Source organism: Chlorocebus sabaeus, chromosome 4, assembly GCF_047675955.1.
Source record: "Chlorocebus sabaeus isolate Y175 chromosome 4, mChlSab1.0.hap1, whole genome shotgun sequence".
Classification (NCBI taxonomy): Eukaryota; Metazoa; Chordata; class Mammalia; order Primates; family Cercopithecidae; genus Chlorocebus; species Chlorocebus sabaeus.
Window position 1 is genome coordinate 82107085 of NC_132907.1, and position 72089 is coordinate 82179173.

At 34.2% G+C, this 72089-nt stretch overlaps 1 non-coding gene across 1 annotated transcript; it reads left to right on the top strand.

Annotated features, from left to right (window-relative positions):
- The first annotated feature begins 36680 nt into the window (after positions 1-36680).
- LOC119620837 (U6 spliceosomal RNA) lies at positions 36681-36785 on the top strand. The gene has a single exon (XR_012092872.1). It is a non-coding gene; the product is annotated as a U6 spliceosomal RNA (small nuclear RNA).
- Positions 36786-72089: the final 35304 nt, after the last annotated feature.

The window sequence follows — 72089 nt, forward strand, 5'->3', positions numbered from 1 at the left end:
TCTGTCTTTTTTTACACTAACCTTAAGCGACCCAGAATAAATTACTTTCCTTCAATCATACCAATGAGTTTTTATTTTTCCTTCTCCACTATACCAATTTTATAATTGTAATGTTTACAACTGACATGAATAAGAAGAAAGTTCTAACCCCTAATTAAGATCAAATTGTCTTATTGTCACCCGGCCAATTAGAGAAACAGTTAAGATCATTCACATACCGAAAGGTAAAGCATCTAAAAAAAGTTATAATATTAGACCACAAGTATCATTATCTTATACAACACACAGAAAATAATCATATGTGTTTTATAGATGATACTTTAGGACATTAAAGCAATTGAAAATGAAGCAAACTTTACTTTTCATTTTTCTAACCATCTTCACAAAATTCTGAATACTTAAATTAGGTGAGAATTTTAACACAAAATTATTACTTGACTGTTTTCAAGAGGAATTATCTTGCTTTAAGTAAGTGAGAAAAAATAAATCACACTAACAATCAGGAAGATCAGGTTATGGTTTTATTTGAATATAAAATGATCTTTGTAGAACCTAACCTGAACTGCTAAAGAATTATGAAAGTGGTAATATTTCATTCTTCTGCATCCATTTAGTTGACTCAATCTTTGTAGAAAATATTATGTTAAATATCTGTAAATGAAAAAATCTCATTAGTTACCATTATTTTCAAGGGCTAGAGCACTATTTTATTTGCGTTAAAATAATAGAAACAACTTTTAATTCTGTACTAAATCTTATTCTCTAACTAATAATTCTATTTTCCACCAGATAATACATCAATCACATGAATATATTCCTCCCAACAATAATGTGATTCAAAAATTTAATTTCAGAATTATTTAAACATTTGTATAATATTGAGGACAATTCACTTGTCAATAGGGTTCTTAAGTACTATTATATTCAAATATTACATAGCTATAATTAAGTGATTAAGAAACACCACTTTAATAGTGAGATAATAACCAGAAATAAATGACTTAAAAGTGATTTCTTTAAAAATATACGTTCCTAATATTTTAACTGGTTTTATACACAAGACACTTTGACTAAGCCCTTTCTCTCCCTAACAGTCTTCCCCTAGCCTCTAATAAATCTTAATTAGTTTATGTCTAATTATAAAAAGAAGATCTCACATTGTTTAATTCCTTGCTCTCTTTCCTCTATCATTACCAAATTGTGATGACCAGGTTTCTGGAACCTGATATCGCTGTTCCTGACCTTTCTCTTCTGTAAGCACAATAGGAAGCAAAGTGAGCACTCAGTAAATGTTAAGGTTTTTTCTCATCTGACAAAACCCTTGATTAGCATAACTCAATTTTAGCCTGAGGACTGACTTTTCATTTCTCATTTTAATACACTGCAACACTAAGTATTCCCTGGAAAAAAAAAAAAAAAAAAAAATTCCCCAACTTTGTCTTTTCTTCTTTTTCTGCCTGAAGATAAAATTTCTTTCTTGAACCCCAGGCTGTGGAAGGCCTACGCATAAACAGACTTCTAGCCATCCCCTGCCTGGTGGTTAGGGATTCAGAGAATCCACCACACCGTATTCCCTTTTACTATCTCCTGCTTTCTATAATAAAAATGTATCACTACTATTGAGGAACATTACATTAATCACTTTCCTGAATTATGAACACATATTTTAAAACCCTTGTTTTCTAAGTATTTTCTTTTTTGCTCACTTCACATCAATTTCTTCAGTCCTTTCTGTAACTCAACAGCCATGTTTCTCTATTGGATTGCAAAATATGATTCACCTGATCTGATCATATATGTCAGTATTTAAATTCATTTTAGGGGTAACTTCTTATTTTTAAATAGCATTAGTGAGATACTTTTCATCCATATAAACTGCACGTTTAAATGTTAAGGATCGTTTCAGTATATTCACAGATAAGGAAAAATACTGCCACAGTTAATGTTAGAATATTTTCCTCATTGCAAAAAGAAACCTTGTGAATTTCAGCTACTATCCCCTATCCCCACATATATGCCCCACTCCTTAGCAATTACTAATCTACTTTCTGTCTCTATATAGTTTCCTGTTCTAAGCATTGCACTGGAATGAAATATGTGGTCTTTTTTGACTAGCTTATTTAGCATAGCATTTTCAAGGTTTATCCATGTTGTTGTAGATATTAATACTTCATTCCTTTGCATGACCAAATAATATCACATTGCATGTGGCAATCAAAATGAGAGACTCAGGCATCACTCTCAACTCATTGAGTTTTCTTGAGCCAGCCTGAGGACACACCCAGGAAAAACATAAGTTACAGACACATCTATGGCTGTGTTTTTCCAAAGAGACTCTCAGGAGGTTTAGTAATATATTTACACATTTTCCTTAAAAAAGCAGAAAGAACACATCTGGAGGCATCACATTACCTGACTTCAAACTATATTATATGGCTGTAGTCTCCAAAACAGGATGGTACTGGTATAAAAAATAGGCACGTAGGCCGGGCGCAGTGACTCAGTCCTGTAATCCCAGCACCTTGGGAGGCCGAGGTGGGGGGATCACGATGTCAGGAGTTGGAGACCAACCTGATCAACATAGTGAAACCCTGTCTCTACTAAAAATACAAAAATTAGCCCAGCGTGGTGGTGGCCGTCTGTAATCCCAGCTACTCAGGAGGCTGAAGCGGGAGAATTGCTTGAACCCGGGAGACAGAGGTTGCAGTGAGCCATGATCATGCCATTGCACTTGAGCCTGGGCAACAGAGCAAGACTCCGTCTCAAAAAAAAAAAAAAAAAAAAAAAAGGCACATAGGCCAATGAAAGTGAGTAAGTGAATAGAGAACCCGGAAATTAAGCCAAATGCTTAACAGCAAACTGATCTTTGACCAAGCAAACAAAAACATCAAGTGGGGAAAGGACATTATTCAACAAATGGTGCTGGGATAATTGGTAAGCCACATATAAAAAAAAGAAACTAGATCTTCATCTCTCACCTTATACAAAAATCAACTCAAGATGGATCAAAGACTTAAATCTAAGATCTGATATCATAAAAATTATAGAAGACAGCATCGAAAAAACCCTTCTAAACACTGGCTTAGGAAAAGACTTCATGACCAAGAACCTAAAATCAAATGCAACAAAAGCAAAGATAAATAGATAGGACTTAATTAAACTAAGAAACTGCTGCACAGCAAAATAAATAGTCAGCAATGTAAAAAGACAACCCACAGAATGGGAGAAAATCTTCATTAACTATGCATCCGACAAAGGACTGATACCCAGAATCTACAAGGAACTCAAACAAATGAGCAAGGAGAAAATAAATAATCCCATCAGAAAGTCAGCTAAGAGCATGAATAGACAATTCTCAAGAGAAGATACAGAAATGGCCAAAAAAAAAAATGAAAAAAAAAATGCCATTATCACTAATTATCAAGAAAATGCAAATCAAAACCACAATGCAATACCATCTTACACCTTCAAGAATGGCCATAATTTAAAAATACAAAAATAATAGATGTTGGTGTGGATATGGTTGAAACGGGAACACTTCTACACTGCTGGTAGGAATGTAAACTAGTATAGCCACTATGGAAAACAGTGTGGAGATTCCTTAAAGAGCTACAAGTAGATCTAACATTTGATCCAGCAATCCCACTAGTGGGTATCTACCCAGAGGACAAGCAGTCATTATATGAAAAAAGACACTTGCACATGTATGTTTATAGCAGCACAATTTGCAATTGCAAAAATATGGAACCAGCCCAAATGCCCATCAATCAATGAACGGATAAAGAAAATGTGCGCGCTCTCTCTCTCTCTCTCTCTCTCTCTATATATATATATATATACACACACACACACCATGGAATAATACTCAGCCATAAAAAGGAATGAAATAATGGCATTCTTAGTGACCTGGATGGAGTTGGAGAGCATTATTCTAGGTGAAGTAACTCAGGAATGGAAAACCAAACATAGTATATTCTCACTTATAAGTGGGAGCTAAGCTATGATGATGCAAAGGCGTAAGAATGATACGAAGATTTTTCTGGGCTTGGGAGAAAGGTTGGGATGGGGGTGAGGGATAAAATAGTACACATTGGGTTCAGTGTACACTACTTGGGTAACAGGTGCACCAAAATCCCAGAAATTACCACTAAACTACTTACCCATGTAAACACACACCGCCTGCTCCCCAAAAATCTATTGAGATAAAAATAAAAAATAAATAAAATTTTAAAAATGATAGAGCAGCAGTGAGATGAGTGATTACACACTTCTGAGACTTTAGTTAATGCCCAGTAAATCTACATTTTACATAAGAGATGGAGAACATTTGAAGAAAAAGAGACTAGAAAAACCAGAGGCCTCTGGGAGAGTGAAGAAATGATCAGTCTCATTTTATCTTTGTTTCTTCCTGGGAAGATAAGCTAGTAATTGAGGCCTAAGCTCTGATTTTATCTTATCTTGCCCAAATTCCTTTCTAAGAGGCCTGGGAAGTCATGCCCTACAAACCGTAACTTCTCATCGCATTGGTTTTATTTAACCCTATATATTGTGACTTACTTTCCAATCTGACTCTAGCATAACATTACTTGACAAAGAAGAAAATCAAGCTATTTTACCCCAAAACATGTTTCTTTGCCATATTTTGAAATGGCCCTGCAAAGCTATCGTTTTGGGGGGTCAATTTGCATCTATAAAGAATCTCTATTAACATAACTAGATCTATTTCTTACAAGACCTCCCAATCCTGAAGAGATTAACTGAGAGCCTAGCACCTTTTCAAAGTCTCAACAGGAAATATTTGTCATCTATTGTCTCTAAGGGCAGCCACTATGAGACTTCAAAAGAACCTTGGTCTCCACAATCTTTTTCTTACCCTCAACATTTCCTTTCTATTGATCCCAGGTCTTTAGATAAACTAATTGCCCACCAGAAAATGTTTAAATTTACCTATAACCTGGAAGCCCCTGGACCAAACCAATGTACTTCTCAAATGTATTTGACTGATGTCATATGCCTCCCTAAAATGTATAAAACCAAGCTGCACCCCAACCACTTTGGGCACGTGCTCTCAGGACCACCTGAGGGCTGTGTCATGGGCCACGGTCATTCATATTTGGCTCAGAATAAATATCTTCAAATATTTTCGAGTTTGACTCTTTTCATTGACATAAACATTATCAGTGTGGAGTCTTCCCAAAGGGCTGGTTTCTATTTAGCACTTAGGGATGAAAGCCTAATGATGATTAGTGAGGGAGGAGGTATAATAAGGTGAACTTCCCATCTCATTATAGTAGTGAACTCAGCGTCCAATTTTTCTTGGGGTCCCCTTGGTCAAAACGGGGTCCATTCAGTCAGTTGTAGGCTTAGAACTTAATTAATATTTCTCACAGGTATATTCATATTTTGCTTATCCATTCATCACTTGATGGACACGGGTTATTTCCCCACCTAGCTTTTATGAAAAATGCTGTTAAAAACATTCATGTGTAAGTTGTTGCAAGGACATACGTTTTCAATTATTTGGGGTATTTACCTTGAAGCCTACTTGCTGTTTTATGTAGCAACTCTACGTTTAATTGTTTGAGACTGACAGACTGTGTTACAAAATGGCTGCAATCCTTAATTGACTAAGGATTTCAATTGCTGCATTTCCTTACCAATACTTATTGTCTGGCTTTTTAAATTCTAACCATCCAAGCGGGTGTTAAGTGTTATCTCATAGTGGTTTTAATCTGTATTTCCCTGATCAATGATGATGAACATCTTTACATAGCTTTATCGCTCATTCAGATATCTTATTTGGGGGAATGTCAGTTCAGATATTTTGTGAATTTTTTCTTTGAGTTGTTTTGATACGGCTCCGATGAGTGGAGGAACACCAGGGTAAAAATCATTAAGTTTGTTACCATTAAGTCTGATATTATTAGCTATGGGCTTTTTATAGATGTCCTTTGTATTAGTCCATTTTTATATTGCTGGTAAAGACATATCCGAGACTGGGCAATTTACAAAAGAAAGAAATTTGATGGACTTAAGTTCCACGTGGATGGAGAGTCCTCACAATCATGGCTGAAGGCAAGGAGGAGAAAGTCATGTCTTACATGGATGGCAGCAGGCAAAGAGAGAGCTTATACAGGGAAACTCCCCCTTATAAAACCATCAAATCTTGTGAGACTTATTCACTGTCATAAGAACAGCACAGGAAACACCTACTTCCATAATTCAATTATCTCCAAATGGGTCCCTCCCACAACAGGTGGGAATTTAAGGTGAGATTTGAGTGAGGACACAGCCAAACCATATCATCCTTTATCAGGTTGAAAAAGTTCTATTTCAATTTTCCTAATTGTTTATATCATGAGAGGATGTTGTGTTTCATTAAATTCTTTTTCTGCATCTAATTAAATGATCATATGATTTATTTTTACTCTATTGATATTGTTACCAGGAAGAGCAGATGTCCAAGTTCTTGTCTAACTTGGAAGAACAATTTTGACCAAGAGTCAGTACAAACATAGCAGAGAACTTTATTGAAATGAAATACAGTATAAAGAGCTTATTGCAGGAAAGAAAAATTTAATAAAGAGGGATGCCCCAGTAGAGTAGTGGGTTGATCATGCAGGGAAAAGAGCTCTGAAGATTCTGTGCAATCTCCACCTCTGCCTCAAGTCTCTGCCTTTTTTCTTTGTCTAGTGTTCCCACTCCTGCCTTAAGTCCCACCTTACTCCCCACCCACAGGCTTGTAGGATCCTCCCTTACTGTTGGTTAATGTGCATACTTGGGCTGGTGATATGGCTTGACTCTGTGTCCCCACCCAAATCTCATCTCAAATTGTAATCTCTATAATTCCCATGTGTCAAGGGAGGGACCAGGTGAAAGGTGACTGGATCATGGGAGTGGTTTTACATGCTGTTCTCATGATAATGAATGAGCTCTTGTAAGATCTAATAGTTTTATAAGGCAACTTTCCCTGTTCTTGCTTGCTCTTTCTCACCTGCCACCATGTAAGATGTGCCTGCTTCCCCTTCTGCCATGATTGTAAGATTCCTGATGCCTGCCCAGCCATGCAGAACTGTCAGTCAATTAAACCTCTTTTCTTTATAAGTTACCCAGTCTCGGGTATATCTTTACAGCAGTGTGAGAACAGACTAATACAGCTAGTGATTCAATACAAATCCTGTCTGACAGCAGCCCTGATAATTACCACCACCCAAGGAAGGTTGTATAGTGGTCAAATCTTTATCTATTGTGCTTGCATATCTCTTTGGAATTTTCTCATTTGCCCTAATCTGTACTTATGGAGCCAGGTTGCTCTTAGGATTGTACATGTAGCTAGTGATATTCTGACATTTTAATGGCAGAGTGAATGATAATTGTGGCACCTTAAGAGGTGTTCTGCGATGTTTCTTTCTGCCTAAGTGCTTCCTCTTCTTCCTAACCATATTTGACTTAGATCCACCCACTCTAGCATTAGAGATGCTATTAACATGCAAATTTTGATTGGCCCCTCCAGGGAGTGGGGAGTGAACCTTCCCAGGCTTTTCCTTTCTCAGGAGCTTCCCCCATGTTCATATCTAGCTATCTACCTACTCTAAGAAATGATGTTTTACATTAGTTGAATTTCACATGTTGAATTAACCTTGCATCTCTGGAAACATCCCATTTGGTCATGGTACCTAATTATTTTTATATGCTGCTGTATTTGATTTAGTTTTATTTCACTGAGGATTTTAGAAAACGTATTCATCAGAGATATTGGTCTGTATGTTTCTTTTCTTGTGATATCTTTGTTTGATTTTGGTATCAGGATAAACTAACCTCATAAAAATAATTGGAAAGGGTTCATCCTCCTCTATCTTTTGAAAGAGTTTGTAGGGAATTTGTATTTATTTTTAATGTTTGGTGGGATCCAGTAGAGAACTTCTGGGACTGACTTGTCGTTTGTGGTATTTTGAGAATTAATTCTTCAAACACTTTGCATGTTATAGTTCTGCTCATACTATGTTTCCTTTTGAGTAAGTTTTAGTCGTTTGTACCCTTTTAGGAGTTTGCCCATTTCATTTAAGTTATCTAATTTGTGACTATATGGTTGTTCATAGTCACATTTCTATAATCTTTTTTCTTTCTGTAAGTTTGGTAGTAATGTGCCTGCTCTCATTTCTGATTCTAGTAAATTAAGTATTCTCTCTCTTTTCTTTAATTTTATTAATCTAGCTAGTAATTTGACAATTTTGTTGTTTAGAGAAACATTTTTGGCTCTGTTGATTTTCTGTTATTCTTTATTCTCTATTTTATTAATTTATGCTCTATTTTTTATTGTCTTTTATTTTCATTTTATTTTATTAGGTAAATTTATGTTTATAATCCTGGTAGATTGACAATTTTATTGTTCTGAAATATACCTTCTTGTAGTTAGTAACATTTTTGTTGTTCTAAAGTCTATTTTCTCTAATATCAGTATCTAGCTTATTTTGATTCCTAGTTTCATGATATCTCATTTTCTATACTTTTATCCTAGTTGTATCTTTGAATTTGATTCTGTCAAATTAAGTCTTTTTCTTTTTCTTGACTAATCTGGCTAAAGATTTGATGATTTTTTTGTTCTCTTCAGAGAAAATTTTAGCTTTATTGATTATTTCAATTTTTATTTTCATTTTATTAATATCTGCATCTGTGTCTCTTGGATATTTTACATGTCTTGGATATTTTAATGCAATCTTATAATCTCTACCTTTTGATTAGGTTGTATCATTCATTCACATTTGTTGTTATTATTATTGACATACCTGGATTTGTCTGTCATTTTGCGTTTTGTTTACCTATATATCTCATGCATTTTTTGTTCCTCTATCCTTCTTTCCCTGACTCATCTTTCATTAAATGGATATCTAAGCATTTTAATTTATTTATATTTTCACTATATTTTTGAGTTAAAAGTTTGAAGTTACTCTATAGTTTACATTTTTTAACCTAATTTATCAGAATCAACATTAAATTATTACTTAACTACCTATAATGATATAGCTTTGTTCTACCTTCTCTGTGATGTTATTAGTATATATATTACACTTAAATGTTTTTAACTTTTTATTTTTTTATTTTTGAGGGTCCAAAATAGGTGTATATATTTTGGGTTGCATGAGATATTTTGATACAGGCATACAATGCATAATAATCACATCAGGGTAAATGAGGTATCTATCACCTGAAGCGTTTGTCCTTTGTATTACAATAATCCAATTATATCCTTGTAGTTATTTTTAAATGTACAATTAATTTTCAACTATAATCTTCCTGTTGTGCTAGCAAATGCTAGGTCTAATTTATTTTTTCTAACCACTTTTTTGTACTCATTAATCATTCCCAACTCCTTCCCCACTGTTCCCCAGTACTTTCTCAGCCTCTAGTAACCATCCTTCTACTGTCTATATCCATGAGTTCAATTATTTTGATCTTTAGCCCCTACAAATAACTGTGAATATGTGAATTTTTTCCTTCTATGTCTGGCTTCAACATTTCTCTATTTGTAGTCACAACTATACATTTTATATATAATATTTTCTCCTTGCTTCTCTTAACTAATTTAAAGGGCAATTGCATATGCTTTAAAAATTTTTAAATTACATATGCAATTGTTTTTTAAATTGATTATGAGAAACAAGGGGAAAAATACGTATTCATACTGATATATAATCATGTAATTACTCTTATTGATGTAAAGTCAAATAAATAACTGAAGTTAAATGCTCTTAGGCTGATGAACTTTTTTAGCAGTTCTTTTAAGGTGGGTCTTCTACCAAAAAAAGGCTCTTAGCTGATGTTTATCGTGAAAAGTTTTTATTTTACATTTCTTTTTGAAAAGTGAACTTTGATGGATATATGATCCTTGGTTGAAAGTTTTTTTTACTTTGTTTTTGTTTTTGATTTTTGAACACTTTGAAAATATGATTCTGAACTGAATTGTTTATACTGAGATGTTGGAATGAGTCTGTTGTCTGGGGTATACACCCTGGCTCTTGCTCTTGTTGGAGAAAAATTCAGAAGATAGACACATATGAGTAGTGGGTTTAGGAGTGGAAAGTTTAACAGAAAAAGAAGAAAGGGGAGATAAAAACTTCTTCATACTGAGAAACCGGGTTGCCCAAAAGAGGGTGTCCTGTTTGCAGTGAATGCAATCATTTTGTACAGAAGCTTGAGGAGGCAGTGATTGATTTATCTAGGGCTCAGGGGATGGGTTTGACCAGGTGTGCCATTCACATAGCCCAGGAAAAGACTGGCCCTGCCATCCTAGTCTTTTATTATGCAAATGTGGCTTCCACCTGGCCGTGACCTTGATACTTGTACATGTGGTTTTACCTGGAGGCTGCCATGATGCCCACATAGGGGGCGACAAGGGAAAGAGGGAGGAGAGGCCATACTGAATGTACATGGCTTCCAGGTACAGCTGCTGTCATTTACATATAAAAGCTCCTAGTTTGCATATCTATGCCTGACTTCTCAGGCTGCTTTCTGTTAGAGAATAAATAGTTTGGAGGCTGCTTTTTATTAAAGGAAAATTCCACTGAGAACTTTCCCCTTTCTAACTGCCTAAAAATGATTTCATAATAACTCCTGTATTAATGTCAGCTATAAAAATTATTTGAGCTCTTTCTTATTACAACTGTAAGAATTATACTCTCAATTATACTTACAATAATGAGATATTGAATCAGCTTCGTTGTCTGGGGTGCATACCCTTACGGTTGTAAGAATTGTAAAAAATTGTCTAAGATTGAGGTACTGGCAGATTCAGTGCCAAACTTCCAACCTTCCAAAGGCCCCATCACTCAATACCATCACCTCAGGGTTAGGATTTCAACACACAAAGTTTTGAGAATCACAAGCATTCAGTATATTGCAAGCTCCTTTGTAAGTAATGTATCACTTTTCCTGTTTTTAATATTTTCTCCTTGTATTTGACTTTCAACATTTTTACTGTACAATCTGCAAGATTGTACAAGGCAACGTACAAGACAATCTGCTTGTGATTGTCTTTACATAGATCCTACTAGGAGTTTGTTGAGTGTCTAGGTGTATAACTTACTGTTATCCAATAAACTTGGAATATTTTCAGATATTACTTCTTTGAATGTTTTTCTGTTTTTTTCATTCTCCTTTCTTTCTCTGGAAGTCCCACTACACTTCTGATGGTGCGCTCAACCATGTCCATATTTATCTCAGTTTCTTTTATTTTCTTGATTCATTTTTCTCTTTATTCTTCACTTAGCGTAATCGCCATTGCAATGCCTTTGAGTTTTTATTCATTCTTTACAAGTTGAAATATCTTTTTGAATTGTTTTGGAAAATTATTCATTTCAGTTATTGTACTTTTTAACTGTAAAATTTATTTTTACTTCTGTTTTACAACATTTATCTCTTTATTAATATTATCAATTTGATGAATCATTGTAATCAGAACTTTCTTTAATCATAGTTTTCTTTTTCAATTTTGTGAACATGATTATAATAGCCACTTTAAAGTCTTTTTCTGATAAATATGACCTCTGTTCACCTTCATAGGCTGTCTCTGTTGTTTGATTTTTTTCTAGTGAATAAGTCATGCTTTCCAGTGTTTTTGCATGCCTCAAAATTTCTGTTGGAAACTGGCTATCTTTGATAATATAGCAACTCTGGTTACTTCTGCTTTCACTCAATGTATGTTATCATTATTGGCTTGTTGATGTGTTTAGTGACTGTCCTAATTATTTTGGTGAAGTCTATTTTTCCCTCAAATTGTTAAGCTTTTAATGTTACTCCTCAGGGAACCTCAGCTTTGGGAACACTTGCAGTCACCTTTCATGACAGTGGCTTTTGTAAGACTTCCTTCCTCTTTCTCTGACACATCCAACTATTAAACTTTAGTAATTGCCAACTGATTGCTCCATTGTTTTCAAAAATGTCCTGGGGCACAAATTGCTCTACAAAGTGATCCACTGAGAGTCTGACTCCTTTGAAAAAAAACATTCTGAGGTCAGTGTTTGACATTTTTTTCTGACATCAGGAGGGCTCCTCCATGGTGTCTTATTTCTCTTCTGTAATCTAACCAGCCTACAGTTCAGCCTCTATCTGGAACCTCTTCCTATTTATCTTATCCCACAAATATCACTACTTTTGAGAGTACATTAAGGTTGAACTTCCCCAAGATTTGTTGGAAATAAAATCAGTTCTTTGGCGAAAAGATTAAGAACTAACTGTTTTATGGTTTACTTCTCCCCTCAGGCAAAATCTCTAAATAACAGACAATGGCAAGTTGCTCTCTGAGGGATATTCTTGGTTTAGTGAAAGGTGGGTAAGAGCCTGAGGTCTTCTTGTCTTGTCTCTCCCTGTATGGAGCCACTGCTTCAAACTGGGGATACAGACATTAGGGCCCCAGTATTCTCAGTACTATTAATGTCTGTAAAGTAACGAAAGTTTCCTAAAAAGGGCTCAGTTTTCTAAGTAATTTGTATGCTACACCAAAATAAGTTTATAAAGCTCATGACCTATCATGACCTTCTTATGAAAGAGTCTTATAATACTCATGATCCAGGAAAGAAAATCAGACCAATATTTGACATTTTGTATTCTTTATTACAGAAAGATGCAGAGGTTAGAGGCATTGACCAGCCCCTCCAGCCATGCAGTTGAAAATTTGCATATAAATTTTGAGCCGCCAAAAACATAAGTACTAATAGCCTACTGTTGACCAAAAACTTTACTGATAAAATTGATTAACACATATTTTGTATGTTATCTGTATTATATATTGTATTCCCATAATACAGTACGCTAGATTTTTCAAATGTTAAGAAAATCAAAAGAGAAAATATATTTACTATTCAGCAAGTGGAAGTGACCCATTATCAAGGTCTTCACCCTCATCATCTTCACATTGAGTAGGCTGAGAAGGCAGAAGAAAAGGAGAGTTTGTCTTGCTGTCTCAGTGGCGTCAGAGGCAGAAAAAAATCTACATATAAATGGACACACAACCTCATATTCCTCATCTATACAGTGGACTGAATCAGGGTCTCCTATATCTGGTTTTGCACCCTCTTGGAGGCTCAATTAAAAATACAACATATTAGGTGGAATAGCTGCCAATAACAGATCAAGATGGCTGGTGCATTTATAACAGAACTTCAGAACGAAGGCACTGAGAGCTGATGGAGGAAAGACACAGAAGCTGGGCTGAAGTCAGAGGAAGGTGGGAACCCTGCACAGGGCTATCCACATCCTGACTCCTTTCTTGCTTCCCAGTGACTCTTGGCGAACCCATGAGGTGAACTGGCAAGGAGCTCCTGACTGGCTTCTGACACTAGCCTCTGGAATCCTGGCTGGAGGAGACCCCTCAACCACCACAGACACTCAAGTTGGCCGGGAGAGGTCCTTAGGGAAGTGGTGGTGGTAGCACACCAACTGAAGCAAAGCAAAAAGTGTTTGGTGTGGGAGTCTCTATAGCAGAGCACCACCAGGGAAGCCTATCTCCCTAGCCTTGACTTGCTCCCATAGGAGACTTTAGCCCTAGGGGAACTGTCAGACCTCAACTCTGCAGAGCAGTCTTGACCACCAAACAGGGCTGGTCTGATCTGAGCACCCCTTGGTCTGCTGGTCTCTCCTGGGGCCCTAACTTGATTCTGCTTGCTTGCAGGGTAGTCTCAGATGCCCTGGGGGACTGAATCGTAACTCCTACACTGGCAGACGTGCCTGACCAGCATAGAGCTCCAGCAGTGCAGTCCCCATGGCCCTACATTAGCCCATCCACTTCCTCCTCCCACTGTAGCTTCACTCAGGCCTACAGCAACCTCCCACATCTTTTTGCCAGCACCTGGGTGTGTGGGCAGGCTTTGCCTTCCTTGCCCCACCAGCACACGCGTGTGTGGGCACTCTGTCCTGCCACTGCTGGAGAGGTTGTAGGGAAAGAGGAATGTTTACATACTGTTTGTGGGAGTGTCAATCAGTTCAACCACTGTGGAAAACAGTGTGGCAATTCCTGAAAGACCTAAAAACAGAACGACCATTCAACCTAGCAATGTCATTCCTTAGTAGGACCCAAACAAATATAAATCATTCTATCATAAAGACACATGCATGCATATGTTCATTGCAGCACTATTCACAATAGCAAAGACATGGAATCAATCTAAATGTCCATCAATGGTAGACTGGATAAATAAAATGTGGTACATATACACCATGGAATACTATGCAGCCATAAAAAAGAACATGATTATGTCCTTTGCAGGAACATGGATGGAGCCGGAGGCCATCATTCTTGGCAAACTAACATAGGAACAGAAAACCAAATATTGCATGTTCTCACTTATAAGTGGGGGCTAAATGATGAGAACACAGGGACACATAGAGAGAAGCAACACACAGTGGGGCCTATTGGAGGGTGGAGGATGGAGGGTGGGAGGAGGATGGAGGGTGGGAGGAGGGGGAGGATCAGGAAAAATAACTAATGGATGCTAATCTTAATACCTGAGTGATGAAATAATTTGTACAACAAACCCCTATTACATGAGTTTACCTATGTAAAAACCTGCACATGTACCCCTGAACCTAAAATGAAAGTTAAATAAATAGACACACATAATTGACATCCATGTTGTCAAGAGTCAATGTATATGTGTACATATATATGTAAAAGTGTATTTTTATTCAGCATATATATTTTAGTATAGCACTTTCTAACTCACTTTGTAAACAAATGTTGCTATTAAAAATTATAAAAGTGGCCATGTGTGGAGTCTCACCCCTGTAATCCTAGCACTTTGGGAGGCCAAGGTGAGAGGATCACTTAAGGACAGGAATTTGAGACCAACCTGGTCAACACAGCTAAACCCTGTCTCTACTAAAAAATAAAATAAATAAGAAACACTTTATCCAGTCATGGTGGCATGTTCTTGCAACCCTGGTTACTTAGGAGGCTGAGGTGGGAGGATTTTTTGCTTAAATCCAGGAGTTCAAGGCTGTAGTGAGCCAAGATTGCACCACTGGACTCCAGCCTGGGTGACAGAGGGACCCTGTCTCAAAAAAAAAAAAAAAAAAAACTGAGAAAGGCATTATTTTAATTTAATTTGGATTTTTAAAATTTTATTTTATTATTAATTGCAAATTTATTGCTATTTATGGGACACAGTGTGATGTTTCAATATATGTGTATATTATTTAATAATCAAATCAGGATAATTAGCATATCCATCACCTCAAACACCTGTCTTTTTGGTGAGAACATTCCAAATTCTCTCTTCTAGATCTTTTCAAATATACAATGTATTATTGTTAATTATAATCACTCTACTGTGCAATAGAATAGTGGAACGTATTCCTCCTACCTAACTGTAACTTTGTACCATTGACCAACCTCTCAGCATAACCTCACCCTCCCACACCCTTCCCAGCCCATTTCCAGAAGATCAGCTTTTTCAGATTCTAACTATGAGTGGTATTTGTCCTTCTGCGCTTGGTTTATTTCACTTACCATAATGTCCTCTCTAGGTTCATTCAGGTCATACAAATAACAGGATTTTATTCTTTCTTATGACTGAATAGTATTACATTGTGTATACATACCACGTTTCTTTTTACCTATTCATCCACTGACTATTGTGAATAGAACTGCAATAACATGGGAGTGGAGATATTTCTTTGACATACCTATTTCATTTCCTTTGGATATATGTGCAGTAGTGGGGATTTTTTAATCCTCTGGTAATTTTATTTTTCTTTCTTTTAGGAAACCTCATACTATTGTTCATAATGCAAGGAGATTTTACATTGTTCGTAACGCAGGGAGATTTTTAAAAACCACATAGTCAAGTATACAAAGCAGCAAAATTTAGAGCAAATAATATTTTACATGAAAATATTAATTTCACTTCTATTAAAGTCACAAAAGTATATAGATACTTTTATAACTTATATTTAGATTAAGAGATATCGGTATGAACCAATGTGAGTTTTGAAATGGAGAGATGAGGAGGATAGATTGATATACATATGCATACACATAAATATAGAAATCAACATAGATATGCTGCATATAGATATTAGTATATATATATGTGTTTCCTAACTTGGTCCACTGGGAGAAAGCTTAGATGAAACCCTAGAACTTAAAGTATAATTAAAAAAAAAAAAAAGAAAAAAGAAACCAGAGAGATGACACACAGATATTGATCTCTAACTACCAATCATCTCCAGTGAAATAACCATGTTTATGTGAGATGTTAACACTAAGGGAAATCGGATCACGGATACACAGAGAATCTCTTTACTATCTTTGATACTTTTGTGTAAATCTAAAATTATCTCCAAAGAAACATAATTTTTAACATATATCAAATATATACAATACAAGGCAATGTACTCTTATTTTTATACCAGTAAGTGTATAGTGTTTATGAAAAACCAGACTAAGTAATTAAATGTATCAATTTACCATACTCTCACAACAATTCAGTGGACTAGATATTCTTTCACAGATGAAATTTAGGCCCAGAAAGAAAATGAATTTCCCAAGATGCCTTCCCTAAGCTGAACAGCAAAACTTTTCAGCTTTGCTGGTTCCACAGTTCCTTCTTTCAAGTGTCACATTTTTCTTCTGAAGTGACAGGTCTGAGCAATTTGATACAGGGAGGCACATAAAAGTTGAAATGTGAGATAAAATTTAGAGGTATTCTTCCCAAACATTCGTTTTAAAGAATTAGAATTGTTAACTCAGAAGCTATTTCACTTACACAAATGTAATGGGAAATTAGAAATGTCTGTCTGTGGATAAGAGTATGTCCAGCAAAGCCTGTGTCCATTAACATCAGCTAGAAAAGCTGGATAAATTATAAAAATATGGAATCTGTCTGAAGAGGTTCAAATTTTGGCTCTGATAGCAAATATGTCACCTTGAGAATTCACTTAATTATTCTGTGTCTCAGTAACTTGATCTGCAGGTCATAGCACTACCTCAAATGCATGGATTGTGTAGCACATACTGAGTGATCAGTGCTAAGACAGTGGAAAAGGGTAGGGTAAAAACCAGAGAGTGGGCTGGGTCAGGGCGGAGCAGATATTTTATTTAAGGTGTTCTAGAAAGGTCCTGTACACAACCGTCATAGGAACAGAGATCTGCATAATGTGAGGAACTGAGTAATGTGACTCTCTTGAGAAAGAGTGGTTGAGGCAGAGAGAAGGTGCCCCAGGCAAGAGTAACCTTCAGATTCCAGAGTTTGGAGATCAGAAAACGAGGAAGAGATTGGTGGGAGGTATGTACAGAAAGGCGCAGGTTGAATTACAAACCTAAACTACTCTATTACTCAAAAATTTCTATAAAATTACCTGAGACACTACTACCCATAGAACTTTCCTCTACCTTGAAATTTCATACTGCATATGGTCTACGTGCACTACACAAGTTAACATTTAAATATATGGGATTCTGTACAGATCTTATGTGAATGCTGATTTTTCACTTGCAGCTGGATTGTAAATTTCTTCATGGCAGTTGCAGAGCATGTGTGTGTTGTGTGCACACATACACTCAGACACATGCACAAATATGGGCATTTTATATTAAATCCCCTAAGGCATCTATAAAATTATCAAGATTGTATAATATGATCAATGAATTCTAATGAACACATTACTTTAGAGTGGGAACTATGGATTTAATTATAACTCTATTATTACACATTCTATAAACTTCATATGTATTAACTGGAAGTGAAATTAAATTTGTAATATACCTTATAGGTGTGAGTAGAATTGCACACTCATTATCTGTTGTGATCTAGTTTATAGTCATAAAAGATTATCAAAGGTCATTTTAATCTCACTTGATAAACAGGTTAACATCCATTCTGAGAACCCAAATACCTTACCAAAAGTTCCACAGTTTTTAAGTAGTGGGGAACAGACTTGAATTAAGTTTATCAGCCCCCAGATATAGTTTATTTTTCTGTAACTTTGTTATATACCAAATATTACAAAGTAAGATTAATACTATAAACATTAAAGGCAATATTATTATAGTTTCTAAAAAAGGCAAGAACCACAATTCTATTAATTGAGTTGGAGTCATGCCCCTGATACATAATACTCTTGGAGCCATGTTTGCCTGGCAGTAAAGAAGACCACAATTAACAGACTGTATTTCTAAAATATTATTGCTACACCAAGTGATAGCTTTCAAAGGAACTACATTTCTAACAGCAGCAATTGCATGCAGTGCTCTTTGGAGAATGAAAGATTCACCCTAATACCTTGCCCATGAGTGACTGGAATGCCAATGAAACCATTCTGAAAACTTAATATTAAATATTGAAATTATTGAATTATTTGCAGGGAGAAAAACCAAGCAGAATGCAAAGCTGAGGAATGTATGAGAATTCAAAAAGAATTTTTGGCTCATCTGCAAAACTAGAAGACGAATCTCTGACAGATCATGCACTATATTAATACACAGGGAGTAAATTCTCACTTCTCCAATTACTTGTCTATGCATTTTTCCCACCTCCCATTTTCTGTAGCAAAATCTGAATCCAAATTTGGATTCTTTTAGCCTCTCAGAGTACTTCTTGGCCTCATCATATCAATAAATAGAAAGAAAATGTAAAATACGTTAAACATTATCCAAAAAATGAAGCAGTAGGCAGATCTGCTGCCAAAATCTTATAAAGTGATTTCCAAAGACAAACAATTAAATGCATCTTCCTCTTTATGTACTTATTCACCTTCATTAGCCTGATGATTGGAATACTTACAGCATGAAAGCACAAACCATGTGTGGTGCTCGTAATTAGGTTCCTGACTGGTATATCAGATGCAAATTGGGAACACAGGACTTCAGTTTTGTTGCAACATGTGCCCTGGAGTCATTCAAAAATGTTGGCATTGCCAATGCAGGCATTTGATAACTGACAGATGAGGCATAATCAAATCCGTGCATGTTACCTTTCCTTTAACCACAATGCATCTCATGCAGAACAACTCATAAATAGAACCCAAAGCAAAATTACGTGGCTAAATTCTTTAATTACTAAACTACATGTTATACAACATATATAGATGTATTAGGCATATTAAATATTATACTTAGTCTTAGTATTTATACATGAACTATATGACATTACATTACAAAAATTTAGAGTTAGAAGGAATCCAGACAATAACTAAGACCATGACAAATAAGACAATTTTTAAGTTAATTAAAATACAATTTTGTGATTTTTAGAGCAAATAACGGTACCTTTTAGTGAAAGAACCAGCACCATACTTTAGGAGGGCTGACCAATTTCATTACACTTGTCTCATCAGACCATTATTATCAGACCCTTTCCTTAGCTCTGATATTCTTTTTGTATATTACATTAATGTACAAGTTTCAATACCTCCCTCACATTTGGAAAACTTTAATTTTATTATCTGGTCCTACTCTTGGAAAGATTTGAAACAGAAATATTCTTACATGCTCATAATTTAAAAATCTAACATAAAAACATGAAAAATTTAGGGACTTTTTAATGGATTTTACTAATGTAAGTAGACACTGTGAGCTCACATTCATCTGGATATTATTTTTTGTGAGAAAGATTTTAAAAAGTAGTACTCTTCTGCTCACTTCAAATGACAAGTTCTAACACTCCTATTCATAACTCAATACATACTAAGTCCTTGAATAATATTTTCACTTATAAAAGTTATACGACATTATTCTAGATGAAAAATAAATGTGTAACCTCTGGGCTAATATTTAATGATATACATTAGTGGATTCTCTCATCTCTGTTTTCCATATTATTTAATTATTTAAAAAATTACCTGTTTTCACCATTATTTAAGATTATGAGACCGACGCACTGTCGACTGCGCTAAGTGGGCTCCCGACACCGTTATTTCTCATTGAAGAAATAGATTCTCAGAGGCAAGAATATAGAAAAGAAAATTTCTCTGGGCTCATTCAAGGATTTTCCTGTTAACTTTTTCTTTAAAAATTTCCCTACACCCTATACAGTACCATTTATATTGACTCTGTCACGATTTTAGCATATTGTGTCAAAAAAAAAAAAAAAAAAGAACTAAGCAGTAATGATCATTCATGTGAAAGTGTTTGTATGGACCTGTTTTCTTTCTAAAAGATATTTTACTTTGGTAAGAACATTTAACAAGAGATATACCCTGTTAAATTTTTAATTATATAACACATTACTGATGACTATAAGTACCATATTATACAGCAGGTCTTTAGAGCGTATTCATCTTGCTTAACTGAAACTTCATACCCCTTGTTTATTAACTCCCCATTTCTTCCTCTCCTCCACCTCCTGACAACCACTATTCCACATTTGGACTTTATGAGTTTGGCTGCTATAGTACTTCATGTATATGAACTCATGCAGTATTTGTCTTTCTGTGACTGGCTTCTTTCAATTAATATAATGTCCTCAAGGTTAACCCACAGCATTATTCATAATCGCCAAAAAGTGGAAACAATCCAAATGTTCATGAACTGATGAAAGGATAAACAAGATGTGATGTATCCACATCTTGGATACATCATAAGATATTCAGTCATAACAAGGAGTGAAGTGCTGACACATGCTATAACATGGATGAACCTTGAACATATCATGCTAAGCAAAACAAGTCAGTCATAAAAGAACATGCATTATATTATTTCACTCATACGAAATGTTCATAACAGAAAAGTCTATGTATATAGAAAGGAGACTGGTGATTGCTTAGGGCTAGATGGGTCGACCACAAAGGGAAAGCAACTGCTAGAGGGTACAGAATTTCTTTAGGGGCAGTGAAAATGTTTGAAAATTAGATTATGCTGGGTTACTATCATTGAATTATATCCTTTAAATGGGCAGATTGTATGATATGTCAATTATATCTTAATAAAGCTGTTTTTAAAAATACTTAGTATTTTGAAACCATTTAAAAATCTACTCTCAATGCCCACTTTTCACAGCATACATGTGAAAAAAACCTGATAATCTTCCCACCTACATAAAATAAATGATAAGAAGGGAAGTCCAAAATATATATAACAACATCAAACCTCAAGATTTGGGGTGGATCAAATAAGACACTGCTGCAAGCTTCTAGCAAACATTCAGTAAATGAAAGGGTATGTTATTATTTGGACAAATTGTACCATCAAAATTTGAAGTTAAGTTGGAAAATTTTCAAAGCAAAATTTGGTACTTTTTATTGTCGTATTTTTACTTGTCTATGTTGTGTTTCACTTAAGGAATGCAGAGTCTATACAGGAAAGGTAGGGGGTTGAATGAAAAAATCTTCAGGCATCTATATGTGTATCTATATCCTCAAGGATACTTGATATTATCCCATTAGAAGTTAGACATTCCTTTTTTTTAACAGTCATACCAAATGTTTCATTTGACTAAAAATTCTTTATAAATTTTACTCTTTCTTCAAAGTTTTATCTGCTGCAAAAAGTTACTTAACCATTCCCACCTTCATTTCTCTCTTTTACCAAGTCTGATACCATACATTTTCTATGCATGGACTTAGGAGACTCCCTGCAAAATCCATTTTCATTTGAATAAAAATATTTCTCATTTTAAAAATTGAATGGCTGGTGACACCTTTCGTAACTTTATATCCTCCAGTGTGCCTTCCACAGTACTGTGCATGCAAGGAATGCCATAAAAGTTTCTTGACTAATTCACAGATACACAGTATAAGTCCATATCAAAAATCTTCACTTTGCATCTAAAACTTGACTCTCCTCAGAACGTGTGACATGAATTTAGACTTCTTAACCTCCACTCTTATTTCAATTAATATATGGGAACTGATTTATAATAAATAATGGCCATATTTACCCAGTATGACTGAGATCTGAGATACAAATATTTTTACTTAAAAGGAAACAAATCATATTGCTACCTTTAATTTTTAATAAGGAAATAAATCCCTTTGGGGCAATAAAAAGCAATACCCTGATTATGTATTACATTACCGTTCCTAGTACACAGTGCCAGAACTAGCTGGATTCATTTTCCAACGGTAAGAAAGACTAAATGCATTCAAGCTCGAAGCAACAATGGCAATTCAAATTAGTAGAATGAAATGGGAAGATATAAGCTGGAAAACAAGGCAAAGGTGAAACTTATTACAAACTAAATAAACATTGGTTAAATGTCTATTTTCTTATTAGAAGTCAAAAATGTTCATTGTTTGGCAGTTCTGAAGAAGAAAGTGTGAAAATAATTGGGTTCCTGACCCAGACAGATTTTTGTTCCTGGTTAACAGATGTCTATGTTACAAATCAAGCTAACCTAACAAATTCACCTGTGAGTTTTCTCATTAGAAAGGTGACAACAATTGGTTCATCATAATAAGAACTCACAGAAATTTTGATAAACCACATATGCCCTTATTGGCAAACAAACCCAATTTGTATGCTACCACCAAAGTTTAAATATGCAGTTGTTACGTGCACAAATTGAAGCAAATTTTATTACTTGGAAAGAAATGTAAGAAAAATAAATGAAAATACTGCTTAGACATTATCGTTTGGTATATACAATGGTAAAACTGGAAGACATGTAAGATTATATAAGCATATCTCCAATATACTTTGGAATTCTTACTGGATTGGTGGTTATGAAGTGTTTCCCTGACTATTTCCAAAACTAGAACACTCAAGGCTGTTAATATTTCTACATATAATATGAGAATATAAGTCAAAATAAATATTTATTGAATTCAAGCTTGTAAAACATATTAAACTGGCAATTTTTGCTATAGTCTGATAAAATTTTGGTAGTTTTATAAGCTAGATTATGCTTCTTAAAATATATTTGGTGAAATACTGTTCTTTCTTAATCTTTTTCAATCTCTCCAGCAAGATACTTTTGTAAAATAACAGAAAAAATCACAACAATATCAAATTGCTGTACAATTTCTAAACTATTACTCTTGACTTCTGTATACCTGTCTAGTTTGGACCATTAATGAATATGTTAAGGACCAGGAGTAGTGCGTGGTCTACACCTTGAACAGAATAAGATAGATATCATTATGAGAAAACTAGATGTTTCAATTTATGATTATCATTGTACACATTGACACATTCTAGATTTTTTTCTGCTTATTTTGTTTTGTTGTGATTAGTATTTCAGTTAGATAATAGCAAGAGAAATTTACTTTTAAAAGATCTCCCAATGGCTGTGTGTTCAGCTTTTTGAGAAAATCCATTTGGTTTTCCTAGCTAGAATTAATGGAGCCTTCTACAAGGTTGATAAAGAAGTGGAAAAATGTGGCAAATGTCGATGACTTGAAAGGATCATGAAGGGAATGTCAGCATGAGTCCTAGGTTTCAGGTCTGCGCACTTGTGTTGATGGTTTTACCATTTTTCTGAATAAGAAGCATTAGAAGTAAAGTCGTTAGAACACATGGAGACACTTGGTGGTTTTCAAATCTTGTAGTTGTAATCAATCTGTCAGCTTTCCCTAGACAACCAGCTGGATGGGACTATGTTTCTTTTAAAGGAGGTACTTACAGTTGGCCATCATACTAATAGTAAGTGCCTGATGCAGAAAGACTGTTTCATAAATATCTGTAAAATGAATTAAGTGATGACAAAATTTCTATTAAAGATGTGAATGTCTTCAACTTAAATTATCCATGGTTTCAAGATATTATAAAATATGTAAGCTATTCCATTTTTTCAAGTTACTGCTAATAGAGGAATACTCTTTGGATGAAACTCCATGGTTGTGGTTTGCATAGTATGAAGACATAATAAATATCCACTGGACTAATGAGATGATTTTTTTGTGCCCAGAGGATGATGGGCACAGTGTATTGCAAAATGAACACTTACATATCAAATCCTTTTTCTAATTTTTCACTTATTTATTCTATATAAATATTTATAAATGAACAGAACTATAAATTTACATTTTAATTTCATATAATAAAGGTAAAGCTAGCATGTATTTACTATTCCCATCTTAAGTGTAAATGTCTCTAAAGTTTCTATTTTAAGTACTGATAAGGTACAATTTTTAAAACTAAAACCATGGCTTCTACACAAATGTAAAAGAACATGTGTCAAAATTGTATTTAATTCATTAATTAGTGACAAAACCTGCCAAATGGTAAGTTAGGATCATAAGTAAATTCATATATATATATGAATCATATATATATATTCATATATATATATATATATATATATATATATAATGAAGTAAGCCTAAAATGAATTTACACATAGAAACAAAGCTAGTCAATGCCCTCCAAGCAGAAAATTGTTACTTTGGGGATGGCCTTTTCTACAGACAGTAATCTATGAGTGCACATGTAATTTCAATCTCTGAGCTCTAATCAGTTAGTGGAAAACAAGACAAATTTAGGTGAATTCTTCTTAATAATAAAATAGTCCGTGGATAAGCCAATGAAATTGGAAGGACTTTGATATAGTTTGGCTTTGTGTCCCCACCCAAATCTCATGTCAAATTGTAATTCTCAGTGTTGGGGGAGGGAACTACTGGGAGGTTATTTGATCATGGGGGCAGATTTCCTCCTTGCTGTTCTCATGATAGTGGGTTCTCACGAGATCTGGTTGTTTAAAAGTGTGGAGTACTTCCCCCATCACTGTCTGTGTCCCACTGGCCATGTGAAGACAGTGACTGTTTCTCCTTCGCCTTCTGCCATAATTGTAAGTTTCCTAAGACCTTGGCAGCCATGCTTCCTGTACAGCCTGTGGAACTGTGAGTCAAACCTTTTTCTTCATAAATTATCCAGTCTCACGTATGTCTTTATAGCAGTGTGAGAATGAACTAATACACACTTACAGCCACCTTTGGCTTTATGTCTAAAGATTTGAATAATTTTCATACATGGGCACATTGCCTGCTGTAGGATTTTGAGAGAAACTTACTAATGGAGTTTCATTCTGTTACTAGTTAGCTAAGATTTTAAAATCAATTTAAATGGCATTTCATTCTGTTCCACATAGCCAAATTTTCTTAAATATGAATTCATGAAATACTTTTTTATGGCTCTGCAGAAAAAATCATTTTATTTTTCTGCTTTAGCCTGATGCTATTTTGACTATCTAACACTGAAACAAACTTGCACGGCTATAATAAACCACAATAATCATTGTATTGGGTTAAATGTTATATTAAGTTCAATCATAATTTACTGACATTTTTTGTAGCTTTATTGAGGTATATTTGACAAAAAAATGTGTAAATTAAGGTATACAACTTGATAGATTTATATACTTATATATTGTGAAATGATCATCACAATCAAAATAACTAGCATTTCCATCATCTCACTTAGTTAGAATTTTCATATAAATAAGTAAAGATGATGCTACCTTATGGGGCTCATCTTAATTGAATTTTAATTGTATGGTTTTGATATTGATAATACACTAGCTATAGAAATTGAGTTAGGGAGGATTATTGCTTTTTCTAATTTCTATAAGAGACTTTTAATGATATATTATGCTTTCTTCATGTTTTGGTTAAACTTTCCTGTAAATTATCTAGGTCTCCTGTCTTAAGAGTGATGAGACTTGAGTAGCAATCAAATTTCTTATGTTTAGTGGTCTAATCATTTTGTTTTAATTCTGGGCAATTTGAGTAATTTTTAATTATAATATTTTAGAAATTTTCTCATTTTTAAAATTTAAATTGTAATGCATGTAGCTGCTCATATCATTATTTCCCCTCCTGTGTGTATCAGTCTTCCTGTCACTTCATTGTGTTATTTTTCTCTCTCATTTTAATATGTTACATCTTCTTAAAGTTGGTCTCTTGCATTATTCTTTTCATGTTTTTAGAGGTTTACAATTTTCTATATTATTTCCTCTGTTCCTTTCTTTCTTCTTCTTCTTCTTTTTTTTTTTTTTTTTTTTTTTTTTTTTTTTTGAGACAGGGTCTTGCTCTGCCATCCAGGCTGGAGTGCAGTGACATGATCATGGCTCACCACAGCCTCAATCTCCCAGACTCAAATGATCCTCCCAACTCAGCCCCCTGGAGTAGCTGTTACAAGTGCACACCGCCACACCTGGCTAATTTTATTTTTTTCTGGAGAGAAGGGGTCTCACTGCGTTTCCCAACCTGGTCTATTGTATTAATTTCTCCTCTTTATTATACCCATTCTTCTACTTTTTTTTTTTTAGTTGTATTATGATTTATTTTCCCTAATTCCAGATACTTATTTTCAAACTTTTTTCTTTTTTTTTTTCTTTTTTTTTTTTTGCTTGTATTTTAAAGAGTTCACTTAGCACTTAGGTTTAAATGTTATTTTAATGTTGATGAAAAATTTTATCAGTTTTTACAAGTTTTAGCAAAAGGTATTCAACTTTAATAGCAGAAAAATGTCAATTAGAATCACAATGAGATATCACTATATACCAGAATAGATAAAGTCATCCAGACTGACACTACCAAGTGTTGACAGGGATGTGATGCTTTTGGAACTCATACACATTGCTTGTAGAAATGCAAAATGGTACAGTAACTGGTGATGAGTATGGCATTACATTATAAAGTTAGATTTATTACTATATAATCCAGAAATTCTACTTCCAGGTATTTACCCAAGAGAATTGAAAATATACATTCAAACAAAAACAAGTACATAAATGTTCATAGTAGCATTATTCATATTAGCCCCACTGGAAACAACACAGTGGCCATCACTATTAAATGAATAAACAAAGTGTGATAAATTCGTACTATGTAAAACTCAGCAATAAAAGACAAGAAATATTAATATAGACAATAACACAGATTCATCTCAAAAACATTACGTTAAGAGAAATAAGTCAATCATAAAAGACTCCATACTATGTAAGTCCATTTATATGAAATTCTACAATATGTAAAACTATGACCAACAGCAAACCAAAGAATGCCTAGAGTGAGGGTGAAGAAAGATTATGGAATATACACAGGTATGAGGAAGCATTTTGGGGTGAGGAATTGTTCTACTTCGATCATGGTGGCTAAATGATTTCGCACAATTACCAAAATTCACAAATCTGGACACTTAAAATTAATATAAATATTACCTTGATAAACAAAAGAGAGCAAACAAGTTCCAACTAGTTGTGAACAATGTACAGCCAAAATTTAGAGTACTTGTTTATAGAAAGTTCAATGTGATAAAACACTTATACTGGTTTACAAAATAGATATCGAAGGCTCAGACTTTTTAAGCATCAGATTGATGACAAATAAAGAGGGAAAACACATAATGCCATGCTCAAGTATCCTTTTTATATTCAACATCAGCATTATCATAAGATTTTGTAATTTAGTATTCTGTACATATGAGCAAGCATTTACAAATTTTGGCAATTATAGTTTTTTGTGAGAGTTAAACAAATTTTGCTTTCTGACAGTATGAATGTAATTATGAATGATGTGTGCACCACATCCAAATGCAAGTAGATCTCTGACTTTAGAACACCGTTTGTTTCAACATTCGTATTCATAATGTCACCAGAAAATTAATCGTTTCTCTTCAGTGTTGACATTTTAAATTTATTATAGAATAATACTCAGAAATTTTTATATTTAACCTTCAGGAGGATAAATTTCAACAGTTTTACTTTGATTTCATAAACTGGATGGAAAAAGTTAAACATTAGACTGAACTGGTTTCCTGTTTGAAGCAGTTGATTAGTGATCTACACCTGGCATCAATCAACTGTCAAGTTTTTTCTCTTCACATAAATTGCTATCACTTTATCTACAAGAAAAAAAGAATGAAGGAAATGATCAAAAGTACAAGTGTGGTTTGATCTAAGTAAAAAGCTATCCATCGTAGAGCAATAGATGAATCCAGTTTCTATAACCATACATTTTATTCTTAATTGACATACAACCGTCCTATTTGTGGGGTACAGAGTGACATTTCAATACATGTATACAATGTATAATGATCAAATCAGTGTAATTATTGTACCCATCACCTCAAGCATTTATTATTTCTTTGTTTTGGGAACAATAAAAATCCTCTCTTCTAGCTATTTGAAAACATACAACAAATTATTAATTATACTTACCCTACAATGGTATAGAACACTAGAAATTATTTCTCTTATTTAGCTATAATTGTATACCTGTTAAGCCAACTCTCTCTATCCCCCAGTCCCCTTTCCAGCCTCTGGTAACCACTGGCCTACGTTCTACTCCTGTGAGATTAACTTATTTAGATTCTACACATAAGTAAGAAAATGCAGTATTTGTCTTTTCTGTGCCTGGCTTATTCCATTTAACATGTCCTCCAGGCTCACCTATGTTACCAAAAAGACAGAATTTCATTATTTTCTTATGACTTAAGAATTTCCATCGTGCTTGTATACTAAATTTTCTTTACCCATTCATTTCTTGATGGACACTTAGGTTGCTGTCAAATCCTGGCTGTTGGGAATAGTGCTGCAATAAACATGAGCCCACACATATCTGTTTGATGTACTTATTTCATTTGTGTTGGATATATACTCAGTAGTGAGATTGCTGAACCACATGGTAGTTTTCTTTTTAACATTTTGAGGACCCTCCACATGGTTTTCATAATAACTGTACTAATTTATATTCTTACCAACAATGTGTAAGAGTTCCTTTTTCTCCACACCATCACTAGCATGTGTAACTTTTTAATCTTTTTGGTAATAGTCATTCTACCTGGGGTGAGATGATCTTATTGTCATTTTTATTTGCATTTCCTTGATGATTAGTGAAGCTGAGCATTTCCTTATATGCTCAATGGTCATTTCTAAATCTTCTGTTAATGCCTAGTGTTTCATTATTGGAACACTAAGCTAGTGGGAGTTATTTATATCCTACTGCTCAAGGTCATCGCCAAGGTCTAATTTTTCACACACAAAAAAAATTGTAACTTCTGGCATTAATGGGTTAAGAAATCTCTATTCAGATCAATTGCCCAATGTTTAATCAAATTATTTTGTTTTTGCTGCTGAGTAGTTTGAGTCCCTTGTATGCTCGGAATATGAATCCATGTTGGATCAGAAGTTTGTAAATGTTTTCTCTCATTTTGCAGGTTATCTTTATATTCTGTTGTTTCCTTCTCTGTGTGAAAGCTTTTTAGTTTTATACATCCCCATTTGTCTATTTTTTTCTTTTGTTGTCTGGGCTTTCAAGATCTTATCCATAAAATACTTGCTCAGACCAATGTCCCGAAGCATGTCCCCTACTTTCTCCTCTTAGTTTCATAGCTACATATTCAAATGTAAATAATTCAGTTTTAATTATTTACATTTAAATATTCTGGGTTCATTTTTATATACAGGGAGGGAAGGTGTTTAGTTGAATTATTTTGCATATAAATATCCAATTTTCCCACCACCATTTATTGAAGAGACAGCCTTTTTCCCAGTGTACGTTTTTTGAGTATTCATTGAAAATCAGCTGGTTCCACATATATGGATTTGTTTCTGGGCTCTTCATTCTGTTCCATCTGTCTATGTGTCTGTGTTTATGTCAGTCCCATACTCTTTCAGTTCAAATAGCTTTGTAGTATATTTTGAAGTCACGTTGTGTGATCCCTCCTTCCAGCTTTGTATTTTTTTGGGGGGGAGGGGGCGGGGCTTAAGATTGCTTTGGCTATTTGGAGACTTACGTGATTCCATAAAAATTTTAGGATTCTTTTTCTATTTCTGTGAAAAAATGGCATTGGTGATTTGAAAGGGGTAGTTTTCAAATAGATAACTTTGGGTAGTATGCTTATTTTAACAAATTAATTCTTCCAATCTATGGATATAGGATGCCTTCCCAATTTTGGTTTTCATCACTGTTTTGTAGTTTTCATGGTAGTGATCTTTTACCTTTTTGGTTAAATTTCCTGTTAGGAGGCTTTTTGTAGTTATTGTGAATGGGATTGCTTCTTTTCATTTCATTTTCAGATAATTTGTAATTAGTATACAGAAATACTACTTATTTTTGTAAGCTGATTTTTTATCCTGCCAGTTTACTGAATTTATCAATTGTAAGAGTTTTCTGCTAGAATCTTTAGGATTTTCTATAAATAAATCATGTCATTTGCAAGCAGGAACAATTTAACTTCCTCCTTTCCAATTTGGATGCCCTTTATTTTGTTCTCTTGCCTAGTTGCTCCGGCTAGGACTTCCAGTACTACATGGAATGGGTGGTAAAAAATAGGCATCCTCTTCTTATTCCAGTTCTTAGAGTCTTTCAGCCTGTTCACATTCAGTGTAATATTAGCTGTGAGTTTTTCATACATGGCCTTTACTGTGTTAAGGAAGATTTCTTCTATACCTAATTTGTTGAGAGGGTTTATCATGGAAAGATGTTAAATGTTATTAAACACTTTTTCTGTGTCTGTTAAGATGATCATAATGGTTTTGTCTTTCATTCTGCTGATGTAATGTAGCTCATTTTTTAAAATTTTCATATTATGAACCATCCTTGACTCCCTAGGATATGTCCCTATTTATCACAGTGTATAAATTTTTTATTGTGCTGTTGGATTTAGTTTGCTAGTATTTTGTGGAGGATTTTTGCATTTATGCTCATGAGGAATTTTTGCCTGCAGGTGTCTTCCTCTCTTGTGTGCTTCTCTGGTTGTGTCATCAGAATAATGCTGGCTTCATAGAATAAACTCAGAATTTTCTCCCATTTAACTTTTTGAAATAGTTTAAAAATAATTGATTTTAGTTCTTAGTTAAAAGCTTAGTAAAGTTCAGCAATGAACCCATCCGTTTCTTGGCTTTTTTTGATGGGAGACCTTATATTACCAATTCAATCTTTTACTCATTACTGCTCCGTTCAGATATTTTCTTTCTTCTGAGCTCAATTTTGGTAGGTTGTATGTATCTAGAAACTTATCTATTTCCTGTTGGTTTTCTTATTTGTTTGCACATAGTTGTTCATAATAGTTACCAATGATCCTTTGTATTTCTGTGGTATCGGATGTAATGTCTCCATTTTTTCTGTTTTTATTTATTTAGCTCCTCTTTTTTGTAGTTAGCTTACCTGGTATGATTTGGATCTGTGATCCCACTAAATCTCTTGTCCAGTTGTAATTTCCAGTGTTAGAGGTGGGGCCTGCTTGAAGGTGATTGGATCATGGAGGTGGATTTCTCATGAATGCTTTAGCAACATCCCTTTTGGCACTGTCCTCACGATAGTGAGTTCTCATGAGATCTGGCCATTTAAAAGTGCATGCCACCTCACTCTCTCTTTCTTGTTCCTGTTGCCACCATGTGTGTGCCAGCTTCCCTTTTGCCCTCTGCCATTATTGCAAGTTTCCTGCAGCTTCTTGAGCACGCAGGCAGATAGCAGCATCAAGTCTCAGCCTACAAAACTATAAGGCAATTAAACCTCTTTTCAGTATAAATTACCCAGTCTGAGGTATGTCACTCTGCCAATGCAAGAATGAACTATTATGCTAGATAACGGTTTGCCAATTGTATTTATCTTTCCAAGGAACCAACTTTTCATTTTATTGATCTTTTGTATTTTTTCTAGTCTCTATTTGGGAGATATCTGCCTTATCTTTATTATTTATTTCCTTCTAGTAATGTTGAATTTAGTTCATTCTAGGTAATTGAGGTATATTGTTATCTTATTTGAAATCTTTCTATTTTCTGTTGTAGGTGTTCATTGGTATAAATTTCCCTCTTAGTACTGCTTTTTTTATATCCCATAAGATTTTGTATGTTGTCTTTCTATTTTAATGTGTTTCAATTTTTTTAAATTTTCTTTTTAATTTTTTTTATTGACCCATTTGTCATTTAGGAGCATGTTGTTTAGTTTCTATTTACACACTTTCTTAGGTTTCTCTTGTTACTAATTTCTACTTTTATTCCATTCTGGCCAGAAAAGATACCTGATACGATTTCAGATTTTCCAAATTATTTGAAAGTTGGATAACGGCATAATATATCATCTATCCTGGAGAATGTTACATGTGCTGATGGGAAGAATGTACATTCTGCAGCTATTGAAAGAAATGTTTGGTCCATTTGGTCTATAGTGTAGTTTCAACAGATGTTTCCATATTGACTTTCTGTCTAAATGAACTGACCAATGCTATGAATAAAGTGTTGAAATCCCCAAATATTTCTGTGCTACAATCTATCACTCTTATCAGATATAATAATATTTGCTTTTTTTGTTGTGTGTTCCAGTGTTGGGTGCATATATATTTACAAGTATTACGTATTCATGCTAAAGTCATCTCTTTAATGACCTTCTTTGTCTTTTTTAATGCTTTTTGACTTAAGGCCTATTTTATCTAATAGCTACTCCTATTCATTTTGCCTTTCCATTGGCATGAAATATTGCATTTGTCCATTGTCACACTGCTATAAAGAAATACCCTTTATAAAGAAAAGAGGTTGAATTTGCTCACAGTTCCATATGCTGTGCAGGGAGCATTGTTGGGGAGGCCTCGGGAGACTTAGAATCATGGCAGTAGGCAAAGAGGAAGGAGGCACATCTTACTTGGCCAGAACAGGAAGAAGAGAAGAAAGGAGGACATGCTACACACTTTTAAACACCCAGGTCTCATAAGAACTCATTATCATGAGAACAGTAAGGGGAAAATATGCCCCCATAACCCAATCACGTCTCATAAAGCCCCTCCTCCAACACTGGGGTTTAAAATTTGACATGAGATTTGGGCAAGGACTAATTCAAACCATATCAAGTATCTTTTTTATCCCATTACTTTCAGCCTATGCATGTCTTTAAAGATGGAGTGAGTTTCTGGTAGGCAGCATAGAGTTGGGTCTTGCTTTTCTTAATCCATTCTACTGGTTTATATCTTATATTTAGGGAATTTAATCCATTTACATTCAAGACTATTATTAATAGCTGTGGACTTATTCCTGTCATTTTGTTAATTGTTTTCTGACTTTTTGTATATTCTTTGTTATTTTCTTCCTCTCTTCTTGTTCATCTTTTCAGTTCTGTGATTTTGTGTTATGATGGTAAGGTTTGATTCTCATCTCTTTCTCATTTCTATTTCTGCTCTATCAGTGCATTTTATACTTTTCTGTGTTTTTATGATGATAGTTACTGCCCATTTACTTCCAGATGTAAGACTTTAAGCATACCTTCTGCCAGCCTAGTGGTAATAAATTTCCTCAGCTTTTGCTTTTCTGGGAAAGCCTTTATTTCTTCATTTCTGAAGAACAACTTTGTAGGGTCTAGTATTTTTGAATGGCAGAATTTTGCTTTTCTTTTCATATTATGAATATATAATTTCATTTTCCCCTGGCCTATAAGTGTTTCCCTGTGAAACATTCCACTAATGAGGATTCCCTTTTATCTCTTGTTGCTTATCTCCTGCTACTTAAAGATTCTTTCTTTGTCTTTGACTTTTGACATTTTGACAATAATGTGTGTTAGAGGGTGCATTTAGGTTGAATCTGTTTAGAAATCTTTCATCTACCTTGATCTGAATGTCCATCTTTCTCCCAAGATATGGGAATTTTACAGCTATTATTTTATTACATAGGTTTTTCTATGCCTTTTCCCATGTCTTCTTTTTCTGGAATATCCATAATATGAATATTTCTTATCATAATGGTGTCCCATACATCCTATAGGCTTTCTTTACCATTTTTTCTTTTTAGTTTTAGTTTAGTTTTGCTTTTTAGCTTTTTCTTTTTAGTTTTCTTTTTAGTTTAGTTTTGTTTTAACTGACTTGGTTATTTCATAAGACATGCCTTCAAGTTTAGAATGTCTTTCTTCTGCTTGACCTACTTTATTGTTGATGCTTTTGATCTTTTTTTATTTCATTCATTAAATTTTTCAGCTCCAAGATTTCTGTGTGATTTTTTTTATGATATTTACCTTTTTGTTGAATTTCTCATTCATAACATAAATTGTTATCCTCATTTTGTTGGATTTTCTCTATTGTCTTGTATCTGCCTGAATTTCCTTAGTATCATTATTTTGAATTCCTTTGCAGACATTTCATTTACTTCCTTTCCTTTGGGGTTGTTTACTGGAGAATTATTGTTTTCTTTTGGAGGTGTCATACCTTCTTGCTTTTTATATTTCTGTGTTCCTATGTTGATATCTGTACACCTTGCGATACAATTGCCTTTTCAATTTTACAGAATACTTTTCATAAGTGAAGACTTTTTCTGTAGATGTGACTATTGCTGCAGTTGGGTAGGGTGCTTAGTAGGTGTAGTAGTGTAGTCTCTGTGATTTTATTGGTTGTAATCCAGTCAGCAGTGTCATCAGGTTTCTCAGTGACCTAGACTGTGAGCATTTGTGAAGGCATTAGTGTGTCCTTGCTGAGTTGGGGTCATCATCAGCACTAGTCACCAACAGGGATAGTCATTAGTTTCTAGAGGAACAGTTTACATGTAGCATTCCACAGCTCTCTCAATAGCAAGAGAATGGTCACTGCCACCAGCAGCCACCTGGTGGGCCTGTCATCAGACCCAAGGGAGCATGTACACCACCTTCAGCAGCTTTGGTTTTGCCAGTCACAGGGTTAGGGCTACCAGTGGCAGTGAACACCTATGGGTCTCTCCTCAGTCTCTGAGGGAGCACACACAGTGCTTAGCTACTGTACCAATTGAGACATTGTGGTTGACACTACTAGTGGGTGTTGGCTCCCCAGGTAAGTAGGCAGGCATGGTACTTCTCCTTGGGGCAAATGATGCTGCATGGGCTCAGGTGACAGGGTCACAGTTGCTGGGTCAAGCTGGAGTCATGGTATTACATCCATTTTTGTAGGCATAATGGGATAATAGTAGGACTCCAGGGATGTGGAGATGCAGGGGCTAATGAGCCCTAGGAGAGAATGCTCTTCAGCAGTGACTCTGCTTTCAAAATGATGTACCATAGCAGATTAGATCCTAAGGAATGAGACAGAAGAGCATGAGTTCCCTCTCTGGAGCAATACAGCCATCTGAACTCTAGGCAGCTCCTTATCCTGAATTTAGGTCCTGTGAGGACTATGAGTCTCTCAAGTAGCTAGTATTGGAGGCATTCAGAGTGGTAACCAGGACAGGTCTTGTGCTTACCTTTTTCCCACAATGGGTAGCTCTTCCTGGCTCTGGGACAATCCTGGCTGGGTGCTTCACTTCCCTCTCTATGCTGTTATCCTGAGTTAGTGTACCCCAGAGAATCTTGTCACTTTCTTGCTGAATTCTTGTATTCTGGAATTTACTCTGCTTTTAGCTACTCTACTTGAAGTGCAGTTATGTACTTCCTGTTTTTGGTCCTTTTTGGAGTAAAAGAGAAGCATTGAATAACTCTACTCAGGCATCTTGAGCTTCACACTTTTTAATCTGCAGTTATTATTATTGTGCTTTAAATATTGCATAATCTCTACTGTAATTTCTTCTTTAACACATACAATTTGTGGAAGTTTTTTCAAAATGATTTTAATTTACTCATCAATGAAATTTTTGTTTACTATGGTTTTGCAAACATTTTATTGGTACTTTCAAATTCATTGATCCAGTGGCATATTTAATATTAAATAAATTAATTGAAATGTTAATACTTCTATTATAGCACATGAGTTTTGTGTGCTTACAAATGAATTTTAAATTATTATGTAGAATGATATAATTATAAATGTGAAAAGGGATCATAAGGATGCCATACACAGTAGCACTTCTTTTTCCCTCTACTATAATTTTAGCCAGTTAAGAGTTAATCACTATAGACAGGCAAGTAGAGACAAAAAAACTAGTTTACAATTGTTCAATTGACCGTAAGAAATGTGACTTAGTTGTCCTTGGCAATGACTTATTAGTATATGACTCCTGAATTAGGCAGACTTACACAGTTAGAATTACTGGCAATGCTGCTTTAACTGTGGGGGCTTCGTTCAACCAATATGGCATAAAGGAGGGAAATGGAGCAGGGTGTAGAATCGGTGAATGCAGATCGATCCTTAAGAAGTGAAGCATGCTCGGTTTTCCCTCCCAACCTCTTAAACTTATATGTCTCCCTGCCTCAGAAAATGAAAATATATGAAAGAGCGATATAGTAGCCAAAGAAATCCTGTCTAGCAAATGCAATGGAGATTGCTTATTTTAACTATGTTCAAATAATACAGTTACAATAATTCAAATGATTTAACATAATATTCAAAATATCATGTAATCTAATTTGTTTTTCATTTACTATTACAAAATTTTCGGAAAGAAATGAGATAGTGCACTATTATTGTGACTTGAAATATGTTGAATTTTGCTTTATATCTTTTGCATTCTAACTGCACATACATATGAATTCATGACTGCTATAGCTTCTTGTTGGATTTTCACATTTATTTTTGTGAAGCATCCAGAACAGGATTTCATATTGCATTCAGTTCTCACATTTTTTAATCTTTTAATATAAACTAGATATTCAGTCTGTCTTTGCCTTTTATAAAGAATGTAATCCATTATTTTACACGATATTTGTCTTCATTTTTATAATACTTTTTAAAAAGGTTTAGAATTCCAGGTTAGCCAATATTTTCTTTTATTTCTTTAAATGTATTTTCTCCTGGCTTTAATCATGTTTGAGAAGTCAGCAATCAATCTTATTTTTAATCCTCGAAGTTAATGAATAAGCTTTATCTTGGATAATTTTTGAGTTTTCCATTTCTTTTAGGTTTCTATCTTCTAAAATATATGTATGATGCTTGCTTCCTTTAACAGCACATGTATTAAATTGGACTGATAAAGAGACAAATAGTGTGGCCCCTATGCAAGGATAACATACAAATTTGTAAACAGTTCCATATTTTTGCTATTAGAAAACATTATAAGCAACTATAAACCAACAAACCAGAATACCTAGAAAAAAATGAATAAATTCCTGGACACATAAAACCTACAAATATTGAATAACAGAGAAATAGAAAACCTGGACAGACCAATATCACGTAATAGAATTGAGTTAAAAATTTAAAAATCTCCCATCAAAGAAAAACCCAAGACCTGATGTCTTCACTGCTGAATTCTACCAAACATTTAAAGAAGAACGAATGTCCATTCTTCTCAAACTATTCCGAAAAAATGAAATGGGAGAAAATTCTTTCAAACTCATTCTTTAAGACGTGCATTACCCTGACACCAAAACATGCAGCAAAGCAAATAACACAGCACATCAAAAATATTATTTACCCATAATCAAGTAGGACTTATTCCAGCATTCCAAAGATGCAAATCAATAAATGAGATGCATTTCATCAACAGAATGAAGAAAAAAAAATTGTAATCTCAATAGATGTAGGAAAAGTGTTTGATAAAATGTAACATCCTTTTATTAGAAAAATTTTCAACAAATTAGATATAGAAGGAATTTACCTCAACACAACAACAGCCATATATGGCAAACCAAGTTAACATTATACTGAATGGGAAACAGCTGAAAGCTTTTCTTCTAAATTCTGAAACATGACAGGGATGTCCACTGCTACTATTTGACATACTACTGGAAGTCCTAGCTATAGAAATTAGGTAAGAGAAATAAATAAAGGATATTTATATTGGAAAGGGGGAGGTGAAATTGTCTCTAGATGCAGAGAGCATGATTGTATATACAGAAAAGCCTAATGACACCATCAAAAAAGTGTTAGAATTATAAATAAAGCCAATAAACTCACGGGATATAAAATCAACATATGGAAATCATTAGCCTTTTTATATGCCAATACGAACAACCTGAATAAGAAATCAAGAAAGCAACCCCATTTATAATAGCTAAAAAATACAAAATATCCTGGAATAATTTAACCAATGAGAACATCTCTACAATGAAAACTGTAAAACAATAAAACAAATTGAAGAAAACACAAATAAATATTAACATATTTCACGTTTATGTATTAGGAGAAATAATATTGTTAAAATGTCCATATGATCCAAAGTTACCTATAGATTCAATGCAAACCCTATCAAATTACCAAAGCTAATTTTATATATACAGAAAAAAAAAAATCTTAAAATTTGTATGGAACAACAAAAATCCCACAAATAACTAAAGCCATCCTGATCAAAAAGCACAAAGTTGGGGCATCAAACTACCTGACTTCAAAATATACTACAAAACTATTTCAACTAAAACATCATGGTATTGGCATAAAAACAGACACATAAACCAATGGAGCAGAATAGAGAATCCAGAAATAAATCCCCACATTCACAGACAACAGCATTTCAAAAAAGGCACCAAGAACATGCATAAAGAAAGGTTAGTTTTTTCAATAAGTGGTTCTGGGGGAAACTGGATATCCACATAACAGAGAATGAAACTAGACCCTTATCTCTCACCAGTGACAAAAGCTAACTTAGAATTGATTAAATTCTATATCCACATAACAGAGAATGAAACTAGACCCTTATCTCTCACCAGTGACAAAAACTAACTTAGAATTGATTAAATTCCTAAATGTAAGACTCTGAACTATAAAACTGCCAGAAGAAAACCTAGAGGAAAGACTTCATGGCATTGGTCTTGGCAAGGAATTTTTAAATAAGAACTCAAAAGCACAGGCAACAAAATAAAAAATAGATGAATGAAAATACATTAAACAAAAATATTTCTGCACAGCAAAGGAATCAAGCGACAGAGTGAAGAGACAACCTACAGAATAAAAAAAATGTGCAAACTACACATCTGACAAGAGGTTAATATTCAGAATATGTAAGGAACTCAAACAATTCAATATAAAAAATATAATCTAATTTGAAAATAGGTAAATGATCTGAATAGATATTTCTCAGAAGAAGACATACAACTGGCCAAGAGGTATATGAAAAAAATGCTTAGTATCAGTAATCATTAGGAAAATATAAATCAAAACCTCAGTGAAATATCATCTCATCCCGGGTAGAAAGGCTATTATCAAAAAGAAACATGGTAACAAATGCTGGTGGAGATATGGATTAAAGGAAACCTACCCACTATTGGTGGGAATGCAAATTTATACAGCCATTATGGAACACAGTATAGATGTTTTCCAAAAAGTAAAAATATTACTACCATAACATCCAGTAATCCCACTACTGGGTATATATCCAAAAGAACTGATAACAGTTTTTCAAAGAGATATGTACACTCTTATGTTATTGCAATACTATTCAAAACACCCAAGATATGGAATTAACCTAAGTGTCCATGAATGGATGAATGAATAAAGAAAATGTGGTATATTTACACAGTGAAATACGTCGAGCTGTAAAAAAGAATGAAATCTTGTCATTTTCAACAGTTTAGATTAGTCTGGAGGACATTATGTTAAGTGAAATAAACCAAGCACAGAAGGACAAATACCGCATTACCTCACTCATATGTGCAATCTAAAAAAGTTTATTTCGTAAAACTAAAGAGTAGAATAGTGGTTATCAGAGACTTGGGAGAGTAGGGAGGATGAAGAATGGGGAGAGATTACTCAATGGGTACGAAGTTACAGTTAGGAAGAACAAGCTGTGTATTACATTGCACAGTAGGATAACTGTAGTTAATGATGATATATTGTATATTCCAAAATCACTAGAAGAGATTATTTTGAATATTATCACCACAAACAAATGATAAATCTTTGAGCTGATGGATATGCTAATTACCATAATTTGATCATTGCACATTGTATACATGTATTGAAACACCACACTGTGCCAACAAAATACATGCAATTGTTATTTGTCAGTTATAAATAAAAATATATGTATGATGGTTGTGTTTGTATCCATCCTTCATGTGTTACATAGTGTTTCCTGTAAGTGTATTCTGATTATATTTTCAATTTTGGAAAAATAATCAATATTGTCTTTCAAAACATTTTCCATCTCAAATCATCTTTCTTATCTTTCCTTTTGGTATGGTAGTTATAGCTACATATATATATTGTGTTTCATCTTTACATATATATCTGCTATCTTTTCCTCTCAAAATTCAACAGGAAAAAACCAAATGGTCCAATTAGAAAATGGACACAAGTTATAAACATATTTTACAAAACAGGATATGCATATGGCAAATAACCACATGAAAAAATACCCAGTGTCATTAGAGATTAGAGAAATACTAATTAAAATCACAATTTGATACACCACATACATATTTGTTTGACTATAATAAAAAATTTATTACAACAAATACCTGCAAAGATGTGTACAATTGGATTATTCCTACATTTCTTGTGGGAATATGAAATGGTACAGCTCCATGTAGAAAATAGTTTTTTCAGTTTCTTAACTAACTCAACATCTAATGACCATGTGACCAAGCAATTAAATGGGTAAATTTTCGGCACTTTATCCAGAGAAATTAAAACTTACATTCACACAAAATTCTGTATCTGAGTATTTATAGTAGCTTTATCCATAATAACCAAATTCTGAAAATAACCTAGATATCTTTCAATGTGTTACAAATAGTGGAACATCCATAACATGGTGTAATAAACAAAGCAATACAAATGAACAAACTACTGATAAATGCAACCAACCTGCATGTATCTCCAACGAATTATGGTGAAAGAAGCCAATACCAAAATGTACCTACTGTATGATTCCATTTATGTCATATTCTTGAATAACAAATTATGGAAATAAAAAACAGATAAGTTGTTGTCAGGCTAAGTTGTAGGTAGGAACAAGAGGGACATGTTTATGGTTATTTCAGGGCAAATAAGAAATACTTGTGATGTAAATATTTTGTTTGTGATATTGTCCTATAGGTTCACAAGATGTTACTTCTGGGGAAACTGAGTGAAATGTGTGTAGAATGTCTCTGTTTTATTTCTTACTGTAAAATGTAAATCTATGTCTCAAAATAAAACATTTAATTTAAAAATATTAAAGACATATTAACTTATAGAAGTTACCTTTCTATAAAGAAAGATTATTATTTTTCCTTCTGACATCATGTGCTTATTTTCCATCTGCATATCCTGTTTTGTAAAATATGTTTATATCTTTTACCCATTTTCTAATTGGAACATTTGTCTTTTTTCCTGTGGTTTTGATCAGAGATTGAGCTGATTGGTATCTGGAATTTAATTTGTGTAAAGGTGTTCTACCTTTGGTATTTCTTCCTTTATGAGGTAAACCTACACAATTTCCAACTAAAAATCTGGCATGTGTACCCGATACGTCCTTTATTTGCTTGCCCTGACCTTACAGATTTTTCTTCCCAAATACATGATACTCTCAAGAACTATGCTCAGGTTCTCGGTCTTTCAGTTACTGCTAGGGATCCATAAATGTTTCAAGAAGCAAATCAGAGCCAAATTTGAGGCTCAAACTCTGTGCACTCCAAGGTTATAGCTCCTCAAGCCCTAGATAACTTAAAATTTTACACAGCTTCCACACCCACCCAACTTTGCTTCTTGTTCTCCTTTGGAAATTGTTCTGATCCAAAGTATTCCGTCATAGCTACAAATAGAAGTACAAAATGTTTCTCAAGTAATGAGCCAAAGCAAGTCAATATAAGCAAGTGTTACCAGCATCCTGGAAGCAAGAGAACTGGAATAGTTGCTAACAGCCCAAGTGAGCAGCACACACCAACATTCTGAATTATTAATTTTGGAATTGTTTTATCTGTTCATATCTCTTACAACTTACTTAATATCTCTAATTTTTTTCTTTTTATACTTCATTTTTTTGTGTGTGTGATTTCTTCACATCGGTTTTCCAGTTCACTGAGTGTCTATTTAACAGTGTTTATTAGTTGATTCATATAATATATTTATTTCAAATATTAAATTCTCACATTCAGGGATTACTGTATGACTATTTTTCAGTTTCTTTCCTTTTAATAGTATTTTCTTATACAAATAACATTTAAAACTATTTCAATGTTTTTCATATTATTTCATCTTATTTTTGAGGCATGAAATATCCAAGGCTGTTGTTTTCTATATGTCATAGCTGTGGATTCTTTCAGATGCTTTATACTTTCAGCAAAAGTATCCATGGTAATTGCACTTGTCTCTCTCGTGGTGTAATCACTATGAATTAGATTTGCAATGAACTCTGACCAAGTGCACAAGCTTACCAAGCTGATTTTTGTTTTTGTTCAGTAATTGTTATATTTTGTTTTGGATAGAAAATGGGATTCAATTTAAAAAAAATCTTTAGTAACTTAGCAGTAATATTTCAACACACAACAATCAGTTAGGAAAAGTTATTTCTTACTTTAAATATTATGCTGTCATTTCCAGGATTTTCGTATAATTATTTTCAAGTTTTCTTTCTTTTATTTTATAAATAAACTCATCTTATACAAATGATGATTTAATTATTTCAAAGACTTTTATATTGCACTCTTATATCTTTTTTCTTGGATATGAAATTCCCTTTTTTGATGTATACAAGGCTAACTGTGCTTTAAGTGCTGGTAAATTCTTCAATGATCTAGTAGTGACATTTCAATAAATATTAAAATATATAATTGTTGGGCAACAAACAGTATATATGCATCTATTAATTTATTTTTAACATGTATACAGTAAAATTACCCTTTCTAGTGTATATTCTGTAGGTTTAGACAAAACTATAGTTGTATACTCACCACCACAATTAGAATACAAACGTTTCATTATCTCCAAAGTTCCTTTTCTTCCACTTTCATCCTCTGGATACCAAATCTGTTCTCTGCACCAATTAGTTTGCTTTTCCAGAATGCTATGTTATTGTAATAACTCTACATGACTTTTAAAAGATGATTTTTTGAAAATAAGTACTTTTTTCTTTGAAAATTAAAGAAAAATTCCTCCTCAACGCCTTCAAATTAATCAATACATTATTTTTTATTAACAAATGAAATTACAGAATTCCAAATGATAGAACCATTTGGAAGGGTGCTTGTAAAAAAATTTTTTGTAGTTTTCAACATGAAATAGCTTCAAATAATAACTAAATGAAACCTCATCAAAATAGCTCTCTTGATCACCTGCTTAAGAAATCTCTTCCCCAGTTGTTTCAAGTCTGTAGAAATGAATAACACTGCCTTACTGCCCCCTAGTGTTTGAAGTTTATGGATACCCCAGCAGAGTTAAGGAAACATGATTGCTGTTATAGTTTGCCAGGTGTTCTGCCACACTCTTTTATTTTACATCTGGGATGATCGGTAGTGATAAAACGCATAAAATCTCATGACAATAAATATTGAGGCATATGTTACATAAAACAAAAATCACTAGTATAATATCCAAGTCAGGTGGAAATATGCTTTGCTAATTCCAGCTTATTTCCTAGGTGGAGAAATCATTAGAAGAGCGGAAAAGGATAACACACACCACTAACCTCCAGTATTGTCCAAAGTTTTCAAGGCATGATTATAGAGCTGTAATCAATTCATAGTATAAGAAGGATAACTAACATTACAAGCAGCATTCTAGACCAGCTGGACAAGAGATTTTCTGTGTTAGTTCGGATCTTCTGTGAAGCACACACCAAAATAGGATTTAAGGTGCAAGAAATTTACCAGAGAAATGTGCAAAGTGACTGGAATGGTGTCTGACATGTTTTAAGTTCTATATATGTAGTTGCTGTATTAAAATATTCCATCAATGAATATCTAAGTGACTTCCAAAGTTTCTCTACCATTAGTAGGTTTGTGAGATTTAGCAAATAACTTACAGGATTCTTGTTAAATTAGAACTTCAGATTAACAATAACTCAAACAAATTTACAAGAAAAAACAAACAACCCCATCAAAAAGTGGGCAAAGGATATGAACAGACACTTTTCAAAAGAAGACATTTATGCAGCCAACAGACACATGAAAAAATGCTCATTATCACGTGCCATCAGAGAAAAGCAAATCAAAACCACAATGAGATACCATCTCACACCAGTTAGAACGGCAATCACTAAAAAGTCAGGAAACAACAGGTGCTGGAGAGGATGTGGAGAAATAGGAACATTTTTACACTGTTGGGGGACTGTAAACTAGTTCAATCATTGTGGAAGACAGTGTGGCGATTCCTCAAGGATCTAGAACTAGAAATACCATTTGACCCAGCCATCCCATTACTGGGTATATACCCAAAGGATTATAAATCATGCTGCTATAAAGACACATGCACACATATGTTTATTGTGGCACTATTCACAATAGCAAAGACTTGGAATCAACCCAAATGTCCATCAATGACGGACTAGATTAAGAAAATGTGGCACATATACGCCATGGAATACTAGGCAGCCATAAAAAAGGATGAGTTCGTGTCCTTTGTAGGGACATGGATGCAGCTGGAAACCATCATTCTCAGCAAACTATCACAAGAATGGAAAACCAAACACTGCATGTTCTCACTCATAGTTGGGAACTGAACAATGAGATCACTTGGACCCAGGAAGGGGAATATCACACACCGGGGCCTGTTGTGGGGTGGGGTGAGGGGGGGAGGGATAGCATTAGGAGATATAACCAATGTAAATGACGAGTTAATGGGTGCAGCACACCAACTTGGCACATATATACATATGTAACAAACTTGTATGTTTTGCACATGTACCCTAGAACATAAAGTATAATAAAAATAAATAAATAAATAAAAACATACTTCTAAATTGAAAACAAAAGAACTTCAGAATAACAAAGAATAAATTTTAGTAAAAGTATGTCCCATCCAATTTTTTTTTCTGAAATTAAAAGAACGTACAAATATGTTAATGGTGTTTTGCTAGTCATAAATGAATGCAATTATGTTCAAGAACAAGATACCTTTGAGTCAATGACAGGTTTGATTCCAAGGTATAATCGGAGATTTTTTTTATCAGTCATATCACCATACATAGTTTCACTGTGTGTGTGTGTGTGTGTGTGTGTGTGTGTGTGTGTGTGTGTGTGTGTTTTAGACGAATCAAAGTAAAAATGCTTTAAGTGATGAAATGCAGATACACTACTGGGTATAAGATACCAAACAATACTTATATCTCATAAAAACAAACCAACACATTTTGTCCCTAGTATTTAATTTGTTTCTAATTTTCATACAAATGTAAAACTGAAAATTTACAGTTAACTGCTGTAATCTCAATAACTTGCAATGAAATGTGTTTAAAAGGTTGAAACATTGACAGGTGCTTATGATTTAATATGATAATTTGCCTAGATCCTCAAGCGTTTCATTATATATTAAAAACCTAAGTGCTGATCAGAACAGGCTTTGATATCATTTGAAACTGAACTTCTAACTTTAGCTTTGAATCTTGAAAGAGCCTTGTAGGTTTCAATGCACAAAGAGAGTAATTAGACATATTGAGAGGTGAGAATCTTTGCAAAAGCCTCACTTTTGAAAACCCAGAAATATTTTAAGGAGTGCCATTGGGATTTCTTTCAAAATGTATATGATAATTCATCTGCAAGGTGTTGAAAATGAAAGGTTTACCAAAAGTTGATGTTATCTCTATATCCTGTAGCCTGGATCAGTGATATCAAGGCACACAATCAGCTTCTATCTGCTTGTTTTCATTTGTGTATTTGGTTGCATGCAGAGTATTTATTAAATTTAATCTTAATACTACAGATCCGCCATTACCCTTGACTTGTCACCCTACAATTCAACATAGTAAATGTTTTCACATAGTTGGATAAAATGTTAAGTAGGCATGGTTATTATATATATATATGTAATTATATATAATTATTATTATATGGTCAATAACTTTGTGTATCTTTGTTAATACAATCATTATATGTATACAATTGTATACAATTGTGCTACATATATGTGGAGTTACATAGATTTCACTTGTCCATTCAACTGGAGAATTGATAATTTTTTCTTGCTAGGTAAAAATAGCAGGATATTTTGTTGAAGGGACAATGCACTCTCATACATTATGTTTATGTACTTTATCCTTGAAATCCCCAAAAGCAATGTCTGGATTTGGTTTATCATTAGAATTCCAAGGTCTATGTACTTCACATTATTTTACGTAAATTAAAGAAATAGAATAAACTCAGTGAATTTAAGATTATAAATTTCTACTGAATGATTTTAACTATCCCATGATTGTATTTGAATGAATGGCTTAGTATATGTTAACATATAACTAAAATATGTATATAATAAATATAAATTTTTACTTCTGGTGTTTTATATTTTGCCCAACATTCTTATTGCTTTGATAACTATTTGATATTCAAAACTTCTTTCTACATGGTTCCACTGCCCATGCACTGGATCAATTAAAATATGGATCTTGTCAAATATGATAGATGCTAAATCCCCAAATACCTCAGTAGTCAATGTTTTATCAGTTTTGATCAAGAATTGTGTTTTTTCTGGGAATCTTTCATGATAGACATTTTCTACTTTGGCTGCACTTTGGAATCATTTGGGGACCTCCTGATGTTCAGCTGCAGACACCCTAGTCCAGTCAATTTCATCAGAATTAAATCTCCTTTGGTGATTTCTGGAGTTTTAACCTGAAGGAATTGTATAAACAATAGCTTCAAAGTATTTACCCAATTAAATTATTCTTCCATTCCCATTCATCCATACATTCACAAGTATGTATTGTAGGTCTATTGTTAACTAATTATTGAAATAGACATTGGATATCCAGTAATCAGCGTAGCAACAGAAGTTCCTGTCTTTATCTTGTCTAGCAGTGATAATATATATTTGACAAGCAAACAAGCTAATAATTGTAAAATGGGAGGGAAGTAAACAGAGCTCAGAGACAGAAAAGAATGGCAGGGCTATATTGGTAAGGTGTAGGATCAAATGCTACTCTAGAGATCCCTAGATAACACTATTTTATTAAGAATGTCTGTATGTGTGAATATATGTGTATATATATTAAGAATGTGTGTGTGTTTCACAAAATAGCAGCAAACAGCTCCATCATCCCTAAGGCATTTACTCATCCACATTTTCTGAAACATATGTCAGAACCTCCTAATACTAGCCTGTACCTTTTATCTTTTATATATACCACCCAAAAGCTGCAAACACTCCTCCCACTTTGATCCCATTAGCTAAGATTTATCTCATGGCCACACCTAGATACAGAGAGTTTCTAAAATGCTATTTTTGACTTTCTTTTCTCTGACTTATTATTATTATTATTTTAGATGAAGTCTCACTCTGTCTTGCCCAGGCTGGAGTGCAATGTTGCTATCTTTGCTCACTGCAACCTCCGCCTCCCAGGTTCAAGCAATTCACCTGTCTCAGCCTCCCAAGTGGCTGGGACTACAGGCATATGCCACCACACCTGGTTAATGTTGTATTGTTAGTAGAGATGGGGTTTCACCATGTTGGCCAGGCTGATCTCGAACTTGTGACCTCAGGTGATCCCCCTGCCTCGGCCTCCCAGAGTGCTGGGATTACAGGCATGAGTCACCACACCCGACCCTCTGCCTTATTTAAATGGACATTAGAAGAAAGTTGAAAGGAATGCTGAACCCTCATCTACCAATCATGCACTGAGATATACCTCAGATATTTCTAGAAGGTCTCCCTAAGGAAGTGTTTGTGATAAAACCAAATGAATGAGAAAGAGCCATACACTCGAAAAGGTAGAGGCCAGAGGGCCAATGTCCTAAAGTTAGAACAAGCTTCCTGTGTTAAGACCTAGGTAATTAAAGAATACTCGTTACATGAATAGGTGGTGAAAAATAAAGTTGCAGAAGAAAATAGGAATGGAGTATATACATTTGTGCATGCCAAGTGATATATTTTGCATTTTATTCTAAATTCAGTGGAAAGCCATTTGAATAGCTTACATTTTCAAGAGATGACTCTTGTTATTTTGAGGATTTGGGAGGTGTGAGGAACAATAAAGGAATAAACACAGAAAGTTGCATAAATACTGAAGGCAAGATATGACACTGGTTTAGATTAAGTTGTAGCAGCAGAGAAGGTAATAAATGAAAATATTCTAGGTATAATTTCGAGAAAAGTTATTTGATCTGCTTGGTGGCTGTAATGTGGATGCTAATAGAAAGAGAAGAAATGAGGAAGGGTGAAGTTTCTAGATCAAGCCACATGGTAGATGGTGGTGCCGTTTACTGAAATGGTGACAAATGAGGGAAACCCTGATTTGGGAGAAAATATCAAGGCTGTTATCAGAAATGTTAATCTGTAATACCTGTGATCTCCTTAAATTCAAATGTCAAATAGGGCATTAGCTATATAACTCCAGATTTTGGAATGAAAATCTGCAGTATAAATAGAAATTAAGATCTATTGAATATTTTCTGGATAATTAAAGCCTTGGGAATGCAAAGTCCTGTGAAAGTGCAGAGAGGGTTGAGCCACAGACTAAGGTGAGCTCAGAGGAACACAAAACTCACAGGAGAGAGGGGCAAGGAGGATGAACTAGCAGGGACTTGGATTCTCCTTCTTTTTTAAGGTTGAATAATCCACTGAGTGTTACTCACAGTAACCAAGATATGAAGACAATCTGTCCATCAACAGATGAACGGATTAAAAATGTGGTATCCATATGACATACCAGGTATATGTACCTGTTCTTTATGTACATAGGATGGGAACTTCATGAGAATTAGAGTTGTGCTTTGGAATTCTCAGAGCTTCACACAATGTCTGATGCAAATTTTTAACAAAGAAGAAAGAAGAAAATACGGTTTATATTTTGTAAAACTGTTCACATATACTATCTTAGTTAATTTTCAGAAATATAATTACTATCAACCATTTTACATTTAAAAATGGTGGCTTATAAATGACATACTGTATGAACTTGGAAAAGCTAGTAAGTAACACAGCTAAGTTTTAAAAATTGTTGTTTTTATTCTGAAGTCCATAAACACCTATAACATGAAAGTTAGGAAAGCATTTCTTGTGCAGAAACAGATTGATCTGAGCCTATTGGGAATACCTAGAAGACCTACCAGAATGCACCATTCAAATCCATCCAGAATACAAAGGGACACTCGCAGCTAACAAGACATTGAGCAAATTCAGAATTATTAGAGGAATTTACTAACCATAGTAGAGAAAAAGAAAGAAAACATCATTTGCATGAATATAATTATTATTACCTTATTTCTAAGACATAAAAATATATTTGGAGCTCTAAGTATTTCATATTTATGAGAATTTTTTCACTCATCTGCCATAATATGTGGCAATCACATTGTAAATGTGTCATTTCTCCCGATAGTAATTTAGCAATCAGATTTGGAATTGTCCAGCAGGAATTTATTGAAGAAGCATTTATTTCTACAGTGGATTTACTACTGGATATGGAATTACATTTTAATCAATAGAACTTGGAATAAGGAATCCTAGATTATTCATTCATGTTTTACTTTTTATAATATTGAAGGCGATGTTTGTAATTGTGTAACTCATCACTTTTTTGCTTAATATTTATAGATGAACAGTCTGATTTTATGTTTTCAAAACTATAAATTTTATTTTTTATTGCAGCCTTTAGATATATCACTAAGCATATTTTGGAAGTCTAGGGGCATTGTTACTGTGATCATGTTTTAACAGAAAATAAGTCTATAGTTAGCTAGCATCATCTTTCCTATTACATGTAAAAGTCCAACCTTAAATAGCTCTTATTTATGCCATTTGAAACTAGAAAGTCTTCATAAGGTCTATTTTAGGTATTAAAGAAATACCGTTGTTTCTGATTGTAAAATTTCTTTACTAGTTGTATATTTAATGTATAAGATAGTCATTGATATTAATTGCTTAAAGTTGGATCATATTCTTATATCGTCTAAATGAGATAAGCTCACTAGATAAAGGCAATGGCAGAATGTTCAAGTGTATCTTTTTATAAATCAGCCATATTTTGCTTTCTTTCCACAACCTTATGCTGAATCAATATCCTTAATTAATACTCTCACAAATATGTGACTTTTTAAATGAATGAATCTTGATATGACAAGATACTATTAATGGCGTAGAAAATTTCATAAAACATTGGCCTGCTGGGTTTTATAGTTATAATATCATTTCATATTAAAAATAACCATGCCTGAAATAACAGTTCCTATTCATACAATAATAATCACCATCATTATTTAAGTATGTTATGTCTCATATTCCTCATCCTCATAGCACTACTATGGGTTACATAGGTGAAAAAGCTGATTTTCATCTGCATTAAATGAGGAAAGTGGATTCTTATCGACACTACATTAGGTTAAAGAAGTTCGGCAGCTTGCAATAGTTCACACAACCAGTGGGGGCTGCCAGGCAGGGAGTTGAACCCGTCTTCTTTCCACAGTCTCCCAATGGCTTCAGCTGAGAAAGAAAGAAATATTGAATTTTCTGCAATATTTTGTATTTCTCTTATATAAGATCTAAAACATTTTCCTTTAAATAAATATTTTCTACCTTCACAGCATTTTATGCATGATGATATTTAATATATGGCAAACAGTGTTTCTCCAGGCTCCATAGCAATATTGATGTTTTGAGTAACTTTTGTGTGTGTGTGGTTTTTTTTTTACTATAGTAATGCTAATGCAACATTTTCAGCACCATCAAAGTAAAGGAAAATAACTTATGATTCCTGGTCCAGGAGTAAAATCATATTTGTTACATTAGAGCATTTTAACACAGTTTTTAGGATACATATATTGTAAGATTTCCATGAGTGAACACAGAACCATAAAAAGCAAATTTGGGCCAATTCAGGAAGATTAGGGGAGTGAAAAGGTAGTGTAGAAGTCATCAGAGCAAGAGACACCTGGCTGAAACCCCTAATAACGCATCTGCACTCTGAACTAGGTCTACTTTCAGCTGCACACTTGATCATCTGTATTGGTTCTCTCCACCCTTTGGACCATCATCCTAGCATTCTTTTGTTATTGAAGACATTATTATCACAAATGGGAATCTAAATTTCTTTCATTGACATGAAAATGAAAAGATTTCTCTGAAATCTTGTCTTGATTTGCTGGTGAGACGTGGGAACTTTGGGGGAGGAGAGGAACCATTTATCCTCTTGCACTTTCACCTTTTCCGGGCCTCCTTTTCTCTCACTTGGGAATCCTTTCTCTCCAGAGGCATTTCATCCACTTCATGGTTTCGATGATCAATTTAATGCAATTCTTCTAGAAATCTGTGCATCTATTTGAATTCGAATTAATGCTACATGACAATCTTAATCTTCTCTCTTTTACTGTTCTCTATTAAAACACTTTCCAAAAAATATATATTTGGCCTTTATAGCAAGACAAAAATAATTATATGTATTTACAATGATATATAACAGTAACATTTTAACGCATCTAAACTACTCCATAAATTCCTGCTTATCTCGTTCACTTCACCTTATCTTGTTCATTTCACTTAGTCATTGTTCAACAAATATTGCTGAATAGCTAAATAATTGAATAAGCAGACATCACTAACTCTTGTTTATTATTTATTTTTCTGAATAAATATTTCTAGAATTCATCCAGACTGTCTTTTTTTTTTTTTTTTGAAACAGAGTTTCACTCTTGTTACCCAGGTTGGAATGGAATGCAATGACTCCATCTCTGCTCATTGCAACCTCTGCCTCCTGGGTTCAAGTGATTCTCCTGCCTCAGCCTCCTGAATAGCTGGGATTACAAGCATGCGCTACCACGCCCAGTTAATTTTGTATTTTTAATACAGACAGGGTTTCCCCATGTTGGTCAGGCTAGTGTTGAGCTCCCGACCTCCGGTGATCTGCCCACCTCGACCTCCCAAAGTGCTGGGATTACAGGCGTGAGCCACCACACCTGGCCCATTCAGACTGTCTTTCTTACTTCAGTCTCCCAAGTCCAGCTCCAACCATCTCTTCGGAGCCACTGCCTCTTTCACGAACCACTCCCTCTTTCACAAACCACTGCATGTTTTCTCTATTGCTTTCAGAAGCCTTGTGGGTCAGTTTACTACCTGCAGTAAGAGAAATCCCTTACAAATCTATATCCAGTCATAACTTTATTTTTTTCTTTGCTTTACTCATCTGAGAATATTGGAAACTTTGACAAAGCTTTCAAAGAGTTGCACAACCTGGCCTCTGCATACCACTGATATTCTAGGAAATTCTCTCCCATCCTCTCAAGAGACTTTTGCCATAGTTTTATTACTTATCTCCTAATGGATTATACTCTCTTACCTTCTTGCATTCACATATGACTTTCTCTCTGCTTAGGACTTTCTTCCTCACTCAATTTTCCTCATTTTCTCCTAGCTAACCTACACATGGAAGTATAAAGTTTACTTCCTTGGCACGGTGGGAAGGAGCAAAATACATTAACTCCCTGACCTGATTCTAGAATTAATTCCCCTGATATAGAGTCACACAATACAGGCTCTCCATTTTTGTAACAATCCAACACTCTTACAAGCATTTGTTTAATTTCCCTAGTCCTTTTATTCCCCAGCACCTACCTTAATTACATCTGGCATAGTACTGTGCTCAAATATTATTTTCTGAAGGAGTAAATGTATCTGAAATATAAACAAATATAACATTTAAGTGCCTCTAGGCCATTTGCCCTTAGATTGATTCCTCAGTCTTTGCCCACACTGCTCTGTAAAACAGATGCCTGGCTGCTGAAAGGGCATGTTTCTCTGTTCTTTTGCCAGGGACTTTTGTAGTTGTCTGATAGCAAAACTGGATAGGAGGAGGCTGAAACTAGCGTGTCTCTTCCCCTCCCTCTTTACCCAAACTTTGTCTCTGTCGGGAGTAGCATCTGCTCCCTGGATTCGCCCCCTATTTAACAGTCTGTTGAGTTCCAAAGAGCAGCCTCAGCTTTTGCCCCTCCAGTCCAGTGGTCCCAGAGGCTCACTGCTCTCTCTCTGGTGGCAACACTTGCCCTCATCTGGCTCTCAATTTTCCATCACATATTTTACAAATTATTGCTTTAAATGATCTTGTTTCAAATAAATAAAGTGGTTGCTATTTTTCTGATTATATTCTGCCTGGTCCGTTATCAACCTAATGAAAATTGTGGAAATTTGTCACCAGTATCCCTGCCCAGCAAGAAATGTTAAAGGAAGTTCTTCAGAGAAGAGTAAAATGGTACGTGTCGGAAACTGAAATCTACATAAAGCAAAGAACCTACCTTGGCTATTGTAAAAGGTACTATAATGAATATGGGGGAGCAGACGTCTCTTTAAAATCCTGATTTCAGTTATGTGGGATAAATACTCAGAAATAAGACGGATGGATCACCTGGAAGTTCTAATTTTAATATTTTGAGGAATCTCCATCTTGTTTTTCATAGTGGCTGCACCAGTTCACACTTCCTTCAACACTGTATGAGCGTTCCAGTTTCTCCACATCCTCACCAGTACTTGCTGTGTTTGTGGGTTGTTGTTTTTTTTTGTTTTTTTGTTTTTTTTAAATAATACCCATCTTAACAGATGTGAGGTGATATCTTACTGTGGTTTTGATCTGCATTTCTGTAATCACTAGTGATATGGAGCATCTTTTCATACACCTGGTGACCATTTATGTCTTCTCTGGATAAATGTCTATCAATAGATAACTGGATAAAGAAAGTAAGGTATTTACATACAATGGAATATTATTCAGTCTTTAAAAAAGAGGAGATCCTGACATTAGCATTAACATGGATGACACTAGAGGTAATTATGCTAAGTCAAATAAGCAGTTCCAGAAGGACAACTACTGCATGAATCTACTTATATGAGATATTTCAAGCTGTCAAATTCATAGAAGCAGAGAATTGAACTGTAGTTGCCAGGAGCAGAGAGGAGGGAGGAAGGGGAATTTTTGTGCAGTGGTTACAAAGTTTCAGTTTATGCAAGGTAAATTAGTTTTATAGATCTGCTTTACACCATAGTACCTATAGTTAGCAACATGGTGTTGTGCATTTTAGAAGATATTAAAAGCATAGATCTTATGTTAAGTGTTCCCACCATCAACATCATCAACAACAACAACACACACACAAAAGAACACAAGAAAATGTTTTAAAGGTGAAGGATATGTTTAGTACCTTGATTGTAGTGATGGTGGATTAGGTGTATACCTAAAGTCACACTCATCACATGTAGGCATTAAATATGTGAAGTTTTTGTATATCAGTTATACTTGAATAAAGCTTTAAAAACTAAAGGGAGAATATCAAAGGAGAAATGAGTTATGTTAAAAAAATACTTTATTTTTTTCTTATTCTTACCTGACCTAGAGATAAATAAGTGAATGTTATAAGAGACCCAGTGGAGGAAATGGGAATGTTTTGTTAAAAGTTATCTGCGCTCCCCATGAAGTGGTATGTGTTATTTAAAGTGGACTTAAATTAGTTGTAAATGTATATTACAAACACGAGAATAACACTATAAAAACTTCTTACAGGAATTATAAATAATATTGCTAAGAGGGGAGAGAAAATAAAATCATCAACTGACCAATTAAAACTAGAAAAAGTATTTTTTAAAAGGCAAAGACATAAAAAGAAAAATAATAAGCTTGATAAATACAAAACAGTTATAGAGATATTAATTCAAAAATATTAACAATAATGTTAAATTAATGGTCTAAGTATACCAGTTAAAAGGTGGAGATTAACAGAGTGTATAAAAAACAAGACTCAACCTTATCTTGTCTACTTTTTTTAAATGTAAAGAAGCAAACAGATTAAAAGTAAATTGATAAAGATCTACCATGCTAACACTAATCAAAAGCAAGCTGTGGTAGCTATATTAATTTTATGCAAAGTGGATTTTAAAACAAGAAGAATTAGCAGAGATAAAGAGGGAAATTACAAAATGTAAACAGATCAGTTCTTTAGGAAGACATAACTATTTTTAATGTATATGCAGTTGATAACAGAATGCCAAAATAAGTGAGACAAAATAGAACTTCAAAGATAAATAGACAAATGCATTATTACACTTGGAAACTTAAACATCCCTCCAACAGTGATTGAAAGATCCAGCAGATAGAAAACCAGTAAGGATATCATTGAACTGAATAGCACCGTTAATCAGTTGATTCTAATTTGCATTTATAGAATAATTCAACCAACAACAGAGGTTAATTATTATTCCCAAGCTCACATGGAACATTCACCAAGATAGACAATATTTTGAGACATTGAACACATTTTAAAAATAGAAATCATATAAAGTATGTTCTCTATAATGAAATTAGACTAAAAATCAACAAAAGAAAGATAGCCCAAAAAATCCCAAAATATTTGGAAATAAGACACAAAATGTCTAAATAACTGCAGATCATGAAAGAAGTTTTAGATAAACCAATACATTTTGAACAAACTCCAAATGAAATTACAACTTTTCAGTATGTATGTGATACAGCAAATGCAGTGCTTAAACAAAATATTTTATATCTTAGAAGATGCATATGAATGCATATCTTAGAAGACCAAAAAAAAAAAAAAAAATCAATGATCAAGGTTCTTGCCTGGAAATTACAGAAAGAAGAGAGCAGTATAAGACCAAACCATGCAGAAAAGAGAGAATAATTAAAATTAGAAAAAAAAAGCAATCAGATTTAAAGTGAGAAATCCAAAAAGAAAATTAATAAAACCAAAAGCTGGTTCCTGGAAAATATCAATAAAATTGATAAGCCAGTAGCCAATCCAGTCAAGAAAAAAAAAAAAGAAGATACAAAATATACTTATCAGAAGTGAAAGAGAGGTCATCATTTCTGATCACAGGCACATTAAAAAGATAATAAAGGAATATTGCAAACAACTAACTCTAGGCTCATAAATTTGGTAACTTTTGTTAACAGGACCAATTCCTTGAAAGACACAAAGTGCCTAATCTCACATAGGAGAAAATATATGATATGAATAAACATGTATATACTTAGAAAATCAATGATTAACCTTCCAAAAGAAAAAGCACAAGGCTCAGATGGTTTTATTAGATAATTCTACTAAACATTTAAAAAATAAATGCCCATCTTTTACAATTTATTCAAGAAAATAGAAGTAGAAAACTTATTTATGAAACTTGCATTACTGTAATACCAGATAAATACATTAAAATCTAGAAAAACTACAGCCCCACATCTCTCATGAACATAGATGACAAATTTCTCAACAAAATATTAGCAATTTAAATCTAAGAGTTTGCAAAAATAATTATACCCACCACCCAGTAGGAGTTGTTCCTGGTATTCAAGTCTAGTTCAACATTTAAAAATCACTAAATGCAATCCATCTCATCACCAGGCTAAAAGATAAATTTATATGAGCATGCAGAAAAGAATTTGACAAAGTGTCGAATCCATTAATAATGAAAAAATAAACTTTCTGCAAACTAGGAATAGAGAGTAACTTTTCCAACTCACAAATAACTTCTGCAAAAAACTTCAAGTTAACATAATTAATTGTGCAGAACAGGATGCTTACCCCACGCCCCTGAGTACAAGACTAGAATGTCCCTCTTACTACTCTTACTCAACCTCTTCCTGCAAGTCCTAGCTGATGCAACAAGATAGAAAACAAATGAAAGGTACACAGAATGAGAAAAAAGAAATTAAACTGTCTTATTTAAACTATAAGGTGTTTATCTATGTAGAATATTCCAAAGCATTGACAAAACTACCAAAATTTATAAGCAATTATCATGAAGTCATAGCACACAAGATTAATATACAAAAGTTAATTGCTTTTTCACATGAAAAAGCAATGAACGATTGGAATTATTAAAATAAAGCAAAATATCATTTCCATTAGCACCCAAAAATGAAATAGTTAAGTTTATATATATGTCTGACATTTAAGTATATATATTCATACATTTAAGACATATAAATTTAATTGTATGTATGACAATATAGATACCAGATCTATATGACAGAAATGACAAAACCCTGATGAAAGAAATCAGAGATCAAATAAAGGGAAAGATATTTCATGTTCATGGATAGGAAGGCTCAATATTGTTAAGATTCTAATCTATCCAACTTAATGTATACATTCAATGTATTCTAATCAAAACCTATGCATGTAATGTTGTGGCTATTAATACATTGATTCTCATGTTATATGAAAAGGCAAAAGGCCCAGAATAACTGACACAATACTAAAAAGCAAACAAGGCTAGATGATTCACGCTATTCAAATTCCAGTCTTCCTATAAAGCTTTGGTAGTCAAGACAGCACTGTATTAAAAAAAGAATAAAAAAAATAGTTTGATGGAACAGAATATAATGCCCAGAGGGAGACCTACACAAACATTGATAGCTAATCTTTGACAAAGGAATACACGCAATTCAACTTGTGTTCAAATTTCTAGTTGGAGCAATAAAAAAAGTTAAATAGAATAATACGCTCAACTAAATATCACCTAATTAAAAATATTAAATTAATATTAAACAAGGCATCTAATTGCCACACAATACAGCTGAGCATAAGTGACTAGAAAAAATTCATAAATTTAAAATAAATTAAAAAGTTTAAATTTAAAAGTTAAGAAAGACAGTTCAAAATAATCTATTGTTCCAAGGATGAATAACAAGGAGGACTGGAAATATGCTTTGAACTAAATTATAATTGAGATAAAGCTATAGAAATTTGTAGAAGGCAGCAAAGCTATACTTGAAAAAATTGTAGTCATAATATTGTCGTGTAAACACTGAAGAAGCAAAAAGGCTGAGAAGTGAGCTAAATATACTTCTATAAAAGAAAATGAAACAAATGACATATACATAATATAAAAAGAAGAAAAGAATAGCAGAAGAAATAAATAGATAAAAGACATCAATAAAAACAAATATTGGTTCTTTGAAAGAGTAATAAACTAGATAAATACTTGTTCATTTATGCCTAGTGTTCCATTACTGGAACGCTAAGCATGTAGGAGTTATTTATATCTCACTGCTCAAGGTCATCATCAAGGTCTGATTGCAAAAATTCAAAAAATTGAAACCTCAGGCATAAATGGGCCAAGACCAATTGAGAGAAAAGTGGAGTATAGAGAATCAATATCAGGAATGAATAAGTGACTTTACTACAAATCCTATGGACATTAAATTAAGACAGCAATATTTTATTAACAAATATATACTAATATATTTGAAAATTGAAGTAAAATTGACTTTAAAGAAAACTAACAAAACTTTACAGAAAAATAAAATAAAATTCCAATATTGTATAATAGAGAAAATATATTATTAAATATCTTCTCACAAAGAAATTCAAGGTCCGCATGGCTTTGTAAGTGATCTGACCAAACATTTAAGAAATGAATCATTTGAACTTTAGACATCTCTTCAAGAAATAAGAAAAAATGTAGACACTCTGCAAATATTGTTTATTCTCAACATGCACTTGATACAAAACCCTGACAAAGGCATTATAATGAAAAGAATCTTTGTACACACACACACACACACACACAAGCTTTTAAATAACATAGGAGATTAAGTTGAGCTTGAGTAGGACTTGAGTTCTTGACAAAAAGAATGATTTATTTTAATTTTTGTGAAGATGCAAAAATTTGATTATAGTAGGATTATGTATCTATGGACTACATGAGATATTTTGAAACAACCACAGGATAAATAGGATATCCATCACCTCAAATATGTATCATTACTTTATGTTAAGAACAGTTCAATTATACTATTATAGTTATTTTTAAATGTACAATAAATTACTGTTGACTATAGTCACCATGTTGTGATATAAAATACTAGATCTTATTCATTCTATCTAACTATTTTTGTACCCATAAAAAAAAAAAAGTACTCAGAATCACTTCCCTCACTCACTACCCCCAACTACTCTTCTCAGCTCTGGAAGCCATACTTCTCCTCTCTATCTCCATGAGTTCAATTATTTTAATTTTTAGCTCCCACAAATAAGTGAGAACATGCAAAGTTTTTCTTTCTGTGCCTGGCTTATTTCACTTAACGCAATGACCTCTAGTTTCATCCATTTTGTCACAAATGACAAGATCTTATTATTTTTATGGTTCATTAGTACCTGTTGTGTATGTGTTATACATTTTTGTATCCAATTCATCTGCTAATGGACACTTAAGTTGTTTCTGAACTGTGGCTATTGTGAATAGTGCTGCAACAAACATAAGAGTGAAGATCCCTCTTTGATATACTGATTTCCTTTCTTTTGGGTATATATCTAGGAGAGGGATTGCTGGATCATATGTTAGTACTAATTTCAGCTTTTTGAGGACCCTCCAACCTGTTCTCCACAGTGGTTGTTAATAATTTACTTTGCTACCAACAGTGTGTAAGGGTTCTGTTTTCTCCACATTCTTATCAGCATTTGTTATTGCCTGTCTTTTGGATAAAAGCCATTTTAACTGGAGTAAGATGATATCTGATTGTAGTTTTGATTTGCATTTCCCTGATGATCAATGACATTGAGCACCTTTCATATACATATTTGCCATTCATATGTCTTCTTTTGATAAATATCTATTCAGATCTTTTGCCCATTTTTAAATCAGATTATTTCATTTGTTTCTATTGAGTTGTTTGAGCTTCTTATATATTATGATTATTAATCCCTTTCAGATGGATGGTTTGAAAATATCTTCTCTCATTCTGGGAACGTAGTTGATTGTTTTCTTTGCTATACAGAAGCTTTTTAACTTGATTCAATCCCATTTGTCCATTTTGCTTTGGTTGCCTGTGTTTGCAAAGTATTAATCAAGAAGTCATTGCCCAGTCCAACTTCCTGGGGAGTTTCCCCAATATTTACTTGTAGTAATTTCATAGTTTGAGGTAGTAGATTTAAGTTTATATCCATTTTGATTTGAGTTTTGTATATGGTAAGAGATAGGGATCTAGTTTCATTCTTCTGCATATGGATATTCAGTTTTCCCAGCACCATTTTTGAAGAGACTGTTCTTTCCACAATGTATGTTCTTGACACCTTTGTTGAATGTGAGTTCACTGTAGGGGTGTGGATTTGTTTCTGGGTTCTCTACTATGTTCCATTGGTCTTTGTGTCTGTTTTAATGTCAGCTCCATGCTGTTTTGGTTACTATAGCTCTGTAGTATAATATGAAGTCACGTAATGTGATTCCTCCAGTTGTGTTCTTTTTGCTCAGGATAGCTTTGACTACTCTGGGTCTTTTGCACTTCAACATACATTTTAGGAGTTTTTTTCTATTTCTGTGAAGAATATCATTTGTATTTTGATTGGGATTGCATTGAATCTGTAGATTGCTTTGGGTAGTATGAACATTTTAACAATATTGATTCTTTCAATTCATGGGCATGAAATGTCTGTTCATTTTTGCATGTCCTCTTTATTTCTTCATCAATGTTTTACAGTTTTCATTGTAGAGATCTTTTATTTCTTCAGTTAATTCCTAAGTTCTTATTTTATTTATAGCTACTTTAAATGGGATGACTTTCTTGATTTGTTTTTTAGACTTTTTACTGTTGGCATATAGAAACGTTACCAATTTCATATGCTGACTCTGTATCCTGTAACATTGCTGAATTTGTTTATCAATTCTAGTAGTTTTTTGGTAGAGTATTTAGGTTCTTCAAAATATAAGGTTATATCATCTGAAACAAGGACAATTTGACATCTTCTTTTCCAATTTGGATGCTCTAGCTAGGACTTCTGAGAATGATTTCTTAAGAAACAAAGAACACTAACATGACAAATAAAAATACTGATAAATTTAAATATGTAAAATAAGAACCCCCTGCATCCAAAATACCCTTAACAGATTGAAAGGTAAGCAACAAAGCAGGAGAATAAATTTGCAACACACATAACTGAAAAAGAACTCATATCCAGAATAATCAAATACTGCCAGAGAATAAACAAAAGACAGATAACCCAATAGAAATAAAGGCAAGACATGTAATCAGACAGTGCACCAAAGATTATTACCTAAATGCCCTATAGTTATTAAGTACAAAGTTGATCAATGCATTCTACAGGATTATGATTACCCATGCTCCAGAATGATTAAAGGCAAAGGTTATTCACCATGCCTAGAGCAAGGTAAGCTTTGGAACAAGGAACTTCTACACTTCTCCTGTCTGTGCACATTTGTGAGTGTGTCAGTCAATCATAAAGTTCAAGTTCAACATAAACATATGGTGTGGCCTAGCAATTCCACTCCTAGGTATACTTTCAACAAAAAGATATGTATGCATGTGTGCACCAAGATGTAGGTACAAAAATGTTCATAGCTGAATTATTCTTAATAGTCAAATGTGAGAAACCATCCAAATATTAATCAACAATGCAATGGAATGCTTACTAATGGGTATTTGCAAGAACAAATGATTGCTACATAAAACAAATTAAATAATCTCAAAATATTTTATAAAAGTTGCCAATAACAAAATAAGTTCAATTTTATGATTCAGTTTATATCAACTCACGAACAGGTAAAACTCTCTTTCAAGAATTAATGGATATTGGTCGGGCGCAGTGGCTCAAGCCTGTAATCCCAGCACTTTGGGAGGCCGAGACAGGTGGATCACGAGGTCAGGAGATCAAGACCATCCTGGCTAACACGGTGAAACCCTGTCTCTACTAAAAAATACAGAAAACTAGCTGGGCGAGGTGGCGGGCACCTGTAGTCCCAGCTACTTGGGAGGCTGAGGCAGGAGAATGGCCTAAACCTGGGAGGCGGAGCTTGCAGTGAACTGAGATCCGGCCACTGCACTCCAGCCTGGGCGACAGAGCAAGACTCCGTCTCCAAAAAAATAAATAAATAAATGAAAAAAAGAATTAATGGTCATTTTATTTTAGAGGAGTGAAATGTTACTGATGGGGAGGAGACACAGAGACTTCCTAATGCTCAAATATTCTACTTAATGATCCGGTCTTGGCTATAAATAGGTTGTTTGTGGTGATCCATTGAGCTGTTTGTTTAGGATTTTTCTCTTTTCTCTATACTTGTTATACTTGAAATAAAATTTAAAAAATAAAGAAAGTGGGCTCTGCTGTTGATGTCAAAATACTTTATCTGTAGTTTACATTTTTAAGTGTCTTAAGATACTTATCCCTTCCTCTAGTTGAAAAAACATGCAATAATCTTTAAGACATTTCTGTATATATAAACAGAGAGGAAGGGTAAACAGAGAGCAAGAGTAATGAGGCAAGAGACAGACAGAGACAGAGAGAAAGGAAAAATACCTGGTATTTGTCATCCCAGAAAATAAGTAAATATGCTAATGCCTGGTAGAAAAATAACCTCTGGTAGAAACATGACCATATTATATTTACATCTAGTAAGAAAAGAATCCAAATATTCAGTCCACCTTTAGGCAAAATATTTAAAACACTTTTTAAAAAACTAGACTTTTTAAGGGTTGAATTTTTCAGAATACATGTAAAATTCTCAAGAAGGATTTGTTTTTAAAGCTCTATTATTATTGTTTGTTAGGCAGTCACACAAGAGGGTATATTAAACTAATCTATATATACTTAATCTATGACAAGAAGTGGATTTATAAATAGATGTGCTCTGGTGACAAACTTTCTATGAGACTACAAATGTCCCTCTACCTAACAGATATGTGTATATGTATGTCATCTATAGCTACCTGTCTTCCTACTAGTCCTCCTACGTACCTGTTATTTGTTTTATTGGAGTTCCTATTAAAATTTCACTGTTTTTCAAGGTTTTATAGTTTGGATATATATTTGTGTATTCTCTCCTCTTCTGGCAAATAAGCAAATAGTGGGGAAAAAAGACTAATCATCATAATAATAGTGATCGTTCATTCACTGAGCTCAATGTAAGACTAAGCACATTCCTTAGATGGCCTGAGCTAATTCTCACAAACATCCTATGAATTAGATACCATCAGTATGCTAATTTTGCAGACAAGTATCCCAAATCTAATACATGTTAGAGCCAGGATTCTCACCCTGCAGTCCGTATCCAGGTCTTGTGCTAATAACTATTATACTAGACAAGAAACCATAACGATGCTGCCTAAGGGGAAATTTCTCATCTCTCAGACACCTGTTTCCACCTCCACATATGTAACCATGTTTGCTTTTAACCATCTCTGCACTTTCAGAGGAGGTGGTGAGCCTATTTTTTAATGTTTAACAACATGTTTCAGTGTATGTGGGTGTATGTATTTAACCACATCCCCTCCTATGCGCACAAGGAACAAATTACCCTTAACTTTTTGCATTGATTTCTCTCTGTGTTTATTTCACCAAAGGCTGATGTTTACAAGAGGAATCGCATAGTTTTTCTCACTTACATGCCTTTGCATCTCCACAGAGAAACGATACTGCTACAAACTGGCAAATACCAAGAATATTTGTTAAAGCAGATTTAGAGAGTGAAGCTCATTGTCTGAGCAATAACCCACCCCTGCTGCCATTTTAAGAGTGCCAGCCACCAAAGGATGCAGATTGCCAACACAGTTCCCCAAGGAGGCACCACTTGGTCATCAACCAGCCTTTCCATAAGGGCATTCTGTTCACCTCCGTCTCAGTGGCTGCTGCTTGGTCACTTGGAGAGACAGGAAAGGCCTTATTATAACTCTGGGAAATCTTCACCCTTAAATATGATTTCTCTCAGGCTGGCATGGCCCGCATCCAAGAGCAAACCTTTCTAGGACTGGTGCCCCATTCCACTCCGTACTTCTATACTCAACTTTTTTTCCCTACATTATTGAGCGGTTTCATCCAAAATCATCCCTTCTAAGATGACCTGCAAACTCACCTCCATCAAAAGACATTTTTGGTATATTTGCACCATTGTACACCTTAACTGAGACTGGCACTGCTTCAAAAGGCGCTGCTCTCCAAGAATTGTAAGTTGGAAACTGCTTGTTTTTCACTATGCAGAAAGGAAGGACAGGGTTCATCTTGTTTTCAGTCACTCCCATAATAAGAACAGTATCTTCGACACCTCTGTCCATAAGTCTATTCACGTTTCTCCCCACGGCATCACCCTTGTTTACTGACCTCATGAACACCCTCCTTCAGTTATCACAGACTTTGCCATTTTGATCAGATGTAGTCTCTCCACCTTGGGAAAGTTTTTCGTTTTGAATTTCATCTGAGAACAATATTGCAATACATGTTTTATTTTTCTTCATACAACCCGGTATTTGTATTCCGATGTTCTCAAACTTCCTAATTCTTTGACTCTAAAAATCATCCCTTGTAAAGTCTATTGTTCAGGTTGTTTGCTTGCTTGTGTCAACTATTGAGATTATCTACAATTCATAATTATCATCACCTATGTTCACCTGATCTTGTTCCTCTGTCATCTTAGTTCAAGTTTTCCAGATACGCTTTCTATTTTATTTATTCTCATTTGTTTTCTTTTGTTGACTTGAACAAATTTTCCTTGTTTCATTTCATCTTTTATTTAAAAGTATTTTTTCAAGTAAATTCTGGAGTTAAACAATATTTATATATTTTTTCTGAAGAAGAAAATGACCTTAACGTATTTTCACCTTCTTGCCATTTTCTATTCCCACCGTATCCCATTGGGAGATTTCCTGGGATTTTTTATTTATATTTTTTAAATTATGGAAACATTTACTTCAATATATACTTAAGTTTTACTGCCATTGTAAGTAGTACTATTTATTTAGCCTAAAATTTTCTTAAAACTATTTACCCATAAAAAATTCTTTGAGAGAGATCCTCTAGTTGGCAAATATTTCTGACTTAAATGTTCAAAAATGTTTTTATTTGTGTTTTTCTACAAATTCTACCTCGTCTGAACAGAAGGTCGGGTTCCAAATTAAATTTTCCTCAGAATACTTAAGATATCACTTTATCCTCCCACATTTGATGTATTGAATGAACTTTTCATGGATAATTCTGTCAACTTCCCTTGTAGAGAGCCTAGGTCTTTTCATTCTGCATCCTCTAAAGTATGTTGCTCTCATTCTTAACTTGTTGCCATTAATGTTTACAGTTTCAACATGTTTGTTTCCATTTTATAACACTTTTCTTTTTGGGAAGTAAAATCTGCCCAATATCTCTAAAAACATTTTCTTAAAATTTTTAAAATACTTTGTAATTGTTCCTGACTAGTCCTGTGTTAGGTAACTATTAGTTAAAGTTGATGTTTCTACCACGATACTGCTTTGGTTCAAATAATTAGTGAGACTTGATTGTTCTAGTTTTAATTTTATAATCCATGTTCATTTGTCTGTGGGTAGAGATGTGATTAATTACAGGATCTTATTTCTTACCACTGTGCAGATTGGAGAAGACCATGCTTCCTGTTGGGGTCTATGTTGGCACTTTGACCTCCACTTCTTAGTGCACATTGTCTCTTCAAGGTGCTACAATCTTCCTGAAACACTCCTTTGAATCTCCAGCCACTGCTAGCAGCTTTATTTGTTACACCTGTTCACCTCTGCTTCTTCAAGCAGTGTTGGGGTGTAGACAAGAAGAAACCAAGCTAGTCCCCAAATTCTCTTTCCAATTAGTGGCCTTAATATTTGTTCTCTGAAGTCCTGGTCTTTTTAGACTTCTATAATAAAATCTCATACATTGGATGAATTATAAGCAATAGAAATTTACTACTGTTCTGCAGTCTGAGATCAAAGCACCAGCAGATGTATTGTCTGGTGAAGACACACTTCCCAGATCATAGACAGCACCATTTGTTTGTCTTTAAATTCTGCAAGGGGTCTTTCTTCGGCCTCTCTTCTAAGGGTAATAATGCCATTCATGAGGGCTCCAGCCCCACGGTCTAATCCCCTTCCAAATCCCCCATTTTCTAATACTATCACCTTGAAGGTTAGGATTTCAATGTACGATTTGGGAGAGGGGACACAAAGCTCCAGAACATAGCAGCTGCCTTCCTATTCTAGTGCACACGTCAACTGTAAAAGTGCAACAACCCAGAATTTCTCCCACCGCCACAACATTTCTTTGCGTGTTTTGTAATCACATATAAAAATGTTTGATTGGAGAAGCAGACTACTGTGAATAATGTGAAATAAGGCAAATAAGGGCATTTATTATAGAGGTTAATCCTTATACATTATGGAAACTCATGAAGAAGTCTTGTTGTGGTGGTGAGCCTGGGGTAGGCATTGTCATGAGTCTAGTAACAAAAGCTGGATGTGCATCAGGAAACATCATAGAAAAATTCAAACCCATAAGAAGAAATCAGAACCTACAAGAACAAAGGGAAACTTGTGTCTGTCTCTGACTGCCTCCAGCCTTGACAGTGAAAATGATCTGCAGAAGAGAATGTCAACCTTGCATAGTTGCATACCTTCTGGCCTAGGCTATGGAATCTGCACCAGGAGTACCTGGGTGAACAAATGAGCTAGTCAGTCAGTGAGGGTGTATGTAAGCTACAGCTCCTTTAGCAGTCCGCAGTGGTCTTCAGAGGATAACAACTGTTGCTTCAGTATTGCCTTTAAATTTTTCGCAGCTCTCTCTAACCTAGTACATACTGTGAGGGAATGCTGGGAAACCTAGCTAAGTTGACACAGTACAATGGCACAACAGTCCACCTCTTGTCAACTTGGCATTTGTGCACATGTCTTTTTTATTATATGTAATCTTCAAGTAAATAAAATCATGCTTCCATCTGCAATGTTTCAACCATTCCTCATGTAAATGAGAACACTCTAACTGTTCCCCAAAGAGGATACGTGTCACATTATCTACCTTTGGTTGAAGTTCAGTCTGCTTCTAGCTGAGTCATATATCCCTTTACTATGCATTAGACTAAATACCAAGATAAGATTAGCTACTAGTCACACTAATCTGGTATGATAGGTGTATAGAAGGGACAAAATTATTGAATTATATATGAATACATTCATACCCAAACAAGGAAAAAAATACTCTTAACTATTACAATATTCATTGCTGTAATTTGTCCAAACTTTTCTTCCACTCTTCATGCTTTATTTTCTTTGGTGTCTCCAAGTGCCTTGACTGACTGTGGCTTTTGTCTGCTGGAATGACCCAAATCATCTTCCACTTCTGATGGCTCTAAGCCATCAGCAGTTCAGTGCTGATTATTTAGTGTTTCTGTAGTTTTCCATTGATTGTTATTCAGGACATGGGAGTACAAAGAGGTATCTCAGAGCCTATCTTATATTCAGACACATGTTTCCTTATCCCCATTTGTGTAGTAGCAACATAATTTTTCTTTGATAATTAGTGTCAATTACTGCAGTCAATACAGTAATGCTGTCATTAAATGAGGAGCCCAATATGGCCAAATGTCAGTTTCACCTTTCTTTTTTTGAAAAAATAAACTTCCAATCTTAGAATACTTTTAGATTTATAGAAGAGTTGTACAGCTAATATGGAGAATTTCAGTGTATTATTGTTTCTTCTACTATTAACAGCTTACATTAATATGGTACATTTGTCACAACTAATAAACCAATATTGATGGGATTAACAAAGTCTGTATTTCATTCCAATGCCTTTAATTTTCCTCAAATGTCCTTTTCCTGTTTTAGCACTCCATCCAGGAAGCCACATTTCACTAGCTGTTATATCTCTTTAGCCTCCTCCTGGCTATGACACTTTCTCAGACTTTCTTTGCTTGAATGGCCTTGACAGTTTTGAGGAATAGTGGTTAGGAATTTTGTAGAATGTCCCTCAATATGTATTTAATGTTTTTCTTGTGATTAGAATGAGCTTATGGGCTTTTGCGAGGAAGACCATTCATTTTAATGGAGACAATACCATACTGTGTCCCCTGCTAGAACCATTCCTCCCCCTAGGAGTAAGTCCACTAGACAAGCAGATGTTGTCCTTTGAACACCCTAATCTGAGAAGTTATAGTTGAATATGTTAACATAAGGCCAATGTCACCTAGGCATGGACTATCCTCCATATGCAATGAAAATTTAAGCATAAAAATGTCCCTTCCTTACAAAGTATACATAATTTGATCTGATAAGACAATTATCAAACATCCAATGTGAAAGTGAATCTTATGTTCAGTTCATATTTTAAAGGAAAATCTGATGAGAGAGTAAAACTGTGACTAATATTTAAAATAAATATGAATGAAGCTGTTTTCAAAAATTTAGGCCCATCTGAAAATTCCTTTAATCATCACGTGTAGTTAGAAGATGAAAATTATCTTGATCTTGATTAGTAATTTCACTTATACAAGAGAGAAAGACATAGTTGCTCAAAGGTTCATTTTAAAAATAAATATATTGGTAGGGCTTGAATTGCATCATAACAAATGATATATTAAAGTCCTAAACCCCACTATCTCAAAATAGAATCTTGTTTGAAAATAGGGTCTTCACAGAGAAAATCAAGTTAAAATGAGGCCATTAGTGTGAGCCCTAATTTAATATGATTAGTGTCCTTTTAAAAAGGGGAAATTCAGATGAAGAAATAGACATGTACAAAGGTAAAAATGACATGACATGAAGACACTTGGGGAGAAGATGGTCATATGACTGGAGTGGTGCGTCAACAAGGCGAAGAGCCTATCTTCTATTTCAGCCTATCTTCTATTTCAGCTCCTCCTGTTGGCCACAATGCCTTCTCATCACAAGGAATGCTTGTCACCAGGAGGAACTGAAGGAAGCCCGGAGGGCTCTCCCCTAGCGCCGTCCAAGAGCGCATGGCCTTGCCAACATCCTGATTTCAGACTGCCAGCCTCCAGCACTTTGAAAGAATACATTCTTGTTGTTTTAAGCCACAGAATAGAGAAGTATCTGGCACTTTTTTATGAGATATATATATATATATTGCACATATACATATGTAGTCTTTAACATTATAACTTTTCTCTATAAATGTATATCTAAGTACATTTTCCCTGCTAATTATTTTAAAGAACATCAAGATGCTAATAATAATTCACAACACAAAACAAATCTAAAGCAGCCTTTTAGTAGTCAGACACACAAATCTGTTGGAGAGAGAATAAAGTGAAAACTTTGCCATTAAGTTGTAAGTATTTTTGCATTGCTATGATCAAGTGCCTGGAATATTCATAATATGTGTGAAAAAACAAAACTTCAGTATATATGTATCGAAATATATATTTATATAAATATAAATATTTATTAAAATATATATACTTTTGAAGTATGTTAAGTTCTGAAACTCATTTTATATGGAAATAATAAAAGTAATATCTGAAACAAAAAGCATTGACACGTTGTTCAGAAAGATAGAGCTAGATATTCCGCAAAGGTGTTTAATTCATAGAGCTGTTTACTAGGAACTATTAAATTCACTGAAAATTTTTAAAAACACTGTATATTTTGTAAATTTCAGAACTTCACAATAATAATGCTGTAACACTTCTAAGAACCATGCTCTAATCTATTACCCAAGAAATACATAAAAAGTCCAAATGAAACCTGAAATAATAAATATGTCAGAATATTCCTGATCATGGAAGGATTGTATACAATGTTCTTCATGATTTTTTTTCATTTATTAATAAAATCAACGTGATTTAGCACCCATATTTAACAGTCTGTGTATTAGCAGTTAGGAGCACATTGAGAAAAGAAAGCAACATATATAAGGAAGTACAATGGTTTGTGCAAGCTTCTTATCTTGACAATTTTGTCATGTTATCAATAATGATTTGCAGAACCTGTGAAAGATATGTTACTGGTACTTTGGGTTCTTGCTATCTCACGGGAGATAAATCATGAGAAAAGACTATCATGTATAGCAGTTAAGAGAATATTTGTTTCGCTTGTGCACAAGGGAGTCAGTCTTTTTTTTTTTTTTTTTTTTTTTTTTTTAAGATTCTTTTCTGCTTTATTACCAACTTTCTTGCTTTATTCTCTTACAAATTCCGCATTTTCTTGAATTGTGCCAATGGAGGTTTTACCTAACATGGCACCTTTTAGGAATGTAATCATCCCCACTCTCAATTGGTGAGAAATTACTGTAACAAATTCTGAAACACTTACATAGATTCTTATGAATCATGTTATGTTTTTTTCCCCCTGTCTTATGGTGCTGAATGAATCATGTTTAATCGAGAATTAGCTAAGTGGAAGAGTAGAGCAGTAAGGACATAGATTTATCTCTATTTATATTTTCATTTACTACTTTTATCAAGAATAATAGCATTTTACCTCTTTTTTGTTGGTTTTTATTTTTTTTATTTTTATTTTTATTTTTTTTTTGTTTTTTGTTTTTTATTTGAATTGTTTTTTTTTTGTTTTTGTTTTTTATTATTATTTTTTTAAATTTATTATTATTAAACTTCAAGTTGTAGGGTACATGTGCACAACGTGCAGGTTTGCTACATATGTATACTTGTGCCATGTTGGTGTGCTGCACCCATCAACTCGTCATTTACATTAGGTATAACTCCCAATGCAATCCCTCCCCCCTCCCCCCTCCCCATGATAGGCCCCGGTGTGTGATGTTCCCCTTCCCGAGTCCAAGTGATCTCATTGTTCAGTTCCCACCTACGAGTGAGAACATGCGGTGTTTGGTTTTCTGTTCTTGTGATAGTTTGCTAAGAATGATGGTTTCCAGCTGCATCCATGTCCCTACAAAGGACACAAACTCATCCTTTCTTATGGCTGCATAGTATTCCATGGTGTATATGTGCCACATTTTCTTAATCCAATCTGTCACTGATGGACATTTGGGCTGATTCCAAGTCTTTGCTATTGTGAATAGTGCTGCAATAAACATACGTGTGCATGTGTCCTTATAGCAGCATAATTTATAATCCTTTGGGTATATACCCAGTAATGGGATGGCTGGGTCATATGGTACATCTAGTTCTAGATCCTTGAGGAATCGCCATACTGTTTTCCATAATGGTTGAACTAGTTTACAATCCCACCAACAGTGTAAAAGTGTTCCTATTTCTCCACATCCTCTCCAGCACCTGTTGTTTCCTGACTTTTTAATGATCGCCATTCTAACTGGTGTGAGATGGTATCTCATTGTGGTTTTGATTTGCATTTCTCTGATGGCCAGTGATGATGAGCATTTTTTCATGTGTCTGTTGGCTGTATGAATGTCTTCTTTTGATAAATGTCTGTTCATATCCTTTGCCCACTTTTGGATGGGGTTGTTTGTTTTTTTCTTGTAAATTTGTTTGAGTTCTTTGTAGGTTCTGGATATTAGCCCTTTGTCAGATGAGTAGATTGCAAAAATTTTCTCCCATTCTGTAGGTTGCCTGCTCACTCTGATGGTAGTTTCTTTTGCTGTGCAGAAGCTCTTTAGTTTGATGAGATCCCATTTGTCAATTTTGCCTTTTGCTGCCGTTGCTTTTGGTGTTTTAGACATGAAGTCTTTGCCCATGCCTATGTCCTGAATGGTACTACCTAGGTTTTCCTCTAGGATTTTTATGGTATTAGGTCTAACATTTAAGTCTCTAATCCATCTTGAATTAATTTTCGTATAAGGAGTAAGGAAAGGATCCAGTTTCAGCTTTCTACTTATGGCTAGCCAGTTTTCCCAGCACCATTTATTAAATAGGGAATCCTTTCCCCATTTCTTGTTTCTCTCAGGTTTGTCAAAGATCAGATGGCTGTAGATGTGTGGTATTATTTCTGAGGACTCTGTTCTGTTCCATTGGTCTATATCTCTGTTTTGGTACCAGTACCATGCTGTTTTGGTTACTGTAGCCTTGTAGTATAGTTTGAAGTCAGGTAGCGTGATGCCTCCAGCTTTGTTCTTTTGACTTAGGATTGTCTTGGAGATGCGGGCTCTTTTTTGGTTCCATATGAACTTTAAAGCAGTTTTTTCCAATTCTGTGAAGAAGCTCATTGGTAGCTTGATGGGGATGGCATTGAATCTATAAATTACTTTGGGCAGTATGGCCATTTTCACGATATTGATTCTTCCTATCCATGAGCATGGTATGTTCTTCCATTTGTTTGTGTCCTCTTTGATTTCACTGAGCAGTGGTTTGTAGTTCTCCTTGAAGAGGTCCTTTACATCCCTTGTAAGTTGGATTCCTAGGTATTTTATTCTCTTTGAAGCAATTGTGAATGGAAGTTCATTCCTGATTTGGCTCTCTGTTTGACTGTCACTGGTGTATAAGAATGCTTGTGATTTTTGCACATTAATTTTGTATCCTGAGACTTTGCTGAAGTTGCTGATCAGCTTAAGGAGATTTTGGGCTGAGACAGTGGGGTTTTCTAAATATACAATCATGTCGTCCGCAAACAGGGACAATTTGACTTCTTCTTTTCCTAACTGAATCCCCTTGATTTCTTTCTCTTGCCTGATTGCCCTAG